This window comes from Euprymna scolopes, chromosome 30 (assembly GCF_053919585.1).
Source record: "Euprymna scolopes isolate OS-2025 chromosome 30, ASM5391958v1, whole genome shotgun sequence".
NCBI lineage: Eukaryota > Metazoa > Mollusca > Cephalopoda > Sepiida > Sepiolidae > Euprymna > Euprymna scolopes.
The window spans coordinates 50,954,192-51,026,280 of record NC_136511.1 but is presented as its reverse complement, the minus strand read 5'-3'; the positions used below and the strand labels follow the sequence as shown (position 1 = coordinate 51,026,280).

The following is a 72,089-nucleotide window of genomic DNA, read 5'->3' as shown; positions in this document are numbered from 1 at the left end:
AATGAATTTCCAATTGAAAAACAGTTGTTATATGTTATTTGTTCATACATTATTTTTTTATAAATTATTTTGGTTCCCTGATTTATCGGGGAGGGACCTATGTTTTCAATGGTGTCTGTGTGTGCGTCCGTGATTCCGTGCATCTGTTATTCTGGACAATTAATTTTTCCAGAAATTTTGCCACAAATTGTATTTCAATAAATAAATGTGCAGAGTAAAAAAAATTTTTTTGCAAAAATTCCCGTTGTATCCGCAGGGGCTAAAAGAGGTAAAAAATGCCCCAAAGTGGTAAAAAATTACACGTTTTGCCCCATAAGTTTTGATCCATCCATTAGATTTTTCTGAAACTTGACAAAAATGTGGAGCCTATTGTTTTTAATGTAAATCCAGTATGGGTGACCCTGGCAAAACTCTGGTTCGCATCCCCGGGGACTTATAGTGCTAAAAACGCCCCTTTTTGTGGCTTCTATTTCATATTTCTCAACAAATCTTGATATATCTGACTATATAGTGATTTTTCATGGCATTCAACTCAAATATACATGTGTTAATGCCTGAAACTGCACCATTATCTATTTACACTAGGATTCAGCATCCCCAAGGGCTCAAAAGAGGTCAAAAATTCTCCAAAATGGACAAAAATGATACTTTTTGCCTCGTAGTATTTGATCCATCCATTATATTTTCCTGAAACTTGGCCAAAATGTGGAGGCCATTGTTCTTAATATAAATTCAGTATGGGTGACCCTGGCAAAATTTTGGTTCACATCTCTCTGGGACTTTTAGGGCTAAAAAAACATGCCTTTTTTTGGAGCTCTTTTATTCATATTACTCAAAAACTTGAAATGTCTGTCTATATATAGTGGTTTTCCATGGTGCTGAATTCAAATATACATGTCTTAAGGTATGAAACTGCACTGTTTGCCCATTTTCAATGGATTCGGCGTTCCCAGGAGCTCAAAAGGGGTCACAAATGCCCCCAAATTTAAAAAAATGACACTTTTTACCCCATAACTTTTTCCCTATCCGAAAATGTGAAGGCAACGTTGGCCCTTCACATTTCTCACATTCATCATTTCTTCACTATTTTTTCTGGCGTCATCTCACATGCAGAACCAGAGGGGGACCATGCACACGTGGCTTATTTTTATGAGAATCTTTTTGAGATGAGTAATTTGTATATTTATTTATTTATTTGCGGACTGTTATCCTCATATTCATATTTCAGCCAACTCATCCTCTGGCCTTCTTCAGGTGGTTAACTGAGATGAGATAGGAATGCTGGGTCTCTTTAGTGTATCTTCAGTAATTACTGCTTTCCACAATTGTTGTCTCACCACATTTTTGGTCAACAGGAAATGGTAATAATGCAACAAGGATGGTTTATAATGAGTAAAATCTTTGTTTGAATGGATGGATAACATTTACAGAAAGGGCCCATGGTGCAGTGGATAGAGGTATTGAGTTTCTATGGTTCAAAGTGAGCATTGATTGAGCAGGTGATAGTAGTTTCAATCCTACCCAAAAGCCGGCCAGAGGATTAGTTGGAACAAAATGTGGTGAGACGACAACAACAACAATGGAAGGCAGTAATTACTGAGGATTCCTATCTCGTCTCGGTTAATCACCTGAAGAAGGCCAGAGGATGAGTTGGTCGAAACGTGATGAAACAACAACTATGAAGATGAGGAAAACAGCCCGCAAATAAATAAATATAGTTGTATCACGAAAGGAATAAATTTAAAAGTTTAACGTTAGTTGGTCAAATAAAACAATTATATATTCCCATTATAGTTATGATATATTCAAGGTTTTATATCTCTACATCAATGCTCTAATGCCCATCTGGCATCTATTGAAATGTATGACTCTCGTCTTGGGGAGGCTCCATGTTTTGACAAGCTTCTGGGCTTGACCTTTACTCCTGACCTGAAATGGAACACGTATATATTATAAAAAAAATGGTAGGATCCTTCTACCACTCCAGTAGATATCTCACTCCTGATGCAATTCTTTACCTATATAAAAGCCAGGTACGGCCAACGATGGAGTACTGTTGCCACATCTGGGCAGGAGCTGCTAGAAGCAATTTATCCTGCCTTGACACAGTTCAAAATAGACTTTGTAGCTTAGTGGGGAATGCCCTTTTCTCTTCCCGGCAACGTCTTTCCCACAGAAGAGATGTTGCAAGCCTGTTTCTGCTTTATCATTATTTTCATGGCAAGTGCTCAGCTGAGCTTCAATCTATGGTCCCCCTTCGCCAAACTTTCATGAAAAACACTTGTCTGGTCAAAACCACTATCAATAATTTCCCACACTTCTTGGCTGTGCCTAGACCTAAATGTAGATTCCACAAACAAAGCTTCTTTCTTAGAACTGCACGCTTGCCTGCTTTCCAGCGGACTACAATCTGATTGTCTTCAAGTTCAATGTAAACAAGTTCCTGATGAACCGTCTCCCAAAGTAATCCAATTTACCAAATTCCCACTACTTATGTGTATTATGCTATAATCACATTGACTAATGGATACCCATTCCTGTGTAAAAAAATTTCTGTGTAAAAAAAACCCCCCAAAAAGATGAAAAGAGAGTTTTTTGAGTAGTTTTTATGTCGTCGTCGTCGTTGTCATCATCAACAACAAATAAAAAATAAATTAAAATAAAAAAACTTAATAAAAAAAAAAAATGTTACATTCAATGAAAGTTTATTTCTTATAATAATTTCTTTTAAGTTGTTGATTTGTGTAAACATATGCATACATAAACCCTACAGCCACATACCTAGAAAACGGAGCTATAAAACCCGACATTGTAATATGGGACAAGAAGGAGAAGGAAGCAACCTTGGTGGAAGTTAGTGTCCCGAATGATGCTGGGTTAAACAGAGCTGAGAGGGAAAAGATTACTAAATACCAGGATCTTATGTATGACATGAAAAGAAACTGGAACCTTAAGAAGATCTCTATCATTCCAGTAATTATAGGAGCAACCGGACTTATGAAAAAGAATTTTACAAACTATCTTACAAATATACCAGGTAAACCAAGTGCAAAGGAGATTCAAATAATTGCACTTAAAGGGACGGTTAGAATCTTAAAAAGATCTCTCGGTTGGAGTGTCTAAAATAGCAGGTGTATGTTTGGCATCTGGTAGGATGCCCCATCCCTGGCTTAAACAAAATGATAAGAAAAATGAAAAAATAGAGAGATAAATCATATTCTTGTGAAGTATGTGACAATTCTTTTGCAAGGAAACAGCATATGTTGCAACATATGCGAACACATATTGATCTCTCGGTTGGAGTGTCTAAAATACAGTCGGAAACAAGTCATATATCATCCACTATGACTATGCAATCCCTACAGCCACGTACCTAGAAAACGGAGCTATAAAACCCGACATTGTAATATGGGACAAGAAGGAGAAGGAAGCAACCTTGGTGGAAGTTAGTGTCCCGAATGATGCTGGGTTAAACAGAGCTGAGAGGGAAAAGATTACTAAATACCAGGGTCTTATGTATGACATGAAAAGAAACTGGAACCTTAAGAAGATCTCTATCATTCCAGTAATTATAGGAGCAACCGGACTTATGAAAAAGAATTTTACAAACTATCTTACAAATATACCAGGTAAACCAAGTGCAAAGGAGATTCAAATAATTGCACTTAAAGGGACGGTTAGAATCTTAAAAAGATCTCTTGGTTGGAGTGTCTAAAATAGCAGGTGTATGTTTGGCATCTGGTAGGATGCCCCATCCCTGGCTTAAACAAAATGATAAGAAAAATGAAAAAATAGAGAGATAAATCATATTCTTGTGAAGTATGTGACAATTCTTTTGCAAGGAAACAGCATATGTTGCAACATATGCGAACACATATTGATCTCTCGGTTGGAGTGTCTAAAATACAGTCGGAAACAAGTCATATATCATCCACTATGACTATGCAATCCCTACAGCCACGTACCTAGAAAACGGAGCTATAAAACCCGACATTGTAATATGGGACAAGAAGGAGAAGGAAGCAACCTTGGTGGAAGTTAGTGTCCCGAATGATGCTGGGTTAAACAGAGCTGAGAGGGAAAAGATTACTAAATACCAGGGTCTTATGTATGACATGAAAAGAAACTGGAACCTTAAGAAGATCTCTATCATTCCAGTAATTATAGGAGCAACCGGACTTATGAAAAAGAATTTTACAAACTATCTTACAAATATACCAGGTAAACCAAGTGCAAAGGAGATTCAAATAATTGCACTTAAAGGGACGGTTAGAATCTTAAAAAGATCTCTTGGTTGGAGTGTCTAAAATAGCAGGTGTATGTTTGGCATCTGGTAGGATGCCCCATCCCTGGCTTAAACAAAATGATAAGAAAAATGAAAAAATAGAGAGATAAATCATATTCTTGTGAAGTATGTGACAATTCTTTTGCAAGGAAACAGCATATGTTGCAACATATGCGAACACATATTGATCTCTCGGTTGGAGTGTCTAAAATACAGTCGGAAACAAGTCATATATCATCCACTATGACTATGCAATCCCTACAGCCACGTACCTAGAAAACGGAGCTATAAAACCCGACATTGTAATATGGGACAAGAAGGAGAAGGAAGCAACCTTGGTGGAAGTTAGTGTCCCGAATGATGCTGGGTTAAACAGAGCTGAGAGGGAAAAGATTACTAAATACCAGGGTCTTATGTATGACATGAAAAGAAACTGGAACCTTAAGAAGATCTCTATCATTCCAGTAATTATAGGAGCAACCGGACTTATGAAAAAGAATTTTACAAACTATCTTACAAATATACCAGGTAAACCAAGTGCAAAGGAGATTCAAATAATTGCACTTAAAGGGACGGTTAGAATCTTAAAAAGATCTCTTGGTTGGAGTGTCTAAAATAGCAGGTGTATGTTTGGCATCTGGTAGGATGCCCCATCCCTGGCTTAAACAAAATGATAAGAAAAATGAAAAAATAGAGAGATAAATCATATTCTTGTGAAGTATGTGACAATTCTTTTGCAAGGAAACAGCATATGTTGCAACATATGCGAACACATATTGATCTCTCGGTTGGAGTGTCTAAAATACAGTCGGAAACAAGTCATATATCATCCACTATGACTATGCAATCCCTACAGCCACGTACCTAGAAAACGGAGCTATAAAACCCGACATTGTAATATGGGACAAGAAGGAGAAGGAAGCAACCTTGGTGGAAGTTAGTGTCCCGAATGATGCTGGGTTAAACAGAGCTGAGAGGGAAAAGATTACTAAATACCAGGGTCTTATGTATGACATGAAAAGAAACTGGAACCTTAAGAAGATCTCTATCATTCCAGTAATTATAGGAGCAACCGGACTTATGAAAAAGAATTTTACAAACTATCTTACAAATATACCAGGTAAACCAAGTGCAAAGGAGATTCAAATAATTGCACTTAAAGGGACGGTTAGAATCTTAAAAAGATCTCTCGGTTGGAGTGTCTAAAATAGCAGGTGTATGTTTGGCATCTGGTAGGATGCCCCATCCCTGGCTTAAACAAAATGATAAGAAAAATGAAAAAATAGAGAGATAAATCATATTCTTGTGAAGTATGTGACAATTCTTTTGCAAGGAAACAGCATATGTTGCAACATATGCGAACACATATTGATCTCTCGGTTGGAGTGTCTAAAATACAGTCGGAAACAAGTCATATATCATCCACTATGACTATGCAATCCCTACAGCCACGTACCTAGAAAACGGAGCTATAAAACCCGACATTGTAATATGGGACAAGAAGGAGAAGGAAGCAACCTTGGTGGAAGTTAGTGTCCCGAATGATGCTGGGTTAAACAGAGCTGAGAGGGAAAAGATTACTAAATACCAGGGTCTTATGTATGACATGAAAAGAAACTGGAACCTTAAGAAGATCTCTATCATTCCAGTAATTATAGGAGCAACCGGACTTATGAAAAAGAATTTTACAAACTATCTTACAAATATACCAGGTAAACCAAGTGCAAAGGAGATTCAAATAATTGCACTTAAAGGGACGGTTAGAATCTTAAAAAGATCTCTCGGTTGGAGTGTCTAAAATAGCAGGTGTATGTTTGGCATCTGGTAGGATGCCCCATCCCTGGCTTAAACAAAATGATAAGAAAAATGAAAAAATTGAAATGTGACTAAAACTTATGAGGGTGTTCAATAAGTAATGCCCCTGACCTACTTCCAGTGGTCTGATCAAGCTAAAATTTTGCATGTGCCACAATTAATATCTCTATGGGTTATGTGGTAAATTACAGCACTGAACTAATTGTGGTTTCTGATATATAGTCGTGAAATGAAATCTGTTGAGTGACACGCAGTGATCCAGTTTTTGTATTTGAAAGGACGTACACCATGATGAAATGAAATAAACATAATAATACTCCATCATATAATCTTGTTAAATGCTGACATTGTGAATTTAAACACGGCCAGAAATCTGTGGGTAAAGCTCCCAGGGCTGGTCGCCTCCCTTTGCTTCTGCCATTGATAAGGCATCCATCAGTTAAGTTGAGGCTGCCATTTTGGAAGATCGATGTATGGCTGTTTGCCAAATAGCCCAAGATGTCAAGATTAGTACAGAGTTTGTGAGAACTATCATTCTAGACCATTTGCCTATGTATAAGGTGTCTGCCAGATGGGTTCATGGGTTCTTGACATCTTTCCATTAGCGAGAACGCATCAAGTGATCGAGGATGAATTTGGAGATTTGCCAAAGGTTTTCACAAGACTGATTACTAGGTCTATGACAACAGAATATTCTTATTGTTTTGACTCTCGAGTATATATCTGGCATAGTTAGACACAGTTAATCAACCGAGAACCACATCACTCTACATAAAAGCATATAAGGTACACAATCGATAGTCAAAACAATGAAAAGAATATGCTGTTGTCATAGCCCTACTGATTACACAGGATGAAATCTGGGTCCATCACTACAATCTAGAAACTAAAGTCAATGGATGAAGATTCTTGAACTTAACGCCTCTAAAGAAGGCAAGAGTTTAGTCCTTCGCTGAGAAGGTCTTCTCCAATGCAAAAGCAACATTTTCACTCTCATCCCATTAATTTGTTTCATGCCAAACATGCTTTTGCCTTTGCTTGCCATAGATGGAGAAGCTGAGACGACCAGAGGACAATAAATCCTGATGTCGAGTTCTTCTTGATTTTCATCAGAGTCCTGCTAGCTGGGTTGTAGCTTTAATACTGCTTGGTGGCAAATCTGCCCGTCATGAGAAGCTCTGCCAAGAACCAGAAATCCAGACCACAGTTTTAACACTACCATTGTAGCACCACCTCCAAACACGGTTAAACTTTGAGAGGAATGACGATGTACATGACATGCCCTCAGGGAGGATTTTAGCAGATTCTAATAATCATACCTCCACACTGTCTGCACCCATCCTTCGTTTTATTTAAGTTAAAAAATTATTATTGGGGTGACAGTGACAAGCAAGATATGGTCTCTTCTGATTAATGATTATCTTCTTCTCAGATAACGTAAAAGTCCCCCCCCCCCAGCCATGTTAAGAACGGCTTTCTTGTCTGCTTTACCTTTCTAATTATCCAGCCAAATTGACAGCAGAAACCGGAAGTTGAAAAGAGCAGACAATCTTGGCTATAATCAGTAAGCTCCTTCATTCAAATCGTGTCCAGCTTGGTACAGGCATTGACGTCCATGATTCTCCATCTATCTTTCTCTTTCTCTCAAGGCATTCATGAATTCATTGTTGCTCATTATTCAGAACCCCATTCACACCGTTTCTTGAATGTATTTGATGTATTGCTATAGCTTTCTTTGCAGTTGTACAGACAGTAGGTTGCAGTTTCTTTCTCTCCGATCAGTGCCCATACTAGGCGATTGTCCTGACCACTGTACCCAAAGAATTCTTTTGCTCAGCACAACGAGATACAAAACCATGAACAGAATTATTCCTGATTCCATATTTTGTTAGTCACCTGCTTTCCATGACCTCACATTACCCTGATCATGCGCTGAAGTGGGTTCTCGACCTTGCCCAAGGATCTCTCACAGGTTAGGAGAGGAAAGGAGACACCTTACTTTTCCTTTGACAGTAGTGCTGTCCTGCCACCCCATACAGTGCCTGGTATTCCCAAATGGTCATCCATCTCGTACTGGCCAAGCTTATTGTTGCTTAACTTCAGTGATCTGGTGAGAACCAGTGTGTCAACATGTGTATGCACTCCTCAAGCGTTCTAAAAAAGATGAACTGTCCGATGAACAGCATATCTATGAACCTCCTGTTTGCTAGGGTAGACGACTGCTGACGGTATATATGACATGCCCACATGCTGTCAGTCTTCTTACTCAAAGTGCCTCCTCAAACATCCCAAAGAAAATCAAAACATTCCAGGTCGTTTATCCTCATAGTTTTATTTTCTCGCAGAAACGGAAATTAATTCGTCTCTACTGTTTGCTTTCCTTCGAGTTATTTGTTGGCTTTGTAAAGGTACAGGATACTCTCAAGCATAAGTAACTTTGCAGCAGCCTTGGCAATACTCTCGGTGTATCTGTTCCAACTCATGTTCCCTGTGAAGTCAATCAGAATGCAGAATAATGATTTTTGGACAAGGATATTGAGGTTGGGGACAAAAAAACTTTCAAGATTACATAGACCACATGGTAAGCTTTTTGAAGGTGAAGACGCCAGAATTTTGAGGAGTATTATTTTCCACAGTTCAAAGTAATTTTTAAAAATCAATATAAATGCAAGATCCCCATCTAGCATCAATTGAAATGAATGGCTATCGTCCTGGGGAGATTCCATGTTTTGACAAGCTTCTGGGTCTAACCTTTACTCCTGATCTGAAATGAAACACGTACATCAAATCCATTGCCAAGGTCGCTGTAAAAATGGTGGGATCTTTCTACTGCTCCAATAGATATTCTCTACCTATATAAGAGCCAGGTACGGCCAACAATGGAGTACTATTGCCACATCTGGGCAGGAGCTGCTAGAAAGATTTTATCCTGCCTTACCAAAGTTCAAAATAGATTTCATAGCATACTGGGGAATGCCATTTTCTTTTCCCTGCAAGAAGAGACATTACAAGCCTGTCTCTGCTTTATCGTTATTTTCATGGCAAGTGCTCATCTGAGCTTCAATCTATGGACCCACCTCACGAAACTTTCAGAAAAACTTTTGTCTAGCTGAAAACTATCAATAATTTCCTCCACTCTTTATCTGTGCTTAAACCTAAATGTAGATTCCATGAACAAAGCTTTTTTCTTAGAACTGTGTGACTGGAACTCTTTTCCATTTGCCTGCTTTCCAGGTGACTACAATATGGTCATCCTCAAGTCCAACGTAGACAAATTCTTGATGAGCTGTCCCCTTCAAGTAATCCAATTTACGAAATTTTCACCACTAACGATTACTACGATATTGTCTTATTAACTACTGTACACTCATTAACCCTTATCCTTGAGTAGTCTATATAGATTATAATTTGAGTTCTTTCAGCTATAATCAAAACCGAAACTTATGAAGAATTCTTGGTAAAATTACTTATTACAAGAAATGGAAGTCTATCTATAATATAAATCTAACCTGTCAGCTTAAAATGTATGTATGTATGTCTGCAACAGAGGCGCCAGATTTTCACGAGACCGGTATTATTTTGAAGCTCGACCCTTTGGACAACAAATATCAGAAAACTTAGCTAAAAATATTCACCCTCAACTGGGCACTTTTCTACAGGGAGGGGTCGCTTTTGTCACCGATATTTTCAAATGTCATCCCTCTTTTTGATTGATTAGCTTTAATTTAAACTTTCACCACTTTCGGTTTGGCGTTGGACACAATGACAAAGACGCCACGTTTTTTTTTTTCACATTCTTTTTCTCCTTCGAGGTACGGGTTCGAGCCTCCCTGCCTACTACCACTTTTTTCTTTTTGCTCCAGGCTAGTAACAATTAAACAACGGTCACTCGGATGTAAGCGTGACACACATGTATATATATATATATATATATATATATATATATATATTTTTTTTTTTAATTATAATAAAGTTGTATTCCTGTCTGTTTGTTCACAATTTGATAATTATATACAAACTTGCATGGATACCCGGCATTGCCCAGGTCGACATGAAGTTCCGTTTGGACACAACTGTTATACTAAGGATATTGAGCACTTTCACTGTGGGCAACGTTGATACCCTCCACAAGAATTTCAAAAATAAAAGAACGGATAAAAACACAAAAATGTAATCGGCTAAAAAAAAGTATGTGATAACCTTCTCAGCAGATATTTTGGTAGAAGGGATATGAAGAGAAGCTATTCTCGAGATATTGAGCACTTTTTGTTGCCTGTGCACTGGACCCCCCCCTCCCTAAAATAAAATAATAAATAAATAAAAACAACTTTTCTCTAATCAAAATAGCAGGGAGTTCCTGTGCGATCAAAAAAAGAAAAAACAAAAAAAAACGAGCCGTGATGGCTGGGTTCGAACATAAGTATGAAGGAGGAGAAGGCAAAAACCAGTGCTTATGATGTCATAACATTGCAAAATAAGCTTTTTAAACAGTTTTAGTTTGATAGGTGTACGTGACTTGTGAAAGGAGCGACACTAAAAAGGATCCCCCTTTCAAACAGTGGTCGTATTGATCACCACAGAATTAATATATTTTTTTTTAATTTTCACATATTATGCATCCGAAGCATTGCTCTTTCAGATGGTATCAGTTTCAACCCGGGTGGATGAAGATGGCAAAAGTTTTTAGCAAACATACAGTGACTTCCCTTTATATAATAGACTAACATGGCTACCCAGCATTGCCTGTGGTATAATAAAGATATTGAGCAGCCCTCAGCCTTAAAAAAAAACAAAAAGAAAAAGAAAAAAAAAAAAAGAAAAAAAAAACTTCTTTCAATCAAAATAGCAGCAAGTGCCCGTGTGACTGCAAAAAAAAAAAAAAAAAAAAAAAAAAGCCGCAGTAGGCAGGCTCGAACTTGTAATGCGAAAGAGGAAAAGGAGGGGAAAAAAGTTAACATGCTAGCTGTCACGAAAGGTTGAACATTTTTTAAACGTATATCCAGATTGCTAGGCATATGACTTGCAAACATCTTGACGCAAAAAGTGACCCCTCCTTGCAAGAAACGGACCAGTTCACTCAGACAGAAATGAATCTTTTTGGCCAATTTTCATCTGAAAGATTGATTTTTCTAATGATACTAATTTTGTCAGTCTGATGCATCTGTCAAAAGGTTTTGGCAGACATACAAACTAACACACATTTTCCCATTTATATAATAGACTAGCAGGGGTACCCCGCGTTGCCCGGGTGTTTGAAGGTGTGTGTGAAAACTCTGGGGGATGGGGGAGTTTAAAATAAAAAATAAATTTTTTGGTAGGTAAGTATGAGGATCGAACCCAAACTGTTGAGGATAAAGTTGTAAATTAAAGTGTGAAAAAAAAAAAGAGTGCGACGGTTTTAACCATTGGGCCACCATGAGATGCTAACGGAAACACGTTTGAATTTATTTAATTACTTGGATTTGGCAGGTGCACGTTTTAATGAGGTCAAGCTTGACTGCGAGATAGCATTTCATTTACTGCAGGAACGCTTCCCAAGATGTTATAGGAAAAAGACGAACCCACATGCGGCGAGCGACAAATGTTGAATATTTATCTTCCCAAAGTCGAGCAAATTAAATAGACAGGCGAGTTTCGTTGTTAACTCTGAGATATGATTTATATGTGATATAAAAAGTTTTAAAAAGTTGTGAACCGACCGACCGCTTCTCTGAAAAAAGCCTTTTGTAGACATACAGAAAAAGCGAACACACATACAAAAATACATACATTTTTGCTTTTATATATATATATAGAAGGTACTGTTTCACAAATTAATTTTCATAATGAAAATGGATTTTTATACACTTTTATTCTAGCAGGTTTTCTCTATATACTATTTATTCAAAGGAAATTAACATTAAAGAAAACTTCTTTTAATAATTAGCTCTATGTTATTAATGGTTATTTGTAACAAAATTGTTTTAATTGTCGTGTTTAAAAATATTACTTAAAGTTGATTTATTGGATTATATTTTATTTCTTTTTAATCATTATTAGTCAACATCAGTTGTGTTAAAAAAACACAAAAACGGAAGTTTTATTTATTTAAGCTATGAGGATTATTTCCCCTTCAAGCTGTGAGAGTTGTTACCCCCCATTTCATTTTCATAGATAAAGATGGATGTGTTTTATGCTTTCATAAATCCAACATGTTGTTCACTTTCAGGAAAATCGTAACTAGTTAAAATATTTGGTGTATCTTAAATAGTATTTAACTAAAACCTCTGTCTGACAATATGTTTCGACCTGACAATGCAAGGTGTATACAGCTGGTATATATATATATATATATATATATATATATGTATATATTTTGTACATTTATAAGCTACAATCAACATCTAAATTAAAAATTAATGCTTTGACGATAATTACGGTTTTCAAAAGGCGAACAATTAAAAGATACATCTGCCTTACTTAAAAATTGCTAGGTTTATTTATGGTGTCTTTTACATATAAAAAAACCCACCCAATACTTTTGCTGATGAGGAGACTTTGTTAAAAAAAACACTATATGCCAAAATTATTGTCCGTGGCTTAATGTCTATCACAATAAAAACATCATTTCCGAAACGATCGTACAAATTATTGACTTTGTTGTTGTTCCTTCTAATGAAACAGATTTTAAATTTTTAATTCTAATTTGAATTTTAAATTATCAATCACATTACTAAATATACATATATATATATATGTGTATAAAAATGCAGAAGGGAAGAGGAGGTAAGTCAGAGTTTGTGCATAGGATAAGATAAGCATTAGGTCTAAGCTAAAGGAATGTCTTGATTTGAAAGTCTTGTTCATTAAACAAATCTTGCTCTGGTCTATCATTATTTTCATGACATATGTTCATCGAAGCTTCAATCTATTCAATTCCCCATTCCTAAACTTTCACAAAAAGCACTCCCTAGCCATGTTGTAAAGTCGGAGAAAGAAAAGTCAGTAGTAAAGATCCGCAAGTTGTCAAAAAAAAAAAAGAAAAAAAAAAGAAACAAACAAAATACTAATGATGGAGTTTAGCTACGAAAAATATTTAAATTATAAATCTCAAACAAAATATTTGGTTATTTTCGTAAAATTGTGTTGCAATTTGGCTTCAAGCGCACTTGATGCGTATTTTATTTCATTCAAATTAAACCAACGCTTCTATAAGGGAACTCACACCCTGACGTTAATCTTGCATAACCAACACACAGTTCCCGGCATTTCAGAATACAACCGTTGAGAGACAATGCACGGATCCTTACTACTGACTTTTCTTTCTCTGACTTTACAACATGGCAAGAAAAGAAAGAAAATACTGAGGATGGAGTTTGACTAGGAAATATATTTAAATCATGAATTTCAAACAAAATATTTGCCGATTTTTTGTAAATTTTGGTATATTTTATTTTATTCAAATTAAATCAACGCTTCTTTAAGGGAACTCACACCCGTGACGTTAATCTTCTGCAGTCAACACACTTGACGCGTATTTTATTTTATGCAAAAAAAAAAAAAAAAAAAAACTATTTGAGTAGAGAGCTTTCCGACATTTAGGGACCTCAACAGTGAAAGGGTTCAATTTTGATGCTGAGCAGGTTTGTCGGGGATTTGTATGTCGAGGGGCATAAAAGCAACGAGTTCAGAGCACATTCCACTAAAATACTTGTAAAACAGGCACAGAGATGCAACATTGCGGCGATGAGATAGGGGGACTACATCACCAAAAACACATATCATATTCTAGATGCGACATAAGTAATGGTCTTTATTTTAAGTGGAACCTTTTTGATTATTCTTTATTTTTCAAATATTAATATATCAAAAAACTAAAAAAAAAAGACATTATGTCACACACTGTATATCTTATTCTTTATTCTTCCATTTTATTTAGCTTGTCCTCTTTCAAAATCACATATCCTGTTCCAAAATTGAAACGCCCTGTCAACCATTTGATAATGTAAACGATGTCAAAATTGAGTGCCTGCTCCAGACCAGCACAACACAATCAACAGACGATCAGTTTGTGCAATGAATGCACATTCACAAATAAGAAACAACAATTATGTGAAAAAATATACAGTTTTATTATTTCAATTGTTATTCAATTCCCCAAGCTTGTTCGAATGCAGTACAAACCTTGGCACAAGCCAAAGCAGCCGAAAGTGGGTAACTGCTGATCGAGTAAGATTTCTCCGTATAATCCACATCAACCTGCGTAAAAAAAAGAAAAAGAAATGTAACAAAATATATCAAACTAATTTTAATTTTCTTAAATTGAGGTGAATGTATATCTAGAAATTGATAAAAGTTAAGCAACATTAAACCTAGTCATACATAAATGGGTAACCAATTAAAAATATTAGTTACTGTAAACCAACCACTCAGTTTTTATTTTCAATTTTCTTTTAGCTGGAGATGGAGGATCGTACTGGATATCAGACATTCACTTGCTGTCTTCAACCTTTCAACTGAGAGATCTTTTTAAGATTCTAGCCATCCTTTTATGTAGAATTGTTTGTATCACTCTTGCACTTGGTTCACCGGGTATATTTGCCAGGTAGTTTTTTTTAATTTTCACACATCTGGTTGCTCCTATAGTTACTAGAATGGTGGAAATCCTCCTAAAATTCCAGTTTCTTTTCATGTCATATCTTGGTATTTTTATTTTTTAAAAATTTTTTCCCTCTCAGCTCTGTTTAATCCAGCATTTTTGGTGACACTAACTTTTACTAAGGTTGCTTCTTTCTCCTTTTGGTCCCATATCTCTCTGTAAGGTTTAATAGCTCTGTTTTCTAAATATGTAGCTGTAAAAATTACATAATCATAGTGGATCGTGTACGCCTTATTTCCAACTGTTCTTTCTTCTATATGTTCCCATGACTGGCAAATCAGTTGTAGATATGGGTATAACCATTGAAAGATTCCTATTCTGCCACAGAATAGGGCCATCTACCATGCTATAAAAGTGAAGTAAACACTAGGGCCTAATAACCCCTTTTTAAAGTGAGAAAGGGCCTACTATTGTAATAAAAAGGAACAAAATTTTCACTTAACTTTTTATGGAACGTTTGATGTTTTAAGTAAAACCTATTTTAATTTCAAAATTATTGTGCAACCTTTTAAACATTCAGACATTTAAATAGAAAGAACTTTGGTGTTGTTGATTTAAACCTATGTAAATAAAGTAACATCCATAACAAAACAACAAAAATAAAAGTGAAACTAGTTTATACACCCGGGTCCTTAAACAATATTAGTAAAGTACCTGGGTATGTCAATTTTCATCTTTATCTAGTTTCTATTGCTTTATAGCTTGTATGATGAAAAAAAATTAGTGAAATTGCATAGAAAAAATACTATTTTGTATTTGCATGAAACAGTAACTATGATGAATATAATTATGTATTGTTTTTATTGGCAAAAATAATGTTTTGAACTAAAGCGGAACATCCTTTATGTATTTTGCAGATGATAAAAAAGTGTAAGTCTAAAAAACAAAATGTATTTGGGGGGGAGGTATGTTAATTTTTTTAATTCATAAATCATATCCAACTACATCTCTGAATTTTATAGATGAACTTTGATAATTCATATTATTTGGATTATTCAGACTATTAGGAAAACGATAAGGTAGAAAATTATTCATGAAAAACACGTCCTATGAGGTTAAAAATAGTTTGATAAAGTTACATGATGAGTTGGACATATTGGGTCACATGGTTAAGCAAAAATGGAAGTAACTCAGTCGAAACAATTTGTATCAGACAAAATTTATTCCGAAAACAAAAATAAACATAACATATATACATGATTTGTAAAATTTTTAAAAATAACTTTTTTTAAACTGTTTTCAAAACTTTGAAATTACTTTTACGAAAGTGGCAAATTTCCAAGAAATAAAAAACTTAATTACCTCTCCTGTTAACTCTCCAATTTAAATCAGTAGATTTTGAAATCAAAATCGCTAGATTTTACAAAGGTCTCTTTTCATGAATAATTATTTTTCTACCTAGTTGTTTTTTATAATTTTTGGATATGTTACTATTTGCAATCTGAACATTACATAGGTACGATTTGTTTTACTTGAAATTCAATATTTTTTCCGTTATTATAATATAGAAGCACCATAAAAATTATTGAGTAAAATTTTACTTAATGATAAAACTCAATTTTTATATTTTGCAGATCTGCTATGGATAAGAGCAGAAATCTTGCAAAGCTAGGGGAGATAAGTGAGTCTGACATTCAATAATGAATGGTAGATTGATAAAATACAAAAATCAATTTTTGTCCTTAAATTTCTACTTTTTTCTTTTTCCTAATTTTTGGTGCAAAAACTTATTTTTTTCATTCTCGTATATGTAGGTATATCGATTGATCTTTTCCCTTAGAATGTGATTTTCATCTGTGCCTCATATTGTATAAGCACCATTAAAAGTATTCTACTCCTTCCCCATCACTCAGCAGTAAAGTATGACAAAATTAGTACAAAGAGAGAGAGAGAGAGAGAGAGAGAAGAAAATTGAAAAACAGGCAAAAAGGAAAGATAAAATGAAAAGAAGACAAAGAAATAAAATCAGTTTATGGTGGAAATAAAAATATATAACTAAAAAAGCAGATATGTAAGCGACCATCAAGAGTTCAGTTTTGTTGCTAGAATATCAGAACTGAAGTAATCATGGAAGACTAGCAGTTGCCACTAGACTATATTTTCAATACTTTCTTCTATTAGGTTGGTGCAAAAACAATATCGTTTTCTCGCATATATTACTTTTATATATGATTTCTGAATTAATTCATTGATATATATATATATATATATATATATATAGTTATTTTTTTACTATAATAATTAAATACCTACAGACACTAGTGTTTCATCCTTTCGGGATTCTTCAGTGCAGGGTGTCACGATTACTACCAGTCGAACGATTCGAACCCCGCAACACGAGACATCTCTGGCTCGATTAGCGGAGGCCGTATCCATTCGGCTACCATTAACCGTGTGAAATAGCGTTGAATTTTAAACATTTTAATTTAAATGTTCATTACGTCAGACAGACAGTGATCAAATCGTTATACGATGATCTACGCATCATTTTGAAGCAGATTTTTCGCTTTATCATGGCATTCGTTACTGTTCTCAATCTCTTCATTCATTTTTTGCAGGCTTTTCGACAGCATGGACAAAATTCAAATCCACACAATTATTTTTGTTCCAGTTCAAACTAGGCCGAAAAGCTGCCAAGACAGCTTGTGATATCAATAATGCGTTTGGCCCAAGAACCACTAACAAACGTGTGGCACAGCGGTGATTCAAGAAATTTTGCAATGGTGACGAGAGCGCGAAGATGAATACAGTTGCGGTCGGCCGACCGCGGTTGATAACGAATATTTGAAAGCCTTAATTTAAGCCGATCCTCGCAAAACTACATGAGAAGTTGCTGTTGAACTGGAGGTCGACCACTCAACAGTCAGTTGCCATTTAAGTAAATAGGGAAGTCAAAAAAGTTGGATAAATGGGTGCCACATAAATTAAACCATAATCGAAAAAAATCATCATTTTGAGGTGTCTTCTATGCTCCTTCTGTGCAACGAACAGATTGTAACGTGTGATGAGAAGTGGATCCTCTACAAAAACCGGCGACATTCGGCACAGTGGTTGGATGCAGGAAAAACTCCACAACACTTTCCAAAGCTGAAATTGCACTATAAAAATAAAAAAAAGGTTATGGTGACTGTTTGGTGGTCTGTGACCGGTCTTATCCATCACAGCATCTTGAATCTGAGCGAAATGATTACGGAGGCGGAGAAGTACTGCCAACAAATTGATGAAATGCACCAGAGCTTCCAACGTATGATTAATTCTCCTCCATGACAACGCTTGCCCGCATGTTGCTCAACTGACCCAGCAAAAGCTGAACACATTAGGCTACGAGACTGCCTTATTTATCATATTCACCTGACCTCTCACCCACTTTTTCAAGCATCTTAACAATTTCCTGGGTGAAAAATGTTTCAAAAGCTGAGATGATGCTGAATCAACCTTCATTGACTTCATCGCTTCCAGAACTCTGGATTTTTATGTTAATGGGATAAATAAACTTGTTTATCGTTGGCAAAAATGTGTCGATTCTAATGGTTCTTATTTTGATTAATAAACTTTATTATGAAAGGAGTTATGATCTTTTGAAGTTGAACGTCAAAAACCAAAATTATTTTTGCACCAACCTAATATATTGTTTTTTTTAAAACAAAAACAAAAGGAAAACAATTAAAACAACAATTTTTCAATGCACAAAAATATGGAAACAATTAGAAAACAATTTTTCAATACAATACACACAAAAAGCAAAAAAACAACATAAAAGCTAATGATACTCACACTTCCATGAGCCATGGCTCCTATCACGAAGACAATTGGTTTGTCATCTGGTACTAAGGTCTTCACATCTTTGCATAATGGAGCATTGAAAGACATTGTTAATTTACTACAGCCAACAGGCAGATGATTATTGATGGGATTCTTTATCACCTGCAATCAAAAATCAGACAATGATAATGACTAAATAAATGGAACATTTCTGATTTTTGTATTTTTTTAAATAAAATAAGATTAGTGTATTGATTTTTTAAAATAAAATAAGATTAGTGTATTGATTTTTTTAAATAAAATAAGATTAGTGTATTGATTTTTTTAAATAAAATAAGATTAGTGTATTGATTTTTTTAAATAAAATAAGATTAGTGTATTGATTTTTTTAAATAAAATAAGATTAGTGTATTGATTTTTTTAAATAAAATAAGATTAGTGTATTGATTTTTTTAAATAAAATAAGATTAGTGTATTGATTTTTTAAAATAAAATAAGATTAGTGTATTGATTTTTTTAAATAAAATAAGATTAGTGTATTGATTTTTTTAAATAAAATAAGATTAGTGTATTGATTTTTTTAAATAAAATAAGATTAGTGTATTGATTTTTTAAAATAAAATAAGATTAGTGTATTGATTTTTTTAAATAAAATAAGATTAGTGTATTGATTTTTTTAAATAAAATAAGATTAGTGTATTGATTTTTTTAAATAAAATAAGATTAGTATATTGATTTTTTTAAATAAAATAAGATTAGTGTATTGATTTTTTAAAATAAAATTAGATTAGTGTATTGATCTTTTGCAGGCTGTTATCCTCATCTTTATATGGCATAATCATGTTGTTGCACCGGTTCCTGTTAGATCATTGAAGTTAAGCGATGTTGAGCCTGGCCAATACTAAAATGGGTGACCATTTGGTAATACCAGGTGCTGTATGTGTTCGGAGCCTGGAGAAGGATGGGTGCTGTCAGGTTATTCTTGCCCAAGACAAACTGCATAGAATAATGCAGCATTCCCACGACCTCAGAGAGTTAAGGGACGGGTCATGGTCATCCTCAGCTTCATAGTTGTCATTGTTTCACCACGTTTCGGCCAACTATTCCTTTGGCCTTCTTCACTGTGGATAGAGGTATTGTCTTAAGATAGCGGTTTCAATCCTACCCAAAGGAGGCCAGCTGCGTAAAAACGTGGTGAGACAACAACAACTATGGAAGACAGTAATTACTGAGGATACCGTTACAAGACTCAGTATTCCTATCCTGTTGCGGTTAATCACCTGAAGAAGGCCAAAGGAATAGTTGGCCGAAATGCGTTGAAACAACAACTATGAAGAAGAGGGTAAGGGTCTGCAAAAAAGCAATACACAAATTCTGAAGCCTCATCTCAAAGAATTTCCCAAAATAAAATATATAAAATAAGATTAAAAATTAAAAAAAAAAAAAAATTATTATAAGAAAGCAAATTTTTCAGTGCAAGTACATACCCCTCCTCCCATTATCACCAAAAATAAAAAAATCTGTATAATGTATGTATCTGTGATTGAAAGAAAGTGTCATATTCCAAAAATCACGTAAATTGATCAAATAGTTTTATTTAAAAAAAAAAAAAAAAAAAAAATCAAATTTTATGGCCAAACTGTGACCATCGATCTTGATGCCATGTTGCAGAAGGGAGATAATTCTAAACAATCCAAACTTTTGCAAGATTTTAGAAAGCCATTCTTAACAGAGAGTGAGGTGTATTGGAAAAACTCAAATTTGCATAAATTTTTTTTCTTTATAAAAATAAAACTACTTGGCCAATTTACATGATTTTTGGTGTGTGATCTTTTTCTTTCTGTTATGGAAAAAAAATGTTTCTTTATTTTTGTTTTCTCTAGGGGGAGTTATAGATCAGCACCAAATTTTTAAAGGCAGCAGCAACATAATTTTTCATTCATATAAATCATTGCTCAACTGTGATTAAACCAACAAAATCTTCTGTTCTGCACACATTTACCTATAATGTCCAGATTTAATTTTTTTACGAGGTCAACAGATATAAACCTCACAAATCCAAATCTCACCTCCATACACCATCACATTGCGTACACACGCCTGATAAACTCTTCCCCCGAGTAGATAGTAGTAATACTCTGCTGGTGAGTAATGGCAGATGTTTCCTGAACTTACGCCATTCACTCATACTTATAATTTTATTGTTTTACTAGCAGGCTGCCCGGCGTTGCCCAGTCCTAAAGTATGCATGAATATTATATTTTAATTCATACAAAAACTGAGACATATGCATGTGAATATTATGTTTTTTTTCTAAACAGTTCACTTCTTGTAGGTAAAAATAAAAAAAAATACTTGAGCTAAGATCGAAACCAAAACCTAAAAGTCAGTGAGTCAAGTATGATAACCATTAAGCCAGCTTGACACGATCTTTAAAAAGTGTTTTCAAAGGAATCTGTAATGGGAATCATTCATGCACGCACATTTGTGAAACAGTTGACAAACAGATAAGAATCAAATGATGCGCTACCCCCCTTGTACCAATTTTTCAATTTTGACTCCTTAGCAGCCAATCAAAAATTTTCCACGTGTCTGAATATTCTATATACCAAATTTCAAATCTGTAGATCAAAAATTTGTTGAATATATAGGTTGAGAAGTGTCCTCACACACACACATTCTCACTTTTATAGATATATAGATTTAGTTTTTGTCGAGAATTCATTGTATATTACAAAACAAAAACAAAGAAAAATTAGTATGATGTACATTTCTTTGACAGGAAGAAAATTACATCCAAAAAATTATGTAAATTGATTAACTAATTTTATTTTAAATAAGAAAAGAAAATCAAATTTTATGAGTAACCGAGAAGCAACTGTCTCGCACGCCATTTTCAAAACAACCGCAAGAAACAAAAAGAGATACCGCAATAATAATAATAATTTAAACTTGTAAATTTTTGTTGTTAATACCTACGAATTCCTATTAATCGCATAAAAATAATTTACTTTATAAAATAAAACTACTTAATTTGTGTGGTTTTTAGAATATATTTTCATTTCATTATACAGATTTATTTTTTCTATACTATAGAAGGAATTCTGGATAAGAATCTCTTTTCCTATATATATATATATATATATATATATATATGAACTTTTTCAGGCATTCATAAACTATATTTAACATCCCAATGAATGCATTGACGAGGATACTTACAAGCTTTAAAAGGTGAACCATTAAAAGATACATCTGCCTTACTTAAAAAAATGCTAATTTTATTTTTGGCGTCTTTAAAAAAAAAACCCACCCAATATTTTTGCTGATGAGGAGGCTTTGTTTTAAAAAACTAAATGATAAAATTATTATCCAAGACTTATTGTCTATCTCAATAAAAACATCATTTATGAAACGATCGTACAATTTATTGATTTTGTTTGTTCTTCCTTGTGAAACCAATTTTTTATTTTAATTACAAATTATCAATCATCTTACTCAATATATACATATATATATATATATATATATATATATATATATGTATGCAATAGCTTTGTTGATATTAACAGTAATTAATTAAAGTGATTTAATAAAAAGGATAAATTACAAAAAAAACTTTTCTTCAAATATGATGTTGATTAATGTTCAAGGGAGATAATTTAAATGAAACCATTTTTTAACATTACAGTAAACTTATATTAAAAGATATGTAATATAAATTGTACATTAAAAAAGAATATTTAGTGCTAGATTAACAGTTGCCGGATATTTTTTATTTAAATTTTTCTGCTTGCATAATATTAAAACTCCTCTAATCTGTCTTGCTTGCTTATTTGCACAAACATTTTATTTTTTATTTTACTTCAGTTGAAGTTCTCAAAAATCAAGAGGCCCACAACCAGGGGCTAACACTTGAAGTCTATATGAGATACATAGATATTTGAATGTTCCATTAAAGTTCTTTATCTCTCAAACAATGAGTTAGTAAAGAAATTGAGAACATAAATTTCCTCTCCCCAATTAACCATTTTTATACGTTGTAGTATATCTTTCCTTTTGGTCTCTTGGTCTTACTGGATTCCAGGACAAGAATTTATCTAGTCTGGTGGAGTATCCAGCTTCGTGCTATTACTTGAGGTAATATCACTTGGAGAAGATGCACCATTCCTCGGAAAAGCTGTGGAGTAGCCGTAGTGAGATCTTATTTGGGCTGCAAATACTATGTGATTTTGAATATTTGGTCAGGGTTTACTTCTATGGAAAAAGTATCCTCATGCCAGATTGTTCTGACAAACCCCTGTACAGAGAGACCTTAGACACTCGAGGACAGTGTCTAGTAGGCATTCAAGTTCTCCAGTGTGGGAGAAAGAGTGAAGGAGAAGCGAAATAGTGGGAGGAGAGAAATGTAGAGAGGAGTAGTAGTAGTAGTAGTAACAGTGGAATGCGTGTAGGAGGATGACAGATTTCTCAATTTGGCAAGAAACAGTCTTCCCTCCACATACATGAATTACAAATTCATAACATAAAATTTAATGTAAAACTATTCACCATTTGCGGGCCATTCCTCCTTAACCCTACTGCTAACCCTAAGTTTGAGAGTTGCAAACCACCCCCTAAAACTGTCATTTAACCCTATATCTGAGTAGAAAGTTGTCTTTCCCACACCAAAAAGCCTTATGAAACTACACCTAACTGGGTTCTTGTCCAAAATTTTCCCTATATTAAAAAGCAAAAATAAACAAGAATTCTGTATGATGTATGTACACATCATGGACAAAAAATATCACATTTAAAAATCACATAAATTGATCCAGTAGTTTTATAAAAAAAAAAAATGGTGAGTAACCAAGGAGCAACTGTCTTGCACACCATTTTGAAAACAATCTCGAGAAATAAAGAAGAAATACCTTAATAATTCAAACTTGCAAGATTATTGTGGTAATGCCTACCAATTCCCATTAATTGTTTAAAAACGATTTTATTTATAAAAATAAAAGTACTTGATCAATTTATGTGATTTTTGAAAATATATTTTTGTTTAATAAATATATATTTTGTTTAGTCACGATTTTCCCTTTATTTTTGTTGTTTAATATAGAAGGAATTCTAGATAAGAGCCCTTAATTTGTATTAATAATTGCTTAGAAATGTCTATCCTCCACTACCCTTAAAAATATAGAATTCTCCCATAGCAAAAAAAAATAAGCTGTGCATGCGTGGTCCACCCTCTGGTGCTGCATGTGAGATGATACCACAAAAATAGTGAAGAAATGATGAATGTGAGGAGTGTGAAAGGCCAATGTTGCCTTCACATTTTTGCCAAGTTTCAGAAAAACCTAATGGATGGGGCAAAAGTTGAGGCAGAAAGTGTCATTTTTTGCAATTTTGAGGTATTTGTGATCCCTTTTGAGCTCATGGGAACGCTGAATCCCAGTGAAAATGGACAAACAGTGCAGTTTCACGCCTTAAGACATGTATATTTGAATTCAGCACCATGGAAAACCACTACATAGGCATACATATCAAGTTTTTGAGTAATATGAAAAAAGGGCTCCAAAAAGGCATGTTTTTTTAAGGCTAAAAAAGCCTTAAAAGTCCCAGAGGGATGTGAACCAAAATTTTGCCATATTGAATTTATATTAAGAACAATAGCCTCCACATTTTAGCCAAGTTTCAGGAAAATATAATGGATGGATCAAATACTATGGGACAAAAAAAGTGTCATTTTGGGGCATTTTTAACCTCTTTTGAGCCCCTGAGGACGCTGTATCCCAGTGTAAATGGATAACGGTGCAGTTTCAGGCCTTAACACATGTATATTTGAGTTGACCACCATGAAAAAACACTATATTGTCAGACATATCAAGTTTTTGTTAAAAAATATAAAAAAAAAAGAGCCACTAAAAATCTCTGGGAACGTGAACCAGAATTTTGCCAGGGACATCCACACTGGGTTTATATTAAGAACAATGGGCTCCAGATTTTGGCTAAGTTTCAGAAATATCTAATGGATGGATCAAAAATTATGGGGCAAAATGTGCCATTTTTGGCTATTTTTTACCTCTTTTGAGCCCCTGGGGACGCAACAGGAATTTTTGCAAAAAAAAAATTTTTTTTTAATGTGCACACCTATTTAATGAAATACAATCTGTGGCAAAATTTCAGGAAATGCTAAATGGACGGTTATCTGGCAATCGCACGGACGCCACTGAAAACATAGGTCCCTCTCTGATAAATCGGGGGGACCAAAAAAAAACAAATTAATGGCTTGAATATAGATCATTTTATATCAAATTCAAATGTGAAATTTGTTGCAATATTTTTATATTATGTGATACAAGGTTCAGAAAATGGAATGTCAAGCAAGCTTCCCTAAAGGAGTGGCACACTTGCCAAGCAAAATTGCCTGAGCATCACATCGGCATTCCCCGGTCAGGGCGCCTCAGGCAGCAAGCAATAAACTTACCCCACCCGAAAGCCGGGTGGCAAGGTCTGGGAGGGTGAACCTCCTAAGTGATACTCAGGTGGCATACGTCAGTCCGACAGATACTGGGCCAGTTCCTGGCCACACACCTGTCGCACTGATTGTCAAAACGGATTCTTGACTGGTACTTATCTACCCAGAAGCAACAAGCAGCAAGAAAACTCATCCTAACCATATTTAATGCAGGTATGCACCATGAAATTTGAAAGATTCTATTTATAAACACTGCCGATAGAAACTAATGAATCAAATTAATTCATGTTCTGATATCAGCCAATCAGAAACCAGAATTGCTCCATAAAAATTAAATCTTTTCGCATTCCAGCACATAATTTTTTTGTGTCAACACAAGGATTTTTTTCTCTTTGGCTGCAAAATTCTAAAGTCCAGGACCTGTACAGAACAGCTATCCACTGAGAATTCTTCATTTCCAAGACTTGTATAAAATAACTAGCCATCGGAAACTCTTCTGAAATTAAACATGACTTCCAATTCAAGATCCCCCATTTTAAATTCTAAATCAGTTGTTTGTTTTTCTTCAAATTTTTAATGTGTCCACACATAATCACCTAAAAAAAAGTAGAATCTCATTTTTTTCTAGGGAAATAGAATACCTATTTTTTGTACTGATGTAAAGAAGGTATGGTGTTTTTGTCAGCATCAACCGGCAGAACCTGTAAATTGCTGGAAAGTGCCGAATGAAAACATTGAGACATTTAAAAAAATTAACTCTTTTCCCCTTAAAAAAAAAAAAAAAAAAAAAAAAAAAAAAACGGCAAAACATGTTTAAATGAAGACAAAAAGAAAAAAAAAGAAAGAAAAAAGACATTTTTTAATGGATAATGTTTCTAACCCCAAGCCTCCTTAAGAAAAATGAATAAAAACCATTTAACCTATGATCATTTTTCAGAATGAATATTTATTGAAAACGATATGAGGAAAAAAAAAGTTGACTTTATCTTTTTATTTTTTATTTATTTTTTTGCATTTTTATGAATTTTTCTTTTTTCTCAAATGTTAGCAGGATTCTGGAAAAATACGGAAAAAACAAACAATCAGAAATTGTTTGGGAGTTGAAATTTTGTTTTCTTTTAATGCATTAAAAATTTTTTTTTTTGTAATGAATTTGTTTCTGATATTTCTGCAGAGAAGATATCATGCAGAAAGAATGTTATAATTTAGAAATTCATTTTTAATATGAGAAGGGTTAGGATGTAATTATTCTGTACTTTCATCTAACAATTTAATAAAAAAAAAAAAAAGTAGCTTAAATGTATAGTTCATTTTTTCAGTTTCTGTTAAAAAAACAAAAAAATTAGTTAGGACTTCTATCCAGTCACATTTGATGAAACGAGAGCATGCTATCCTCATGAATAAAAAGTTCTGTCTGAAATTCTGTCCAGATTTCAGAGTTCGACACCTGAAGAAGGTTGGAGGTTACATCAACCGAAATGGTCTGAAAATGACACTCAAACCTCATCTCAAAAATTCAGAAACACAAAACATGTTTTAATAAAGACAAAAAAAAAAAAAAAAAAAAAAAAAGGCGGGGGGGGGGGCATTTTTTAACGGATAATGTTACTAACCTTCCTAAGAAAAATGAATAAAAAAATACTCAACCTGTGATAATTTTCCAGAATGAAAATTTATTTTAAAGTTTTTTTAATGATAATTGAAATAAAAAAATTATAGCAGCAAATGCAAAGGATTTTTTTTCTTTTGCAATTTTTATAAATTCCTTTTTTTAAATTAAAAACTGATCAGAAATTGTTTGGGAGATGAAAGTTTTTGTTGTTTTTTTATTTTCTTAAAAAAAAAAACAAATCATTTTTTATTTTTGCTTAATGAAATTTTTCCAGTACTTATTTCCAGAATGTATTGTGCTGAAATAATAAAGTTATTATTAAGAAACCCATTCTTGACATAGGGAGGAACAGTGTTTTGTAATTATTCAGTACTTTCACCTAACAAGCTACTTATGTGTAGTTTGTGTTGTTTTCAACGGCAATGTCTAATAGTTTCATAAAGTTGTCAACAAATTGATTGCATTATTTTCTTGTCTGCTTACTTAATTTAATTGGCTAAGCGTTTCGGCACATCTTAACGGTTTACTTTATTTGCCGGAAAATGCATGTAAAACTTTGGCTTCAGCATACTCATAAGTATCCTATTTTTCATATTGAAAATATTAACTGATATATTTTAGCTTAATTTTTGCTTTGAAATTTGTTAAAATTAGTTTTTGTGCAAAAAGAGTTTTGAAAGTTTTTTTGGATGTAATAAAATCTAATTTATAAAACTCACTATGTCTGTCTGTCTGTCTGTCTGTCTCCATATTTTCAAACTATCTCTTGCAAAACTAAAAGTCGCAGAGTGGTGCCAGGAGCCTAAAATAATTGGACTTTTTTATGGGCCGTTCTTTTATGGGTCTTTAGCCAGTCAAAGTAGTTTTTAAGGGGTCAAAAATGGGGCAAAATTGAAAAAACCGTTACATATTTTGTACAGTCATCTTAGTTTTTATTCTTAATCAGTTCATATGCGTGTCACGTCGGTACAGTGGTAACATCACCAGCTTTGAATGCTGCAGTTTTGCTTTCGGTTTCAATTCCAGCTGATGGCACCTAAATACTTTTAATTTTTACTTTTTAAATCACGACTCAATATATACAATATATATATATATATATATATATATATATATAAAATAATATATACAAAATCTCAACAAATTAAAATATCATATTTAAGTGTATTATACGACCAGGCAAAGCCCCTCCCCCCATTTATTATATAATATGTTTGGTCCAAAACAAATATAACCGTTCGCAAGAAAAAGAGTTGACGGAGACAAAATATAATTGTTTGATGAAACAAATGTCTTCCAGCTTTCCTATCCTCTCCACTGTGAACTGTTTGAAGCATCGCAAAATTTTAGATTTCCATAAAGAGAGGTTTTGCAATATTTTTTATATATATTAAGGGTATGATCACTGAAACTTGGGAGATTCTACTTATAGACACTACCGATTGGAACTGACAAATCAAATTAAGCCATGTTCTGCTAGCAACCAATCAGAAACCAGAATTTCTCCACAAAAATATGGAAAATTTGAGCATGTAATTTTTTTTCTCAATGCTCTTTGCCTACAAAATTAAAGTCCAGGACCTGTGCAGCACAGCTACCCACTGAAAGTTCTTCATCTTGTACAGAATAGCTATCCAATGAGTACTCTTTTGAAATTAAATATGGCTTTCAATTCAAGAAGAGGAAAGGAAAGGGAAGGGAAGTAAGACAAGATAGAAGACAGGAAGAGGAAGAGAAAAAATAAACAGGAAAAAAAATAAAATAAAATAAAATAAAATTGAATCAAAGAAGATATATATAAAAAAAAAAAAAGATATCCTGACTTAATAAAAAAAATTAAAAAAAAAGAAAACAGTTCTGCCTTTTCAGAATTCCACTGAACATGAAAAAGGCTACAGTAGTACAGGGTGACCCCCCCAAAAAAAACAGAGGATATTCAATTGTTTTTCTGAGCATTTTACAGTCGACGGAGAAAAAAAAGCCAAAGACCCTAGCGTTTTGATGTGATGTTTTGAATATAATACACTAGTTATGACCAAAGTTTCATTTCATTCGGACAAAACACTAAGAAACAGGGCCTAATTAGAGTTGTTTTTTTTGGGTCATCCTGTAGTAGCCACAGATTAAGAGGATGATTCAAATAAATAAAACCAACCTAAATAAATAAAAATAGAGGTGTATATTATTCATTTCTAACTATGTATAATATGTGGAATGTACAAGTATTGACCCGATGGGTCATGAATACTAATGATAAAAATCATTGAAAATAATCTTATAAAATTTATATAATGGATACGTGATCACTTACCCGAAGTAATTTTTGCGGCCCGTCAGAAGCGTGAACACTGAGTCGATGCAACAATTGAACTGAAACAAAAACAGATAACGTGATTAAATAAAGAAGAAAGAAAAATTGACAGAAGTGCTAGAAAAGATTTAAAAATGAATCTAAATGTGCCGTTTCTATTTGGGAGAGGTGTAACATAGTCGAGTCAGATAGCTTTTTATTACAGTAACAAAATTGTCCTCAGTTTGGCAAGATCATTTCTAAACACACATATTGGTATCGCAAAAAATAAAAGTATGATTTCAGGTTGATAAATGCCATAAATGAGCTTCCTTAAATACCGGTTTAGTAGCCTGCCCATCACGAGGAAAAAATCCAACTCACCAAAAAGGGACACTAGATTGGGACAACAATATAATTGCCTCCATCTAAAAGGATTTGTCTTTTACTGACAAAATACAAAAAGATGAAGTGTAGTAGCAGAACAGATACTACAGTTTGTTTCTGGCAACAAATACTTTTTTGTAAGCAAGTAATTAGGTTATGCATCAATAAGGGGGTTCAGAGCTAGGAGGAGGCACACACCTTATTGATTTTTAGAACACAGTAGCAAATAAAATTAATTTTTAAGCTTTGAAATAAAAAACAGTGATTAGAAAAACTAGTTCATTTTTCTATGGAAAGAAAATAAAAAAGACATATGAGTATATTTTAAATAAGTAATTCCATGTCAAATGATGCAAACATTTCTCAGACTTTTAAAAAATATCTTTCTCCAATTTTTAGTCTAATAAAAGACTAGGCAATCCTAAAGAGTTGAGCTTGTAACGCCAAGTGTTTTCCAAAATATTGCATTCTTATGATTTAAGTTGCAAAAGGCTGCAAAATCGCAACTAGTGTTTCGATGATTAATCGAAATCGGAAATTGGAAAGATCAGAACTTCGGAAATTGGAAAGATCAGAACTTTTGGGGGTATGGAAAAAATTTATGCCTATTTTCCAATGCCAAAACCGATTCCTTTATCTTTTATTTGATTTTGTTTAAAACAAAATCTTCCACTGCTGGTAGTAATGAAAGACCAATAAATATTTATTGGTTTTAAATTACCAGCAAAACGAAAATCTATAGCTCATCTTCTACAAATGTGCTTTTTATGTTTGAGTAAACATCTGCATCTTTAACACGTGTTTTTAGAGTAATCGGGAAAAATAACAATTTTATAGTTAAATTGTTTTTATTTTTTATTTTTTTGCATTTTCACCCCAAACAAAGCGCAGTGCACTTTGATGTAAGGGGAACTATCTGGGATATAACTTGTAGGGGTACTATGTAGGGAGTTGAGCAGCAAGATGTCTGTTTACATTACACTTGATGTCAGTACAGTCAGAAAAGCAGGAACTCAGAAGGGAATTCCAAAGTCTAGCAGTCCTAGGGAAGAAACTATTAGAGTAGAAGGCTTTCTTACATCTAGGGATTTCTACTGCGTAGGGGTGGGACTTTGTTGCTTGTCCGGTTTGTTGGGCATATTTCCGTTGAGGGGAGATAAGGGCTTGTAGTTTGCGGAAGCACCTAGCATTAAAATACTTGTAAAACAGACAGAGAGATGCAACATTTCATTGATGGGACAGTGATTGAAGCCTAGCTAATAGTGCAGGACCTATTAGGTTGGTGACTCTCTTTTGAACCCAGTCTAAGAGGGAGAGACTCGTTGCAGATGCAGCAGCCCAAATCTGGCAACAATACTCCATACATGGGCGAATGATGGCCTTGTAGAGGTACAGGATACTCTCAGGCATAAATAACTTTCTAGCATGGTAGAGAGAGCCCACCTTCTTTGCAGCAGCCTTAGCAATGCCCTCAATGTATCGGTTTCATTCCTGTTCCCGTGAACATTAAGCCGAGAAGTTTGAACAAAACACTTTCAGGTAATGCATCATTAGCTATGGTTATTAGTGGTTGAGCAGGTTTCTTGTAGCTATTAAAAGAAAGAAGCTTAGTCTTAGCAACATTCAATGTGATCATCCATTTTTGTCCCCATTAAAGTATTGGAATCGTCCCATCACTAATCGCTACATTAGAAAATTGATAAAATCGAAAGCTCAATATACTAAATGGAACAATTAAAAGCGAGAAAATTTGATGATGAAAATAAAAATCGAATAACTTACAATAGTTATTAATTCATCAAAAATTCAAACAAGGAATCATAAAATTTTTTCATATATATATCTTTTATATATTTGTAAATTTATGCTCTGCAACGTCTTTCCTACAGAAGAAACGTCTCTGCTTTATCGCTATTTTCATGGCAAGTGCTCATCCGATCTCCAATCTATGGTCTCACCTTTGCCAAACTTTCATGAAAAACACTCGTCTATCTAAAACCACTATCAATAATTTCCCCCATTTTTTATCTGTGCCTAAACCTAAATGTGGATTCCATGAACAAAGCTTCTTTTTTTTTAGATTTGCACATCTGTGGAAGTCTCTACCGTTTGCCTGCCTTCCAGTTGACTACAATATGGATGCCTTCAAGTCCAACGTAAACAAGTTCTTGATGAGTCGTTCCTCTTAAGTAATCCAATTTAACAAATTTCCGCTACTAATGATTACTACGATATTGTCCCATTGACTACTGTACACTCCTTAACCCTTATCTTCGAGTGGCCTCGAAGCTTGATAAGGTGACTCATATGAAAATAAAAATTACATCTTTGTGCATAAAATGAATTCTAGACTATCTAAAATATTAACAATTGATACATGCATGTTTTTTTTTTGCAGGGAATCCAAAAATCACATTCAAATCCTCTAAAATCACCTGTTTTAAGTTATTGTACGCGTTTGCCTAAATGATGTTTGTCAAAATAGAAGCGACAGATTTTTTTTTTAAATATATCATTTTAAGCAAAAACAATATTACTTACCTAAATGTCATATGGAAAATAGTAATATATCCAAAAATTATGAAAATTCATTAAATAGAAAGTTATAGTTCAGGGCTCTATGGACAAATTTACCTTTAGTTGACTTTTGACAACTAAATATTTTCGTTTACTAGTCAAATAGAAAAGTTACTAGCCGCTTGGGACGAGTATATGTATACATCATAAACATTTTTCTACGATTTTTTTCTTTTTTTTTTATATGGGCGAATGGTGGCCTTGTAGAAGTACAGGATACTCTCAGACATAAGTAACTTTCTAGCACGGTAGAGAGAGCCCACCTTTTTTGCAGCAGCCTTAGCAATGCCCTCAATGTATCGGTTTCATTCGAGGTCGTAAGATATCACTGAAACTCAAATCAGAAATAAATATCCGATCATATTTTCTCTATATCTTGTATCTTTCACTATAATACCCTCCTCCTGTCTGACAAACCCAAGTAGAAGCAGAATCTTAACTGTAGAGGTTCCAAGAGGTGGGAAAATTTTCTATTCGAATAGCTTCTTTCTTTGTATCACTTGCCTTTGGAATCCTCTCCCTTCTCCCTGGCTATATGAAATTGCAGAATTTAAATGTAAGGTGAACAATCATCCCCCCCCCTTCATGATATTAGCCCCTTATGCTTTAGTAGTAATATCCCTTGTTTAATAGAAGGTAAAAAATTCAAAAGTTTTGATATAAATATATGGATTTTTATAAAAATATTCAACAGTTTTGAGATAAATATGATTTTGATAAAAAAATTCCAAAGTTTTAATATAAATATGTTATTTTGATAAAAAAAAATTCATAAGTTTTAATATAAATATATGAATATAAAATTTGAAACGAAATTCAAAACTAAAACAAATGAAGCAAATATATTTACCCATGAGGCCACTGAATCTTTCAAACGTACGAGGTATTCGGGTTTGTGGGTTGATTTCAATCAAGACATTCTTCTCTGTATGTATGTAGACTTGCAGTAGATTGGCTCGATTCAAAGGACTGTCGAGCAACATCAAGAGACACTTTAAGGAGAGAGAAAAAATTGTTGCTTAAGACGTTTTGAATACGGTTGCATTGGTTTAATGATCGGATAATTAAGTTTAAGAATCAAATAAAAAGTTATCACTAGAGTTCAAAACCGGATTCGTAAACTAGTAGGTGATGTCCTTTTTTCGTCCCTACAACCTCTTTCCCATAGAAGAGACGTTGCGAGCCTGTATCTGTTCTATCGTTATTTTCATGGCAAGTGCTCGACTGAACTCCAATCTATCGTTCCCCCTCTTGCCAAACTTTCACAAAAGACTCGGCTAGTTACAACCATTATATATAATTTCCTTCACTCTCTATCGGGGCCTAAATCTAGAGATTCCATGAACAAAGCCTCTTTTGCAGAACTGTCCGCTTGTGGAATATTGTTTTGCTATCCTGCTTCCCAGTTAAATACAACATGGTAGCCTTCAAATCTAATGTAAACAAATTCTTGTTGAACTGTCCTCATAAATAATCAAATTCCACCTAATTTACACCATTAATGATTACTATACTACCACCTTCAGTAACCCTTATCCTCGAGTAACCTTTGGGCCTTTATATAAGTGGTGACTCAAGTAAAAAAAACAAAACAAAAAAAATCTTAAATATAAATTCAAAATAAAAACTATACTAAAACAAGAAAATGTTATCACTTGTTTCTGTCAAAGAATCTCCAATTGGCACACCAAGAAGATGTGACACAATTACTTTTAAAATGGAGCAAACGTATGTAGAGACTTACAAAGAACATAAAACTTTAACACAAACTTTTTTTTTAGTGAAAGAAAAAGTTATTTATTTTCTGTTTGATTTCATATACAAATCGATGACATATTTACAATATAACACAATATGTTCTCTCTTTCTTTCTCTCTCCTCGGTAGATAAGAGCTTTGTTTTTAGCTACAATCAGCTGTTGTGTGGCAGTAATTCCTTCTAGGACTCACAAATCAGTTAGCTTGCTTTTGAAAGGATAGGAAGAGACTCGCGTGTTTGTCAAGCATACCTTCCAAATTGTTACATGTTTTTTCCCTCTTTTTTTCTTTCGATCTCAATGCCTATATATGCATTTTGTTTTGTAATGTCATGCCATGGCTTAAATGAAAACGCAACATTAACTTGGGACGTAAGTCGTTAATATGCATGCATGTTTTGGTTTGGTCATTTAATGACCGAGCCAGCAACTATCTGTTGGATATTTGGCAGGTACCAGGAATAACATCAAAGAAAAGTCAGTCAGATCATGGATCCAGGTGCCACAGAAATGACGTCAAAGAAGTCAAAATGGGGGACTTGAATTCCTGGAGATTAGGTTATCGGGACTGACCGACATTTCAAGACAACGTCTGGTGGAATGTTTTGATGTCATCTGTGCCAATAAAATAGAGCATCAGATAAGAAGAGAGCGGCAACTACGGGCAGGACAGGCGACACATTATCCGTGTCATTTTTGCACACACATCCCACCTCATGGCTCCTCCATGCTGTCGTTTTCACCAGAAAATAAATATTTTCAAATGATTTCATTCCTGTTCGTATTATTTTAAAAGTGCAAGAGACCGTTTTGTGCTTACGCCAAAGTTGTACGGATTTCAAACAAACTCCGATTAGCGATTCGGCTAGTTTTTTTTAATGCAACATATGCTACAAAGATAAGTCAGACAAAAAATGTGTCAGAGCAAAGGAGAGTTTTGTAGACTTATTGCACATTTACTTATATTGGTAAAATAAATAAATAACAGAAAATGTTCAATCTACAGTTGTGGAATTTGGAGCAATTAAGGGTTCACTGAAGTTGCTAAAAGTGATTCTTACCACCCTCATCTATGCTTGTGAATCTTGGATTGTATATATCAAACATGCCAAGAAACTGAACCATTTCCATATGATCTATCTCCGCAGATTGTTGAAAATTAAAAGTGGCAAGACCAGATACCAGACACAGAGGTTTTAGCCTGGTCAAACCTTCCGTCAGTACACACCATGTTACAGCAGTGCCAGGTTCATTGGACAGGTCATATATGCCGCAGGCTTCATTCAAGGCTCCCAAAACAACTCCTTTGTGCTGAACTATCCAAAGGAAAAAGACGTGCAGGAGGACAGCAGAAACGGTTCAAGAACAATCTGAAGACAGCTGGATCCGATAGCATCAGTATTCTATAGGCTGTCTGAAGATATTGGCTTCCTAACCTAAAATTCACCAAACATTGATGTTGTTGTTATTTTCTTTTCCCATGACAAAACTCAATCATGTTCTTAAGATAATGGTTTCCTGACTTAAATGCACCAAACATTGATGTTATTGTTTTTTCTTCCTTTCTTCTTGCAAAACTCAATCATGTTCTACAAAAACAAATTTCTTTTCTACAAAACAACCAAATCAAACACCATGAATAAACATTTCAAGATATAAAGAACTTTAAGCGTGAACCTTTTACCAAAATCATGGTATTTGACATTAAATAACCCGAAAAAGGTTGATAGGCCATAAAAAGAAAACAAATCAACCAAACCATATCAAAGAATAAATAAACAAGGACATTATTGTGACGCCTATACATCTGATCATAACTTAAGTTGGCTGATATCAATATAACTTATTGATATCTGGCTATGATTGGATGTACAGGCTTCATGATATTTGTACAGCATCAATCACTGAATTAAACAAGTTAAAATTTAAAGAAGAATCCCAGTTACAAAAAAAAACAAAAAACAAAAAAAACGTTAGAGTCATCCAAAATATAAGGATCCGATTCATCGGCAACATTGATTCCAGATAAAATTTTGATTTCAGGCTGGATTTGGACTATGGAGTGCTTTCAGTTAGTTTCCAGACATTTTTCGTATGGACACTTTTATTGATTAGACACACATGAAACTCTGGTCCCCTTTGAAGTAATCTCCTTCGGCTGCAATGCACTTGTACCATTCCAACAACTTCTAGAAGGCTCCATAGAAGTCCTTTAGTGTCAATGATCTTCGTCACATCCTCTTTCATTTCCTCAATTGTCTCATAACGACAGCATCTAAGGTTTTCCTTGAGCTTAGGGAATAACCAAAAGTCATAGGGAGCAAGGTCTGAGTGGGTGATGTCCATCTTCATCAAATAGTTTGTGATAAGGATGGAGTTGTGGACTGGTGCACTGTCCTAGTGGAAATGCCACTGATCCAATGTGAAGAGTGCTGGCTTCTTCTGACTGAATTGCTTCTAAACTCCCTTAAAACCTCAACAGAGTATTCCTTGTTGACTCTCTGTCCAGTGTATGTAGATCATGCCCATGCTGTCAAAAAAGGAAACATAAGTTTCTGGGTGGATTTGCTCTGTCTGACCTTCTTAGGTTTGGGAGAGTCAGCATGCTTCCACTAAGAACTGTTTCTTGATCTCTGGATCATAGCAATAGATCCAGCTTTCATTGCAGGTCACCAGAGCATCAAGAACTGCGTGATCTGAATTGATCAGCTCGATGATCTCCCTGTCGTCATGATAATGTCTTTCTTTCTGATCTTCTCTAAGCATCCTTTGCCTCTTCAGTTCCTTGTGAGTAGTTGTGTTTACAGTTCCCACACTGACATCAAACTGTGCACTTATTGAGTCTATAGACACAAGATGGTCCTTATCAATGAAATTCTTTATTTGGTCAATCAACTCTGGTGTTCTGACTTCCTTACTCCTCCCACACATTTCATCATTCCTCAGAGACACCATGCCTTCCTTGAATCTCTTATGCCACTCAAAAACTGATGCTCGATTCATGCAAGATGATCCAAAAGCAGACTAAAGCATTTCATATGTTTCCGTGGCATTTTTTCCAAGTTTAAAACAAAATTTTATTGTATATCATTATAAATGTCCTCATCTCCAGATTGCATTTTTGAAATTCACCAACTGTGATAATCAGGCTATAGTAGGGTGTATTCCAATTCCTGTTGTAGCTGTTCATTTGAACCTAAAATCATAAAAATTGGTCAGTTATCTTTACGAGATGTATAGTAATAACATACCGAATTTTCTAAGAGTCTACAACAATTTTAAATGCCTATACAAAAAAGTCTACAACAATTTTAAATGCCTGTACAAAAAAGTCTACAACAATTTTAAATGCCTGTACAAAAAAGTCTACAACAATTTTAAATGCCTGTACAAAAAAGTCTACAACAATTTTAAATGCCTGTACAAAAAAGTCTACAACAATTTTAAATGCCTGTACAAAAAAGTCTACAAAAATTTTAAATGCCTGTACAAAAAAGTCTACAACAATTTTAAATGCCTGTACAAAAAAGTCTACAACAATTTTAAATGCCTGTACAAAAAAGTCTACAACAATTTTAAATGCCTGTACAAAAAAGTCTACAACAATTTTAAATGCCTGTACAAAAAAGTCTACAACAATTTTAAATGCCTGTACAAAAAAGTCTACAACAATTTTAAATGCCTGTACAAAAAAGTCTACAACAATTTTAAATGCCTGTACAAAAAAGTCTACAACAATTTTAAATGCCTGTACAAAAAAGTCTACAACAATTTTAAATGCCTGTACAAAAAAGTCTACAACAATTTTAAATGCCTGTACAAAAAAGTCTACAACAATTTTAAATGCCTGTACAAAAAAGTCTACAACAATTTTAAATGCCTGTACAAAAAAAGTATAGGAACTTATTTAAGGTATCTTATACTTCATGGAGGGGAGAAAAAAAAAAACAACAATATTCTTAAACAAGTCAATTTGAAAATACGTTTGCATTTTATTATGTTTTCTTTTTTCAAATGGTGTGTTTTTTTTGGTTGTTTTGTTTTACGGCATATCAACACTTTTCGATTTATTTAATGCCAAATCCAGTTATTTTGGAAACAGTATTAATGTTGCATCCAATTATTTTGTAGGTTTTTATTCTTAACGGGAAAGGGAAAAGAGTTACATTATTAATGTTTGGTAGATTTTAAGGTAGGAAACCAGTCAGGGAAATAGAAAGGGGAAATGGGAAGAAGGAAAAGGTGGGTTGTTTTTGTTTATGATTTTGCAGAACATAATTGAATTTTGCAAATGGAAATAGAAAAACAAAAAAACATCAATGTTAGGTGCATTTCATATCAGGAAGCCAATATCTTTAGACAGCCTGATCTGGTAGCACCAGTGTGTCGATTGAGTGACAAAATTGAGTCTTTTGTGGTAAATTAATTCCTTTCAGAAGTAGAGGGATGATTTTACATTTGGTTGGATATGTTTATTTTAAGTCTAAATTGCAGAATATTCAGAGCAGAGAGAGATTCACCTGTTCGAACAGCGAGTAACCAATGGCTTAGCACTGCACGCCTGTGGAACTGTTCCGTCTGCCTGCTTCCCACCGGACTACAACTTGGATGTGTTCAAGTCCTATGTTAACAAATTCCTAATGAACCGCCCCCTTAAGTAAACACTTCATCAAATCTCCACACTAACGTAATGTACTTGCAATAATCCTTATCCCTGAGTGGCTTCCGGGCCTTGATAAGTGGTGATCATTGTGTAAAAAAAAAAAAAAAAAAAAAAGTAGAAATCGAGATGATCTCACTAATCCTAATACTCCTTCCCCTATAAGACTTTTAGCAGTTTAAATTAAGAAAGTCAAAATTAGGAGAAAAACATTGAGTACTCTAATGGGGGTGGAGGTGGGGCAAGAAGCCACTCTTTGATGAAACAAAAGTTATTTAACTTCCCTCTTCCCAAAATGAATCGTTTCAAATCCTAATCTCCAAGGCAAAAATTAACATTAAGGCAAAGCAAGATGAAGGGAGATGAGAAAAAGAGTCAAGGACATTTTTTTTGTTGGGGGGGGGGGGGGGTCACTGCTTATCAGGAACCAAAGGCCACTCTAGAATAAGGGTTAAACAACATGATCAGTAAAGGTAGAATGAGGATAGGGCTAGATTATTTAAGACAACTGAACAGGAACTTATTTATATTAGATTTGAAAATGACCATGATATAATCAGCAGAGAAGCAGTCTCACGGTATTGTGTTCCACATACAGACAGTTCTAGGAAAGAAACTCTGCTCATGGAATTTTCATTTAATTTTAGGTACAGATAGAGAGTAAGGGAAATTGTTCGCAGTTGTTGCAGCTAGATAAGTGTTGCGAATGTTTTACCATAGATTGGAGCTCAGTTGAGCAACGATAGAGCAGAGAGTACTTTTAGTTATAAGAGAGAACTGTCAGTGGGAAAAGGAAGGCAAGGTGAGAGGAAGAAGAAAGAAAAAAAATATGATTTCGACCAAAAAGGTTCAGAGATTTAAGTCAAGATTTAAATGGAAATCTCATTTTTCTGAAATTAAAAAAGAAACGTGGAATTCCGTTACAAGTGGAAAACTAATATTTCTTTGTATTATTCGGATTAATTGGACTAATGTTCTCATCTTGCGTGTTATTTGCACGATGTTTCGGTTGATGTAACCTGCGACCTTCTTCAGGTGTCTAAATCGCCATGTTTGATAAAGAAAATGGAGAGGGGTTTAGCTCTACACTTTTGAGGTTTCGTATTTAGGTTAAGTTGAAAATAAATTTACAAAAAATTTATAAATCAATAAAAATATCAAGCAAAACAAGGAGGCCTCAAGTTTTGACAAACTTCTTGGCTTGACCATTACTCCTGATCTTAAATGGAACACGTACATCAAATCTGTTGCCAAGGCCGCTGGAAAAATGGTGGGATCTTTCTATCGATCCGGTAGATATCTCACTGCTGATGCTATTCTCTATCTATATAAGAGCCAGGTACGTCCAAGGATGGAATACTGTTGCCACATCTGGGCAGGAGCTGCTAGAAAGGACTTGGCCTGCCTTGATAGAGTTCAAAATAGACTTCGTAGCCTCATAGGAGATGTCCTTTTCTCTTCCTTACAACCTTTATCTCACAGAAGAGATGTTGCGAGTTTGTCTCTGATGTATCGTTATTTTCATGGAAAGTGTTCGAATGAGCTTCAATCTATGGTCCCCCCTCGCCAAACTTTCACAAGAAACACTCGTCTAGCTGTAAACACTATCAATAATTCCCCCCACTCTTTATCTGTGCCTAAACCTAAACGTAGATTCCATGAACAAAGCTTTTTTTCTTAGAACTGCACACCTGTGGAATTGTCTTCCGTTTTCCTGCTTTCCGGCTGACTACAATATGGTTGTCTTCAAGTCTTAATGTATAATTAGACAATCGATTGTAAGTGCTTAAAAAAAAGTTTACAAAACAAAAGCGATGACAAAGCATAATTGTGAAATCATATGCTTTCGTGTTGTCTATTTTAAAATTTTAACAAGATTTTTTTTTCTTCTCCATAACAGTAACTTATACACCTGAAGAAGGTTGGAGGTTACATCGACTGAAACATTGTGCAAATAACACACAAGTTGCAAACATTAGTCTGATTAATCCAACTAATAACAATAATCCTTTATCTCATTTTGGTTTGCTGGAAGAATTTTGATAGTTTTTGCATACTTGATGTAATTCCAATTTCTATGCTTTATCACAATGAATGTTATTTGTGCAACGTTTCGGTCGATGTAACCTTCAACCTTCCTCAGGTGTATATTGACCAAATGACACACAAGATGCGAACATTAGTCCGATAAATCCAAATGGTATAAACAATCATCCCCTCATCTCAAAAATTAAAAATTGTAACAAACATTTTTGTATGAAATTGAAAGTATTACCTGATGTGTTATGTCTGGTCGACATGTTGACATATCTTTCTTAAATTTCTTTGCAAGATGTCGATGTTTATCACAGTTTAATAATTCATACTGTTTGCCGATCTGAAGAAAAAGAAAAAGAAAAAAAAAAGGAAAGATTAATTAAAATATTTGGCTGCTAAAAAAAATAAAAATATATATATATATATATATCGATAAAAAATAAATATCTACAAAAGTGACTCTGTGTGTGTGTGTGTGTGATGATATGTTTCAACCTATATACTCAATGAATTTTTGATCTAGACTTGAAATTTGGTATATAGGGTATTCAGACATGTGGAAAACAATCGGTTTGCATCCAGAAAAAAAGGACTGCTAAAACGTCAAAATTAAAAAATTGGTACTTGCAGGTCATAGGATTTTTATCTGTTTCTCAACTGATCCACGACTGTTCATGTGCAAATCGTTCACATGACAGTTTATGTTAAGAATAAGTAGGTTTGAAATCACTTTTTAAAGATTGTGGCAAGCTGACCTAATGGTTATCCTACTTGACTCTCTCTTTTTAGGTTTTAGTTTCGATCTCAGCTCAAGCATTTTTAAAAAAATTTTTTTTCACTTACAAGAAGTGAACTGTTTAGAAAAAACATTCGCATGCACATGTCTTAGTTTCTTTCCGTTATTTTTCTTTTACTTAACTTTTTTTTAAAAAGGAATTAAGCGTTACGTTTAATACCGGGCATCTACTAGTAAATAAATAAAAAGATAAAAGAAATAAATAAATAAAACAAAATAAACAAATAAAAGAAATAAAATAAAACAAAGAAATAAAATAAAATAAAGAAATAAAAGAAATAAAATAAAATAAACAAATAAAAGAAATAAAATAAAATAAAGAAATAAAATAAAATAAAGAAATAAAAGAAATAAATAAATAAAACAAAATAAACAAATAAAAGAAATAAAATAAAGAAATAAAATAAAGAAATAAAATAAAGAAATAAAATAAAGAAATAAAATAAATAAAATAAATAAAATAAATAAAATAAATAAAAGAAATAAAATAAATAAATAAAATAAAATAAATAAATAAAATAAATAAAATAAATAAAAGAAATAAAAGAAATAAAAGAAATAAAATAAAATAAATAAAAGAATAAAATAAATAAAATAAATAAAAAAGAAGTTTTCAGGTATAATACTGATTTTCCAAAACCTTTTTTCAGTCCTGACAAAATCATGAGAAAAAAACTTGATAATCCTGTTGCCACTAACAGATGGCGCTGTGTGCAGCAAATCATTAATTTTTTTACACTGCATTTGCTAGTCTTCATTTATTTTGAAATTATATTCTATTTTGCTTAAATTTCTCTCTAGTTATGGCTTCACAAATAAATTTAAGTGGCAGGCCCATCTCTATCACATATGCATGGAGTATTGCAGCAACATCTGTTGGGTTGGTACACCGAATACTACTCTCTCTCTATTAGACAGTATATAAAAAAAAAAAAAAAATCAAAAGAATCTCCAATCTCATAGGTCCTAGACTGTAAACTAACCTCTAACCCCTGTCCCATCACCGTAATGCTGCCTTCCTGTACTTGTTTTGGCACAAAACCCTTGATTTACCTGACAAGCAACAAAATCACATCCCTTTGAAATATCATGTATATGTGTTCCTTCCAGGTCGACTTACTGAAATAACATACTTTATTTACAACCAATACTTATGGTAACTTCACAAGCTTATAATTTTACATTAAAACCCTGATTTTTTTTTTAAACACAAATAAACCGAAATAGGTGCTTCTACAGAATCTGAACAGAATCAAGCTAATTTTGCCTGAACTAAACTTAAAATTAAGGTTAGGCTTAGTTGAGGGTTAAAAAAAGTCCACTTAAAATTCTGTGGAAGTACTCCAAAATAAATTGGTTTCAACTAGTTCTTGAATGGTTTCATTTTAAATAATTTATGTCGCTAATAATAATTTTTGTTTTCGATCGTCTTTTTTTATTAATGTAAATTCACGCTGATAATTTGTTTGCATTGAAAAAAAAAAAAAAAAAAAAAAAACCCGCAATAATTTACAAAAAGGGGTGCTTCTTTGTTATGAGAATGAAATCAAAATCAGCAAAACTGATTTTCCATTAAAAAAAAAAAAATCAATGTTATCTACTTAACTGTCATATCGTAATTAGTTAACTATTACTGCATTATTACATAAAACATGTACTTTCAAAATTTTAGGATTCATTGATCTGCCACGAAAATGTAACAAGACTGCAGTTACTTCCCCTGTTTATCATTTAAGTACAATTTGGGAAACTATGGATCACGGTAAGCATAATAATTTTGTTTAATTATTTTATTTTTCTTGTAATAAAACAAGGAAAGCTTATTCAATTTTTTTTTTATTATTACATTTTCACCTCAAACAAGGCACATTGCCACTTTGATGTGGGGGCTACTATCAGGGACATAAGCTACAGGGGTACTATATGGGGAGTTGGGCAGCAAGATGTCAGTTCACGTTACATTTGAACTTCTGCATGTCAGTATAGTTGGGGAAGTAGGAACTCGGAAGGGAATTCCAAAGCTTAGCGGTTCTGGGGAAGAAACTAGGGATCTCAACTGTGAAGGGGTGGGATTTAGCTGCTTGTCGGGTTTGTTGGGGGTATTTACGTCGTTAAGTGCTTGCAGTTCATCGGAGCATTCACTATTAAAATACTTGTAGAACAGGCAGAGGGATGCTACATTTTGTCGATGGTTGGTGACTTTCTTTTGAACCTTGTCTAGGAGTGAGAGACTAGTAATAGTAGATGCACCAGACCAAATATGACAGCAATACTCCACACATGAGCGAATGGTCGCCTTATAGAGGTACAGGATACTTTCGGGCATTAGTAGCTTTCTAGCACAGTAGAGAGAACCTACCTTTTTCGCAGTGGTCCTGGCAAAATATTTATGAATATATGTAGGAATTTCTTTATTTTTCTCTGAAGATTTTTCCAGAGATGGAATGAGTGGGAGGGACAAAACTGTCTGCATATTTTTTTCCAATACTGTGCATCTGTAGGTAAACAAATGAATCGTTGCCTCAATTTTCCCCATGTTTTTAATTTTTTTTTTTTTTGTGTGTTTCTGATATGCATATTTATTTTTTTTTCAAAATTATAGAAAAAATGTCTTACTCTGATGTTTACATGTTCATACATGCAAAGAAAGCATTGAAGCATTACAAGTAAAACAAGTGAAGCATACATGGTCCCACGTGAACAAGGTATAAAAGAATTTATTCCTAAAATTCCCCAGGGGGCGTCAAATCCTGGTGAAAATGAACAAATGGTGCAGTTTTAGGCCTTAACATATGTAAATTTGAATTCTGCACCATGCAAAAAAAAAAAAAAAAAGAAGAAATTATTAAGTCCATCATTTGCCCCCTCTCTCCCATTTAGCCCCAAAAGTCTCCAAGGCCTTAACATATTTAAATTTGAGTTCAGCACCATGCAAAACGGCTGAAAATTTTGGACAAATATGGTAAAATAGTTCCAAAATTGGAGTGCTTTTATTAACGCTAAAAGAGCCGCTAGGGAACACCCAAGTGTTATCGTGAATTATAGACAAACAAAATTATATAGAAATCAGTTAGTTACAACTTTTCAAAAAGTTTTATAAAAATTCAAGGCATCAATTTTTTTTTGATAAACACAAAAATGTCAATTTTAGCCATTTTAACCCGAAAGGCACCCCTAGTGACAGGGGTCGGGGGGGGGGTACCGGAGTTTTCCTGGAAAATCTGTTCTGTTACTTTTTTTACTCATATAATGTTTAATTTAAAAAAAATTCCAAGATGTAGTTATTGAGAAAAGTGCGAAGGACGAACGGACAAGGGTGAATTTACAGGTCCACCCTCCTTTTGTCGCTAAAAATGTTACTTTATTAATAACAGTGGGGGTGCCCATTTTTGCCCAGCTGTTTGTAGGTGTAAAAGAAAAAGCCTTGAGGCAAATAGCCTGATAACTTACCACGACGCTATGAGGGTAGAGAAGTGATAATGGTTGAAATTAAACATTTAAAAAAAGCAGGTGGTTAAACGAACGTCAACGTGTAGTTTTTTTTAGGTAAGACATCACACCATAGAAAAAAAATGAAATCCCAGCGCAGCGCAAATTTTATAACATAAAAGTTGCTGAAAGAAAAGATAGACATGACCTCGTTTCGTAAATCGGAGATATTATAATCTAGAAAGTATATAAAAAGTCGTAAGAATTAGTGTCCCTTTTGCCCTCCAAAAGCCTTTGCCAGACATACAAAAAAAAAATGCACACACACATTTTCGCTTTTATATTATAGACTAGCGAGGGGTACCCGGCATTGCCCGGGTGTTGGGGGGGGGGGGGGGGAGGTAAAAAAAAAAAAAAAGTAAGTATGAAGATCGAACCCGAACCGTTGAGGCAAAGTTGTGAAAAATTAACCATTGCCCCACCGCGACATGCTTACGGAAATACGTTTGAATTTATTTAATTATTTGGATTTAGCAGGTGCTGACTGCGGGATTTCATTTACTGCTGAACGCTTTTTTCCTCGCCCCCAAGATATTATAGGAAAAAGACTAACCCACATGCGGCGAGCGACAAATATTGAATATTTATCTTCCCGAAATCGAGCAAATTAAATAGACAGGCAAGTTTTGTTGTTAACTGTGAGATATTATGATTTCTATGTGATATAAAATTTTTTAAAAAGTTGTGAAGTGAGCGACCGCTTCTCTGAAAGAAGCCTTTTGTAGACACACAGAAAAAACGAACACACATACATACATTTTCGCTTTTATATTTATAGATGAAATAATTTTTGCAATTATTTTTCTTTTTTTGGTAAAAATATTGAATAAACAACGCTTGATTCGATGATAATATCGTTAGTTCAAGAAAATTAATTTTTCTTCGTTATAACAACATTATTAACACAGTACACTGAAAAAGAGTCAAGATAAACATTAATCAGAAGGGACTTTTTCAGGGCATTCATTGTGAAGCAAAACAGTCAGCAGAAAACGGAAGTAAACAAAGGCATATAGAACTTGAATAAAGTCACATAATGATATTGGCGATAGTTAGTTAGTTCGTTGTCCGCTTGAAATATTTGCACAAAATACGTAGTGATAATTCTTTTTTTTTTTTTAAATTGTTACAATCTATGATGGTTTATTTTCATAAAAAAGCAAAATAAATTCATGCGATTTTATAATTTTTTTCAAACTATAACTTTAGTAAAGGTATTTTTGTTTACACAAAAAAATAGATTTCCAGTAACATTTAAAAAATAATAATGGGTGTCATTATATTCCGTAATCATTACTTAATAACCCGTAAGTGCAAAATGAATGGCCGATCTCGAAAATGCATAAACATTCTAACCTCTCCTTTCATTTAAAAATTCATCAAAATTCAGGAAACCAACCAATTTTAATGAATTTTCCAGTATTTATTAAGTAATGATCACGGAATAAAATGAATACATTATTTTGTTTTTAATTTAAGTGAAAATGTATTATTTTTTGTAAACAAAAACACCCTTATTAAAGTTAAAGTTTTAAGTACTAAAAAAAAAACACATATTTGTGTTTGTGTTTTTTTTTAAATAAAAATAAATCATTGTAGATGAAAAAAAAAAATAGTATTTCTGGAACATTACAGGAAAAAAGCCCCTAAAGTCCGTGTAAATGAAATCAATATAACTCAAAGAGAAATTAACACTGGGTACCCATGCTAGATTTTTTTATTTACAAAATATTGCTTTCAATTTCACTTCTGGCTGATAGCACCCAAGTCCCCACCATTTTTTTTTACGATCGGGCAACTAAATATTTAATCTTTTGCTAATATGGTAGAGTAGTGTCTAATCAATAATAATCCGTTGAAAAAAGATGAAAAGAAAAAAATACAAGGGTGTGTGTTATGCAGTCCTACTCTCGTTTTTTTGTGTTAACAGTTTTAAAAAAATCAGGAAAAAATTAAGTAATATTTACTGGGGAGACCTTTTCAAGACAAATTTTAAACCAAACAAGCCCCCCTCCCAACATTATTTTAAGTGTTTTTAAATGTTTAGAACTTGTGAACCCCCATTCCCTCTTCCTCCCCTCTGCCGCCAAACGTGAAAAAATGCTAACAATTACATGTCCCGTTTACATGCACACTTGCAAGTACCAAAATGGTCATGAACAATAACAAGAAATTACATTGCTTAATATCTGGAAAACTACTTATTTACAAAAAATTTAAATGCGATATTCGTTTTCAGCACAGTCGAAAACCTTAAAAAATGTCATTTTAAAGGAAAATGTTAAGGTGGAAACCAGGTAAAAATTTTCCCCCCAAAATTATAAGTTTTGCTTTTTGCAAAAAAAAACAAAACAAAAAGATGTTGCATCTGTTCAGTTCAAAAGGGAGTATTCCATCGTGTCATTTTGGCAATCAGGAAACAATATGCGATATGATTTGGGTGGGGAGGGGCATCTTTGCAGTATTTGGGCAGCCGCCATGTTTTTGGGTGCGCTTTACTAAACTGTCGCCAAGATATGCTTTGCAATTCAAAAAATGTTTTGAAAAAAAATTCTGATATTGCTTTAATTTGGAAAAACGTTTCATTTAAATTATCAATTTTGTTGTTGACCCTTCAATGTTGCTTTAATTCGAAAAATGTTTTATGAAAATTATTTGTTAAAAAAACAAAAAAAAACATTTATTTTATAAAAATCCAATGTTGCTTCGATTACAAAACTGTTTTATTAAAATTATATTTTCCTATGATGCCTTCTCAATAAATGTTTTTACAATTATATTCTGATACATTTTTATACAATAAATGTTTTGGTTGTCAAATATTTTTCTATTTGGTAAAAAAAAAAAAAAAAAAAAAAAAAAAAAAAAAAATCTTGTTTGTTATTTATTTGATTATAAAGAAATTGGAGTTATCAACCCCTAATAATGGCGGCCACCCGAATACTGCAGAAGTGCCGATTTTTGTTTTAGGTGAACAACTTTATTTACTTTTTGTATTTGATTAACATTGTTTTATTGTTACATTTTATTTCCTTTTTATTTTGTTTAAATTGATTAAAAGTGGGTACTTGTACAGTTTAATCAAGACATAAAAAAATGAAAATATAGAAAAAAGGTCATATTGTACGTATCCGTTTTGGACTGAAGATCTCCGATAAAAAAATTCACTTAATTTCATCGAGTAGTTTTTTTTACTTACAGCAGAAAAACATGGTTTTATGAGAGCGCAACGAAGGTAGACATCCATGAATTTTTTTAACACGCCACGGGGAGATAACTCAGTTTAAATCACCAACACTCATCCGACAAAAAAATTGCACTTAATTTGATCAATTTTTTACAGAGGAAAATCTAATTTTAATGAGATCAATCGCGCCCATCTTGCTTATTTCACGGACGAGGAGGGGGGGTGCCTTAAAGTTATCAACAAAAGACAAAATGAAAAAGGGATAAAAAAAAAAGGACAGAGAAACTCTGTAAAGTTAAATGAAAAGAACTAAAATATTTATGTAGGTATTTTTTCTGCCTATGTTTCAAAATAATCTTGTCAAATTTAGACAAACTTTAAGTGGTGATGAAATTATCTCCCTTTGTGTACCTCCTCCTCGTGCGTGAAATAAATGAAATGGCAGGATATTACCAATCTCATAAAAATTTGGTTTTCCTCTGTAAAACAAAAAAATCTACTTGATCAAATTAAGTGATTTTTTCTTTCTTTTTTTTTTTTTTTTTTTTTTACATAAGAGGCACCACTTATCAAGGCTTGAAAGTCACTTGAGGATAAGGGTTAATGAATTAAGCTTCTTTCTTAGAACTGCATGGTGGTCAAAGGAAACATGTAATAATCGTTAGTAGTGGAAATTTGGTAAATTGGATTACTTAAGGAGACAGCATATCAAGAATTTGTTTATGTTTGACTTGAAAACAACAAAATTGTTGTCAGCTGGAAAATAGGCAAACGCAATAGAGTTCCACAGGCGTGCAGTTCTAAGAAAAAAGCTTAATTCATGCAATCTACATTTAGGTTTAGGCACAGATAAAGAGTGAGGGATATTATTGATAGTGGTTTCAGTTAGATGAGTGTTATTCATTAAAGTTTGGCAAAGGGGACCATAGATTGGAGTTCAGAGCACTTGCCATAAAAATAACAATAAAGCAGAGACAGGCTCGCAACGTCTCTTCTGTAGGAAAGAGGTTGCAAGGAAGAGAAAAGGGCATCCTCCACTAGGCTACGAAGTCTATTTTGAACTCTGTCAAGGCATGATAAGCTGCTTCTAGCAGCTCTTGCCCAGATGTGGCAATAGTACTTCATCTTTGGATGTACCTGGTTCTTATATAGGTAGAGAATTGAATCAGCAGTGAAATATAAAATCAGGCATAAAGGTCAAACCCAGAAGCTTGTCAAAACATGGAGCCTCCCCAAGACAAAAGCCATTCATTTCAATGTATGCCAGACAGGGATCAGAGCGTTGATGATGAAAAGATAGAAGCTTGGTTTTAGATGCATTAAAAGTAACCAGCCATCTCTTTCCCCATTGAACCACATAATCACGAGCAGAGGAGAGAACTTGGCCATTTACAGCCTTTGATGTGTTGTCATAGATGGTAGTATCATCAGCATAAATGTCTACGAACGATCTTAGGATGTGATTTGGGAGGTCACTGATGTAGATCAGGAAGAGAGTTTGGCCCCTCCAGCATTAATACTGTGAGCTTCTGATTTCAGCCCATCAACCACTACTCTTATGAACGAAAAGTGAGTTAATAACTGAGAAGACATTTCCAGCTATACTGTAGCTGGAGATTTTGTGAAGTAAACCTTTATGCCATACCCTATCAAAGGCCTTTGATATATCGTGAGCAATTTCCCTTGGAAGGAAGCCCCATCGAGAGATTCGCTAATCCTATGAGATATAACTTAGCACATCTGCTGTAAATCTAGCAGAACGGAAACCATATTGCATGTCACTAAGAAGGTTATTTTTGCCGAGGGGGTTGACTACTTCTCTATTTAAAACAGATTCCAGCAACGCACAGGAGACTTATTGGTCTGTACTGAGAGGAAGATAACCGATCATCTGAATTCTTAAATACAGGGCATACTGATGAGATTTTTCAGGGTGTTGGGAAGCAATTCTCTTTAAACAGCTTTGTAAGTATTGGAGCTAGTTCTGGTTGAAGCTTTTTGAACACTATAATTGGAATGCTGTCAGGGCCAGTTGCTTTACTAGAATCAAGGTTTTTGATTAGCTTGACAACATCACACACGGATATTTGTATGCCGCATAGCATGCTTTCAGATACAGGAGGAAATACGACGGATTAGCGGCCTTAATCGCATAGGGTAGAATTAGTTGCAAAGTTCTTGGCAAAGAGTTTGACTGTCTGATGCTGACGAGATTACCTCAGGTTCATTGATGGTTTGGACAGAGCACACGTTTCTGTTCAGGACCATATTTGCTATCTGCCAAAATTGGTAGGAACTAAGCTGCTGGTCAGCTATTTTGGACTTAGCTGATTGAGCATACAAATCTCTCACATTCTTTATTATTCTTTTACAGTGGTTGCTGGCAGTCCTGAGAGCGGCTTTAGGTTCAGTATATCTGTTATGTTGGAAGCAATGGAAAAAGTGATTTCTGTGTGCAATGACAGCAGCACATTCTGGAGCAAACCACAGTTGGCTGTTAGGTTTTTGTTGGAATTTTTAAGAGAGTATAAAGCTGTCTCTACCTACAATTAACCATTCTGTCAGGTCTGAGGACACATTCTTTTTAAACATGGAACGCAGAGGTAGATCAGATATAAATGTAGAGAAGCTATCCCAGTCAGCCATAGAGTATTGATTTACTATACGATGGAGAGATATGTCAAAGGACTTATTACATTTTATTTTTATCTTAACTGATTCAACTGAGAAGATCCCAGTGGAGACAGAATGGAAGATGAACATAGCTCAGAGCAAGTTGTGAGAAAAAGGTTTAGGAGACTTGCATACTGACTGTCGGTGTCGGGCACACGGGTGGGTTCATTAACAATCTAAGTTAGGTCATAAGGAATGGAGAAATCGTGGAACTTCATTCCATAACAGGTACATACAATATAACTTTTTTCCCCCCCAATATTTTCATTTTTTAATGTCTTCACTAAACTGTACAACAAAATAACATTATTTCCTTAGTAAACGCTAGTTATCTTTCTTAGATAAAGACCAAATCCCAAATAAGCGCCGCATGTTCTGTAACTATTCTGTACTTTCACCTTACAATTTAATAATAAAAAAAAAAGATATCATAAAACTTGAACTTGAAAATACTATTAAAAATTATTGTACAGAAATATCAGACACTGTGATACCAAACAATTTGGCTAGGAACAAAGTGTAGGATCTGTTCTGATGCTGCTGCACTTGATCTTCTGTGCTCGGTCATTAAACGAGAAGTCTCTGGTCCCCCCCTCGCCAATCTTTCACGAAAAACACCCGTCTAGCTGAATCCACTGTGAAAAATTTCCCCCACTCTTTATCTATGCCTAAATCAAAACGTGGATTCCATGAACAAAGCTTCTTTCTTAGAAGTGCACGCCTGTAGAATTCTGTTCCATCTGCCTGCTTCCCACCTGACTACAACTTGGATGTGTTCAAGTCCAACGTTAACAAATTCCTAATGAACCGCCCCCTTAAGTAAACACTTCATCAAATCTCCACACTAACGTACTGTACTTGCAATAACCCTTATCCCTGAGTGGCTTCCGGGCCTTGATAAGTGGTGACCAGACCACCGTTTAAATAAAAAAAAAAAAAAAGTCCATTTACGCTGACGTAATATTTATTTTGGTACTCATGCAGGGAGTGCCGTGCTGAAATAATAACGGTGGGTTTGTATTACTGTACACATAGATTCGAAAAAGTTGTCAAAAAACAAATATAGAACAAATAAATGTTATCAAAGGCAAGATAAGTTACTTTTCTACCAAACTGGATATATTTTTTGTGTTTTTATTCAGTGTAACATGTTTATTCAGCTCGAAAAACATGCAGTGTTTACCGATGTATTGGAAAATTCAAAATGGCAGCCGACTCTCTCTCGGAGAGGGTACGTTTGGGAAAAAGTATTATAAATAATAAACTAGACAAAATACTGTTAGAAATTCGCTCAATATATGTTACCGTGACATAAGTTGACATGTATTCGGTTGTTTTCTAACAGTATTTTGTCTAGTTTATTATTTATAATACCTTTTCCCAAACGTACCCTCTCCGAGAGAGAGTCGGCTGCCATTTTGAATTTTCCAATACATCGGTAAACACTGCATGTTTTTCGAGCTGAATAAACATGTTACACTGAATAAAAACACAAAAAATATATCCAGTTAGGTAGAAAAGTAACTTATCTTGCCTTTGATAACATTTATTTGTTCTATATTTGTTTTTTGACAACTTTTTCGAATCTATGTGTACAGTAATACAAACCCATATTACGTACTAATTGTCATGTCGAAAATAGTAATATATTAAAAAATTACGAAAATTCAGCCCGCAGAAAGTTATTTATACTTAAAAGTGGGTTTGTTTTATTATACACACAGATTCGAAAAAGTTGTCAACAAACACATATATAACAAATAAAGGTTATCAAAGGTGTTAGAAACCCATCCAGTAAATTTTACAGTGACATTTGTTGGGTGGGTTTCTAACACCATTTTGTTTTATTTCTTATTTTGAAGTGATTATCAAATCTTCAAAGACATCGCGGCCATCTTTTCTTGTTCGTCGGCAGCCGTCAACATTATTCATTTTTCGAAGCGAATAAACATTTTACATTAAATAAAAACACTAAAAACTTATCCGGTTAGGTAGAAAAGTAACAAAACAACAGTAGTTCTACTCTACGAATTTTCGTAATTTTTCGATATCTTACTATTTTCGACATGACAATTAAGCAGTGAAGCACGTAGTACTGCTTTTGCTTAAAACGGCATATTTAAAAAACTTATCGGTAAATTTATACAAATACCGTGACAGCGAATTAGTAGAAAAAAATGTACCCTAACCCTAACCCAGTTTTCAGATTCGTGTTCAGCACACCGAAACGTAACAGAATACTACGTAAAAGATTTTACTAATTCGCTGTCACGGTGTTTGTATAATAATACCAAATTATCTGTTTACTATCTGAACAAGCATCGATAAAGCAATGTCTAACATATATTGTTTGGATCTTATGCAGAATTCGGATCGTGTTGAAATAACGTTGTTATTCAGAAACCCATTCTTAGCATAGGGAAGGTGCTTTTGTAACTATTCTGTAATTTCATCTACTAATTTCATAAACAAAAATATCGTAAAAATTGAATGTTACTTGAAAATCCAATAAAAAAAAAAAAAAAATAGCACAGTCCGTATTTTGCATGTGTACTCATTCTTGTCTAATAAAAAATTGGTATTATTCAATATATACTATGTATATAATATTAATCGAAAAATAAAAACTTAGATTTTGGGGGGCTACAAAAAGCGACCACGTGTTTTGTTTAAAAACGAAAGAAATGAAGAGTTTTAAAAATGTCATTTTACCTTTACAATTTCTAGTGACGCGTTTTCTAGAACAACAATCAGACGCCTCTTTTCGACATTTCGCCGCGAATTGAAAAGTCGGATAATTTTTTGTTTTTCTTTAGTTTCCTCGTGATCACTTTCGTCGGACATATTGATAAATATTTTGTCACAAAGAACCAAATAAGTTTACCGGAAGTAAAAATCATTAAAAAAAGAGCGCTTCTCAGGGGAGATAACTCTTACCACTTAATTTTTCCACTTTCCCAGCTGCAATTGTAGTCATCGTGCATCACTGCATCTTGTTCTGCCCTAAATCAAAAAACTAGAGACTTCTCGACTGGGGTAATTTATTAAACGAAATCGTTAAATTTGTAGCTAAGAAATCATTTTCGACTGCCGAAAGCGGTAAACTTGTGGATAAAGATTCTTAACTAAATCATCCTCTCCAAATGAGATTCTATCTTTTTTAAGCTAACCTAAAAAAAACTTGGGCGAAAAGGAAGACATTTAGGGTGAGGGATAAATTTCGCATCTAAATTCAACGTAAAACGATCACCCATTTTCGGGCCACCGTCTAACCGGATAGCGTTTAAAAGACATATAATCGGAATGTTTGTTGTTAATGAAGATAAATTGAGTGGGGTTTTTTTGGGGGGGGGGTGAGGGAGGAGAGGTGGTAAAAAAGCCCTTTCTTAATGTTGCTACTAATCGAAAGTTTGAGCAGTACCCCCCCCCCCAAAAAAAGAACCTCCCTTATATTGGATTTACAACACAATTTATATGTAAACTCATTTATGCGCACATCGTCTGCGCATAAACTATCCTGAATAAAAACAAATAATTATATTTTGAACCAATCAGAATTTTTTGTTTTTTAATATATCTGAAAGAAGCCACTTCGATTCCTTAAAAAGCTAGATTTTTTTTCAATTAACCAATTGAGGTGTGCTGACATGTCAACTCTCTCTCTCTCTCACACACACACACACACACATACACACGCACACATCCCTGGAAGACCAAGCTGTAACGAGATACAAATAGCAGCCATAAAGGGAACAGCATCTATTCTTAAAAGATCCCTCGGATATAAATTTAAATCATAGCAGAATCAAGTGTTAGCTCCAGGAGGGAGCCCCTTGATATCTTAAAACTTACTGAAGTTAAATAAAAAAAAACTTGAATCCCTGAGTTATCGTTTGCTCACTTATAACCAACTCATCCATTGAAATATTATTAACTTTTTTCACTGAATTGTTTTTTTACATATGGAAGAGGACAGATCCCAGTAATTAAAGGAACAACATAAGTAAGTTTGAAAATAATATTTGTTAAAAGGAAAACGCTAGAATCGAACCAAGTATTCAAAAGTTAAAAGTGAATACAATTTGCAATCTCAGGAATTTAGAGAATTGTCCATTATCATAGAAATAACTAAATAATGATAAACCAGATGTCAGAGTTAGGAAAATGGAAAACAAAAGTTTAGGAATTTTCTTTGTGTGGCCGAACGCATGTTGGAAGTCATGTATGTAAATTCACGTAAGAACGTTCACGTGGCTGGAGCACGTCTTTGACGTCACAAAGAAAGATATTTACAATATATTCAGAGAGTCAGTTCAGTCAGAGGAGTCAGTTCAGAGAAGAGAGACGAGTTAGCTGAAACCCTTTTAGAAGCGATCAGAAAGGGAAACAAGAAAATGTAGAAATCTAAAGGCAATTGAATTCCTATTTCGTATTTTGTAAATGAATTTTGTGTAACATATTTCCAAAGTGTTAACTGTCCCCACCATCACAAGTAATGTATTTCCCCTCTGTGTTAAAATGAACTGTATTTCACGTCTCTATCCTCAATAATGTTAACGTATCCCTCTTTCAATAATAAATATTCATCACCTATGTGTAGTAAGAAATGTTATCACAGTCGTCGTTGTGATGTACGCAGTATATAAATGTCTCATTCTCATGTTGTCTCCATTATATATGCCGTCCCCGATATATATCTGTTAACAGACATTGATATACACACCCGATTATGTTACATTTTTTCTGATATAAAAAACAATGAGCATTAACTCTTATTAACAACTTTTAATGAAATATAATATATAATTGAGTAAAGAAGTTTTGATTAAGATTTTTTTACCCCTGTAATGCACGGCACTTAAACTATCGATTCTGACTTTTTCGCTAGCATGAGGTGGTAGCAATGCCAGAGACTAACAGGGCTCTACATTGCGAATGACAGGGTTCAAAAGAGAGTCGCAAATCTGATAGGCCCTAAACTGGCATCTAAACTTCAGCCTCTGTCCCATCGTCGAAACGTTGCATCCCTCTGCCTGTTCTACAAGTATTATAATGGTGAATGCTCTGAAGAACTGCAAGCACTTGTGCCCCCACGACGTGAACACCCTCGACAGACCCGACAAGCTGCAAAATCCCACCCCCACACTGTAGAGATCCCTAGATGTAAAAGATCTTTCTACTCCAGTAGTTTCTTCCCCAGAACTGCTAGACTTTGGAATTCCATTCCAGGTCACTGCTTCCCCAACTGTACTGACATGCATAAGTTCAAGTGCAACGTGAACCAACATCTCGCTGCCCTAATCCCTACATAGTACCCCAGTAGATGTTTCCTCTGATAGTAGCCCCCTACACCAAAGTGGCAATGTGCCTTGTTTGGGGTGAAAATGTAATAAAAAAAAAAAAAAAAAAAAAAAAAAAATGAAACAGTTGCATCTGCGATTGATTTTTCAAAGTGGCGACTAGAAATAATAAAACGTTTATCTTTTGGCGATTGTATTTCTTTCACCGACAATCTTCCAAAGCTCACTACTGAGTGAAAAATATCTTTTCAACTTTTTTTTTTAATAAAACGAACAAAGTTAAATTATTCAAACAATAAAAGTTTAATAGAACAATATACTATTTCATTTTTAATGAAGGCTGTTTAAAAAAAAACATCTGAAGAAATTAGAATGTTCATACCTTCAAGTATCAACGAAAAATTTGTTGTATATTTAGGATTACACTTATTTAAAAAATATACAGAAAAAAACTTTATTATGTACATAATGGTCACAGAATGAAGATGTCGTATTCCAAAAATCACGTGGGTTTGGCTATTAACTTTTCTATTTGACTAGTAAACGAAAATATTTAGTTGTCAAAGGTGAACTAAAGATAGATTTGTCCACAGAGCCTTGTCTAAAAAGCATGTGTGTTCGAAAGGACTTTGGAAATATAATGAAATGCTTTGTTTTTGAGGAACCACGAATGCATTTCATTTGTACTTAAAAAAAATGCAGAGTCGTATTTTTGTTTCTTTCTTTTTTATTTTTGGTTTGTTTCTTCCTGTAACAGTACAGTCAGCTAATATGCAAATGAAATGCTTCTAGTTTGAAATAAACGCCTGCTTTTGCAGAGACAGTGTTGTTTTTGGATGTGGATTGTGATGTTGGAGTAGAAAGTTTTATCAGCAGTACATCGTGTTTTGGAGTTGAGAGTTTTTGACAGCAAAGCATCGAGTTTTGGAGTAGTGAGTCTTGATAGCACAGCATCAAATTTTTAGTAGTGAATTTTGATAGCAGTATGTCGAATTTAACCCCGGAAATCGTTACTTGAAAGCGCAGCTTAGTTAACAATCCATCAGGTCAAGTATACAACTGTTAACACTTGATTGTTTTAACCACAATATCTTAAAAACATACCACTCTTCTCATATGTCTTTTAAAGCAAAAATCAATATTACACATTTAATTGTCATGTCAAAAATAGTAATACATCCCCCCCCCCAAAAAAAAATGAAAATTCATCGAGTAGGACAATTACTGTTGTGCTTTTAGTAAAATGAAGTCTATCGCCATAGACAACAAATATTGCCGCCATGACAACTAATCTAAATTTTGCGTTCCAAATTATGTCCCCTGTGTGTGAACTCTTTATGTCTATTTTAAAACGTCTAAAAGAAATGCAATTTAACCCAATTTTTCGTAAAAATTACTTTTAACTATAAATAACTTCCTACTGGATGATTTTTCATAATTTTTGGATATATTACTATTGTCGACATGACAATTAAGTATGTAATTTGTGTGTTGGTCTTTCAACACTTTCTGCAACCATTTGGGTGAGAAGTGTATCATTTGCTTGATCATCAAACTGTTTGGTTGCCACATTCGGCCTGCATCTTATTATATTGACTGTCACACAAAGTTAGCTATCCACTGGCAGGTGTCCCAAAAGTTTTCCACAGAAGAAAAACATAGCCAGTTTTATGAGAACTTCAGTGATGCTAATCACATTTCTTCATCTTCATTGCAGGATAGAAAGTTCAAGCCCAGCATGCATGCTCTGTGTGTAAACTGCTCTGGGCCCTTGCGCTTCAGGCCAAACTCTGTTAATTTTGCTTTAATTTCCTTTCCTCTTTATTTCAGAATTTTCACAAGAACTCAATATTTGACAACCAATAAAAATTGTTTTAAACCTAAAAATTAACAAGTCTATATCAAATTAACTAATCATATGAAAACAGAATAAACTAAATTGGAGTTTATCCAGTGACGTTTGTGATGTAACTATTCTGTGTTTTCACTTAACAATTTAATAAACAGAAAATGTGGTAAAATTGAATTTTTTTTTTTACAAGGAATTCACCACTTATCAAGTCTCCAAAGCCACTTGAGGATAAGGCTTAATAAGTATAAGGTAGTCACTGAGACAACAGTGTAGTGGTGGAAATTGAGTAGAATTTGATTATTCCACAAGAACTTGTTTACATTGGACTTGAAGGTTTCTATGTTGTAGTCAACTGGAAAGCAGGCCAGTGGAACAGAGTTTCACAGGTGGGAAGTTATAGGAAAACACTTTGTTCATGGAATTTGTATTTTGATTTAGGCACAGATAGAGGAAATTGTTGGTAGTGGTTGTACTAGACAAGTATTTTTGTGAAAGTTTGGTGAGGTGGGGTTATAGATTAAAGCTCAGTCGAGCACTTTTCCCACCTGACTACAACTGACCAGTCGAGCCTGTTTCCCACCTGACTACAACTTGGATGTCTTCAAGTCCAACATAAACAAATTCCTGATGAATCACCCCCTTAAGTAAGACAATTTATCAAATCTCCATTACTAACGATTACTACGATATTATCCCATTGACACCCAATAACCCTTATGCCCGAGTGACTTCCAAGCATTGATAAGTGGTGACTACCGTGTAAAAAAAAATTCTTTTAAATAATAAAGTAGAGACGGGGCTCACAATGTCTCCTCTGTGAGAAAGAGGTTGCAGGGAGGAGAAAATGCCATCACCTATTAAGTTTCAAAGTTGATTTTGAACTTTGTCCAAGGCAGGATAGGTTGCAGCTCCTGCCCAGATATGGCAACAATATTCCATTTTAGGACATATTTTGCTCTCATGCAGGTAGAGAGTTGAATTGGGAGTGAGATATCTTCTGGAGTGGTAGAATGACACAAACATTTTTCAAGCGACCTTGGCAACAGATTTGATGTAAGTTTTCCAGTTTTTTTTTTTATCGGGAATCTCTACAAACAAGCTATAAAGTCACTTGATGTAAGGAGCTAAGAAAAAAAGTACTATAAGGTCAAAATCTTTCCAATGATAAGTGTTAGATGAAATAGATTCTGACCCAGAAAACAGCAATTCTTCCCTTTTTGTCAGAAACATCAATCATGGAATGTGAGGACTAAAGAAGAAAATAATAGAAGTGAGAGTTATGCGACTGCTGGAAATAAACCCAAGATCCACTTTCTACTCTCCTTGGGTCAGGAGTGAAAGTCATTTCCAGAAGCATGTCAGCAGGGTGCTTCTTTGAGATGAGAGCCATTCATATCAATTTGGACCAAGTGGGGATCAGAGCGTTGGTGGTGAAAAAATAGAAGCTTGGTTTGGGATGTTTTAAAATTAACCAGTCACCTTTTACCCCATTGCACCACATGCTCATGGTCAGAGGAGAGAGACTAAGAGAGATCTTGGCCGTTGCTGGCCTTTGAAATGTTCCCATATATCGTAGTGTCAGCTGTGTATATACCGACGAATGAACTTAGAATGTCATTTGGGCGATCATTGATGAAGATAAGATAGAGTGTTGCGCCCTGTTGAATGTTTTTATTTTGCATAAATACCAAAACTTTATTGAGTTATCATTTAAATTTTTTTTAATAATTTGAGAATAAGATAATATTATAAGAAATTCTGTAAAGGAAAATTTTTCGTGAAACTGCACTGGGGCACCACCCCACCCGAAGAGGGTCAATGTGCACTGGTTGTTCAACCTGCAAAGCCGTTCTTAACATGGGAGGTTGGGGGTGTTTATTCTGAAAGGCGTTTTCTTATTTTCAACCTCCTCGTAGTAAACTTCTTATACGTAAGTCTTCGGGTGATCCCCCAGGGCAGCATCACCAAATATTTTTGTAGGGAAGGATGCGCTATATTTGTCTATTCCAGTTTCTTTGCAGATTGTTTTTTTTTTTTATATCAACCGGATGAATATTTGCTGAGCGACTTCTATCGCCTTTCACCGGGAAAGGGCGACAACTGGTCTTTCCTTTGTTTCTTTCGTCATTCTCTCTCAGTTCTCACATCTTCCATTAGAAAAAAAAACTCCAAAAATGGCCGAAGGTCTACAAAAAAGACTTCAAAGTGAAGTGGAACGGTACCAAGCCGTACAAAAAGGTATCTTTTTTTAATCCACTGAAAAAAAAAAAAAAAAAAAAAAAAATACACGCTTTTCAAGTTTGGAGACGAAAAAAAAAAAAAATCTTAACCAAATTCTGTCTAATGGAAAATCTTTTTTTCTTTACGTGACTCCATTTTCCAATGCGGCAAAATGGCATCTTCATCATTTTAATTAAATTAATTTGAAATAGTAGATATTTTATATTCGATTCATTTAATTTAATTAACGTGTCATATTTCTAAGGTGTCGGTCGGTCACGTTTTTAAACTTAATTCAGTCTGCGTTTTTTTTATATGTATTTTAAAACCCTACAAAAACTGGTATTTAGGATTAAAATACATCAAATGATTTGGGTCTTATTTAGAATTACACTTGAACGATTTAATGTATGATGTACTATAAATATAAATGTACTAAAATACACTCATTTAAAACTATTTTCGGTGCTTACTGCGCTAGGCAGACCTGTACGAGAGTGCCCACCCCCTAAAAATGCGTATTCTTCTTCAGTCTTCACCTTTTTAATTTTTTTCCGACGATTTTCATATATTATTGACTTAACTCGAAAAACATTTTTAAAAAGGTGTAAAACACGCTTTTTTTGGGGGGGGGCACTCTCGTACAGGTCCGCTCCGCGCTATTTTGTTTAAATAGTATTTCAAGTTAAAGTCAATCGTGTTTGTACAGTTGTTGCGGTTTATCAAAAACATTAAAAAACAAACAAACGAATATATTAAAAAAGAACAAAGTACTTGTACAGTTTAATCAAGACATTAAAAGATGAAAATATGGGAAAAAGTTTATATTGTTTGTACGTATCCGTTATGGAATGGGTAAAATGTTACATTAAGGCCCGTCTCACGTTCGTATATAACAAAATATTATTATTATTTTTTTTTTTTGTAGATTTCGGTGTGCTAAAAACGAATCTGAAAACCGTTTCCGGCGCAAAATAGTTTCATGATATGAAGAAATTACTTTTTCGAAAAGTGGGTGATCACTTTACAATGTAAATTTAACTTAAAATGAGCACCCACTTTCTGCCCACCTGAGAGAGGGGGCATTTTTAGTGTTTTGTTAAATTTCTTTCCTACCCACTCAATTTTCCTCCCTGCAGAAGCAAATGAATTCGACAAACAAAGCCATTCCTTTAAACTCAAATTTTATTCACAATGTAACAGCAATGAAAGTTCTTTGGTTCTGGTAAGTCCTTTGCAAAAAACGGTGGCCGAATTTGCTTCCATGCGCATGGAGCCTTTAGTTAGAATTCCTTTGTTGGAATGTTAGTTCATTGCTCCTTTGGAAGGATCCATGTTGTTCATGGAGAACACGGGGGGGGGGGGGAATGATGACGCCTATATTCAGGCATAAAGTGAGTCCCATAGAACTCCTGAAGAAATAAGTTCCAATAATCGGATAATAACATGCCGAACGGTAGTAGAATGTCCTCCTTGGTTTGAATAGGTTCAGCAAAATAGGTTGTCTCTGTTTGTAGAGTTGAGTCCTTCGTTCACCGACTGTTTGGTGTCCATGAAGGAATTATCTTGGCTCCCTTGACAGAGCAGCCGCTGGGTTGAGTCCATCCCATTCCGTGTTTTTTCTTAGACTGAAAAATAAACGCATGAATACAAAAAAGGCGCCAGGTCAAATCACCTGACACATTTAAATTTAAACCAATCACAGACCGGCTACTATAGCTTTATGGCCAGCCTAAAAGCAAGATGGAATTTCTCACAGTTTATTGACTAAAAGGTTTTATCGATTTCTTTTTCTGTTTTCATCTTTCATTAAAGACACGGAAATTAAAAAATAAAGAGGTCCTGGATATGACCTTAAACTATATCCGATGGTGAGGCCCCAGCTTGCCGGCTCTGGGGAGTGTGGAGCTACCCTTTAATTGCCATTGCTCCCAGGTCCAATCTGACCCGGACTGGTAGTACCTGTTAAGGTCCCAACTATGGGTTGAATAGAAACCGACTTGCAAAAAACACAAATATATTCTGTTAAAAAAATTTTCTTCAAAATCACCAGATTCGGCATTAAATAACCTGAAAAGGGTTGATATACCGTAAAACAAAAACAACTAACCTAAAAAAATAAAGAAAAATCGGTATTATTTTACTTTAAGGCTCGTCTCACATTCCTATAGAAAAGAATAGATTTTTGTAGTTTTCGGTGTGCTTTAAAAGAATATGGTAACCGTTTCCGTCTCAAATTTATTGTTTGTATGGGATTAACCTCTTAACTCTGGGACTATTTTGTATGCGCATGCACTTGGCTTGCGCGTACAAAAATGGCCACCTGTGATAACATATAGAATTACATGGTTTAATATTTGGAAAACTACTTGTTTTTTGTCTAATTTTAATTTTTCGCCAATACTACACTGTGACGAGGCAGTTTGGTATGCGAGTGGACATTTAACAGCCTTCGTTTATGCTCGCGCGTAGTGTAAACGAAGGATAGGCTGTGAAATGGAAAATAGTCCCAGAGTTCAGGGGTTAATATCATGCAAAAGAAATCAAACAAAAAAAACTTTTTAGCCAATAAACACACAAAAAAATGCCCCTCTCTAAGGTGGCCAGAAAGTGGGTACTCATTTTATGTTAAATTTAGATGGAAAAGTGATCACCCACTTTTTGAAAAAGTAATTTCTTCGTATCATGAAAACTATTTTATTGGGACGAAAACGGTTTTCAGATTCGTTTTTAGCACACCAAAATCTACAAAAAAGAAAATTTTGTTATATACGGATGTGAGACAGGCCTTAAAGTAAAATAGTACCATGGAATGAAGTTCTCCGCAAAAAAATTTCACTTAATTTCATCAAGTAGTTTTTTCTTTCTTTTTTCTTTTTCTTTCTTTTTTTCTTTTTCTTTCTTTTTTTCTTTTTCTTTCTTTTTTTCTTTTTCTTTCTTTTTTTTCTTTTTCTTTTTTTTTTTCTTTCTCTTTTTCTTTTTCTTTTTTCTTTCTCTTTTTCTTTTCTTTTTCTTTCTTTTTTCTTTTTCTTTCTTTTTCTTTCTTTTTTCTTTTTCTTTCTTTTTCTTTCTTTTTTCTTTTTCTTTCTTTTTCTTTCTTTTTTCTTTTTCTTTCTTTTTCTTTCTTTTTTCTTTCTTTTTCTTTCTTTTTCTTTCTTTTTTTTTCTTTTTTTCTTTCTTTTTTCTTTTTTCTTTTTTCTTTCTTTTTTCTTTTTCTTTTTTCTTTCTTTTTTCTTTTTCTTTTTTCTTTCTTTTTTCTTTTTTCTTTTTTCTTTTTCTTTTTTCTTTTTCTTTTTTCTTTTTTCTTTTTTTCTTTTTCTTTTTTCTTTCTTTTTTCTTTTTCTTTCTTTTTTCTTTTTCTTTTTTTCTTTTTCTTTTTTCTTTTCTTTTTCTTTTTTCTTTTTCTTTCTTTTTTCTTTTTCTTTCTTTTTTCTTTTTCTTTCTTTCTTTTTTCTTTCTTTCTTTTTTCTTTCTTTCTTTCTTTTTTCTTTTTTCTTTTCCTTTCTTTTTTCTTTTTGTTTGTTTCTTTTTTTCTTTTCTTTTTCTTTTTTTTTACAGCAAAAAGACAATTTGTTATGATACAGAGCAAAAGGTTTGATTTTTAGGAAGAAAAGCTAGTATTAAAGATGGGAAGGAGTGTTGGCGCTTTAAATTGGGTTATCTCCCCGTGGCGAGTTCGATATTTGCATTTTTTAATGTCTTTATTAAACTGTACAAGTATTTTTTTTTTTTTTTACAGAGAAAAATCAAATCTGAGCTTGTATTACTATACACATAAATTTGAAAAAGTTGTCAAAGGCAAATATATAACAAATGTTATGAAAGGTAAGATAAGTTACTTTTCTACCTGATTGGATAATTTTTTAGTGTTTTTATTTAATGCAGCATGTTTATTCAGCTCAAAAAACATAGTGTTTACTGATGTATTGGAAAATTTAAAATGGCGCCGGACTCTCTGTTGAAACACGGTAAGTTTGAAAAAATGAGTTAAAAATAAGACTAATGCAAATACTTTTAAAAACCCACCGTCACGGTAACATATATTGAGTGAGTTTTCTAACAATATTTTGTATGTTTTTTAATCTTTAACTCATTTTCCCAAACTTACCATGTTCAGCAGAGAGTTTGGCGCCATTTTAAATTTTCCAATACATCAGTAAACACTGTTTTTCGAGCTGAATAAACATGTTACATTAAATAAAAACACTAAAAACATATCCAGTTAGGAAGAAAAGTAACTTATCTTGCTTTTGATAACATTCGTTATGTTTTTTGACAACTTTTTCGAATCTGTGTTTCATTTATTTTAGAGTTTCTCTGCCCCTTTTTTAATTCTTTTTTCATTTTTGTCTTTGTTAATCGCTTTTCCGCTTAAAGGCATCTCCCCTCCTCGTCGATGAAAATAGGCAAGATGGACGATACGATAGAGCTTGTTAAAATTTTTAGTGCTTCTACACTATTGAGACGAAATTTCGGGAGTCGTAATATTGAATTTCACATGAAAACTACGGGGTAAATATTTAACTCGTGCGGTTAAACACACTTAAAAAATGCATTTATTTCTTATTTTAAAAATAATAAATAAAAACCCAATCGTGCGCACCGCACAAAACGAAATTAATAAATTTCAGAGGCGCAAAGATGTCAAAAAATGTGCTCACAGAAATTCTACGGGGAAGAAAACTTAAAATGTGTTTTGTTCGGCGGACGTAGTTGAAAGGCTACCACGTGACAAAGACGCGCACTTTTTAACCAATCAACGTTCAAAGAAAGACTTAATTTTCAAACCTTTTTTTCCCAACTCGCCTGGGAGCCTATCGAAAAATATATAAACGATGAGCGAACTCTTCTCAACCTCATTCACTCTTTGCTCTTTTCTCTTTCTCTCGTCAATGTCTTTGTTGCTACTTCCTTGCCAGCATGATTAAACTCATCTATTAACACGTACGCACGCACGCACAGAGAGAATAATGCAGACATTCAGCCGCACACAGAAACATGTGCTTTCTACCTCTCTTTTTTCGTTTACCAATGTCGTCATTGCTACTTGTTGTCGCCAGCACGACCACACACACCTATTCACACGCACACACAGAATAATTTTTTTTTTTTTTTTATTACATTTTCACCCCAAACAAGGCACATTGCCACTTTGGTGTAGGGGGCTACTCTCAGGGGAAACATCTACTGGGGTACTATGTAGGGATTAGGGCAGCGAGATGTTGGTTCACGTTGCACTTGAACTTATGCATGTCAGTACAGTTGGGGAAGCAGTGACCTGGAATGGAATTCCAAAGTCTAGCAGTTCTGGGGAAGAAACTACTGGAGTAGAAAGATCTTTTACATCTAGGGATCTCTACAGTGTGGGGGTGGGATTTTGCAGCTTGTCGGGTCTGTCGAGGGTGTTCACGTCGTGGGGGCACAAGTGCTTGCAGTTCTTCAGAGCATTCACCATTATAATACTTGTAGAACAGGCAGAGGGATGCAACGTTTCGACGATGGGACAGAGATTGCAAATATTCAGCTGTGCACAGACATTTACTTTCCTCTTTCTTTCTCATATCACAGAAAAGATAAGCCTGTTTTCTCATTAAGAAAACAAAGTACATTCTCTGCCTTTTTCTGTCAATACAACGAACACATTTCACATTTACAAGAACTGTCTACCAAGACACTTTTTGAACACTGAAAAATGATGAAAAATAACAAGTAAATGTTATTTTTGTGCAAAAAAACATAGTTTGTTTCACAGGTTTGATTTAAAAAATTTTTTTTTTTTTTTATTCTTTATTTGTGGTGGAAAAGAATCTAATTAGATCTGAGTACCACTACAAACTACAACAGAACACCAATTAATAAAATTTGTTTTTTTTATAAGTTTTCGGGGTCGCTGACAACGAATCTGGTATGCAAACCTGTCGCAAATTTACTGTTTGCATGGTATTGACCCCTGAACCCTCGTACTATTTTGCATCATTTCACCGTGTTCGTTAACGCTACTCATAAGCGATTCTTATTGAAATGTACATGTGCATGCATGCATGGAACCTTTCACAAGGCGAATGAATACATGGTGGACATTTTAAATGACAGGAAATATTTTTCATAAAATAAAAAAAAATCAGTATTTATGAGAGGTTTACAAAAACTTTTTCATGTTTTTCGTTCCTTTTTTTTGGGTGGGGGGGGAGGTGTATTCAATTATAGAACTGGTATAGTTCTTAACATGTTTCTGCAGTTTAATTAACTGTTTTTCCGTAAGTAACGCGCTGACATAAACCGAACAAAAGAACCGTTTAATTTTTTACAAAAATTTTGTTTACATTTGGAGGGGGGCGGGGGACTGGTTTTGTGGCGACTGCAATAATTCAAACTTGCGAGATCATCCTGGTAATGCTAACAATTTCATATTAATCGCTTAAAATCACTTAAAAATGGTTTTCTTTATAAAAAAATCTACTTGATCAATTTATGTGGTTTTTAGAATATGACATTTTCTTTCCGTGACATGTATGTACACCATAAAGATTTTTCGGTAAGAGTGACTAATACTTTACCTGCCTATGCAAAAAGAAATAGTTTATCTCAAGAAGTGGAAGTTTATGTAAGAACATGGAACTGTAACAGAAAGATGAAACGAATAAGGAACTGAAAAACGAATTGAATTCATTATGTACATTATTAACAAGTGTAGATATTAATTCGTTTTTCAGTTCCTTATTCATTTCGTTTCATCTTTCTGTTACATCCCCACTTTTCGACCTTGTGTCACGTCTTGCTGAGGTGGGCAGCAAGTTAATATCTACACTTGTTAAGACGTGACCCAAGGTTGGAAAGTGGGGATGTCCAGCCAGCGCTCTTAAAGGAGACAGCACTCTGGCCGAGCAAAAAGTGCCTGGGCATCCCTATCGGCATTCCCCGGTAAGGGGCACCTCAGGCAACAGACGATGAATCTAAATGTAGAACGCTAGAGCAACAATGAGCCTGGCCAGTATCAGATGGGTGACTAATTTGGGAATACCAGGTGCTGTATGTAGGAGGACGTTGACACCTTGCAATAGTTGCAAAACCTAACATCGTCATCTCCTCTAACACAGTTGCGACTGGGGACTGCTTGTGAATTTCATGCTCCCATGGAATTTCCTCCTTTGGAGGAAGTCGGTTAAACCCGCATAGGGTTAGTGCCTGCTGTTCCAACGCAAACAAGTTCTTATTGAACTGTCCTCGTAAATAATCGCATTATACCAAATTTCCACTACAAACAATCCCAATGACTATAATACACACATTAATTGTTATCCTCGAGTGGCCTACAGGCTTTGATATGTGGCAACTCCTTTGTAAAAAAAAAAATTACAAAAAGAAAATACTGAGTAACAAGGCCTGGGAGGGTGGACCTCCTAGGTAATATCCAAGTGATGTACCTCAGTCTGACAGGTACAGGGCCAGTTCCTGGCCCTGCATATGTCGGGCCGATTTTCAAGAATGGGTTCTTAACTGCTACTTTCTACCCAGTCTCCAAGCAACTGAAGCACCAAAGAGACTCATCCTTGAACATTAAAAATAATGTACAATAGTATGTTCCATTTAAATTCAAGTGTTGCGATGTCTTTTTGGCACTTATGCCCCCCCCCTCTGAAATAATCGGAAACGAATAATCCTTTTTTGAAATAGTTGGGCTCAATGGTATTTAGAAGAAATGACATTGCCATAAAAAAAATTGTTACTTAAATAATTAAACAAATCGAATATAGCTCTTCTATATTTATTTATTAGCAGGCTGTTCAGCATTGCCTGGTCATAAAATAGACATAAATATATTTTAATTCATACAGAAACTGAGACGTAGTAGTGAGGAGGGACATTCTTTTATTGTTTAAATTACCTGTAGTGTTATAAAAGATGTTGGAAGTGCTCCCCATTGACATCTATGCATTTCTGGGCACGTTTAACAACGTTTGCAGATACTGCCTGTAGATCTTCTCTGGTGATTCTCCTGATAGCGTTGGTAATTTCTCCTTTAGTTAGTCTAGATTGTGAGGATTATTTGAATAAGCTTTCGTAAACATGTCATGAATTTGTGTCAGTGATCTGCGAGACGTGTGGCATGTAGCGCTATCTTGTTGGAAAAAGAATTGCATTTTATCTTGTGGTGTCAGTTGGTCGTTAAGACAAAGATTAGAGAGATCGGACTATTTTTAAACTGTTGTTAAAACAGAAGATTAAGCAATGAGTATTATGCTTTTTCTAAACAGTTCAGTTCAGTAAAAAAAAAAATATTACTTGAGCTGAGATCAAAACCTAAAGACAGTGAGTCAAGTACAATAACCATTATGCCAGCTTGCCACAATTTTTAAAGTGTTTTCAAATCTACTTAACATAAAGAATCTGTCATGTGAAACATTCACGCATGCACATTCATGAAACAGTTGACAGACAGATAAGAGTCCAATGAATTCCGACACCAATTTTTCAATTTGGATCCCTGACTAGCCCTTTTTTCCAGATGAAAACGGATAAAGTTTCCCACATATCTGAATACCCTATATACCAAATTTCAAGTCTGTACATCAAAAGTTCATTGAGTATATACAGGGTGTCCCACTTAAAAGTATCCCAGAAAATGTAGTAGAGAGGAGTAACATTCTTTTATTCTTTAAATTACCTGTAGTGTTCCTATTTACAATGCCTCCCCACGGGACAGAGTTAGACACCAGGGTCGTTTTTTAACGTGGAGAAAAGGAACAAAAATAAAAATTGTCTCAGTCGTGAAGGACTTCTCCTCCACTGACAGAGAACAAGAAAATGAAGTGTAGCATCTGAAGAACAGATACTACACTTTGATCTTGACCCGAATAAAAGATGCTGGAAGTGCTCCTCATTGACATCTATGCATTTCTGGTCACATTTAACGTTTGCAGATACTGCCTGTAGATCTACTCTGGTTATTCTCCTGATAGCGTTGGTAATTTCTCCTTTAGTTGGTCTAGATTCTGAGGATTATTTGCATAAGCTTTCGCAAACATGTCATGAACTTGTGTCAGTGATCTGCGAGATGTGTGGCATGTAGCAACATCTTGTTGAAAAAAGAATTGCATTTTATCTGGTGGTGTCAGTTGATCATTAAGACAAAGATTAGAGAGATCGGGCTATTTTTAAATTGTTTTTAAAACAGAAGATTAAGAAATGCAATTTACCATATAAGTGTATTTTTGTGCAAGGAATCAGAATCTACCACTTGAAAATCTCCAGAAATTAATGGTTTTCAAATAATCTGCAATAAATGCACATAAATATGCTGCAATTCCTTAAAAATGCAATTTTTCCATTAAAAGAAAAAAAGTTAGAGAACACAAAGTTGAATTGTAATGCATTTTATTTACAGAAAACTGAAATCTAAAACTAGGACAGTGTTCAATCATGATTTCACAAATCGATGCAGTGTTCAATCATGATTTCACAAATCGATGCAGTGTTCAATCATGATTTCACAAATCAATGCAGTGTTCAATCATGATTTCACAAATCGATGCAGTGTTCAATCATGATTTCACAAATCAATGCAGTGTTCAATCATGATTTCACAAATCAATGCAGTGTTCAATCATGATTTCACAAATCAATACAGTGTTCAATCATGATTTCACAAATCAATGCAGTGTTCAATCATGACACTAAAAATATTTGCATTATTCATGTTACTTTTTTCATGTTAAGTTTTATCAGTCGATTTAATCACCTTTCTTAGAACTATCTTTCTGTCAAACTCTGAAAAATCTTTCTGTGGAACTCGGTCGGGGGAATCTTTCTGTGGAACTCGGTCGGGGGAATCTTTCTGTGGAACTCGGTCGGGGGAATCTTTCTGTGGAACTCGGTCGGGGGAATCTTTCTGTGGAACTCGGTCGGGGGAATCTTTCTGTGGAACTCGGTCGGGGGAATCTTTCTGTGGAACTCGGTCGGGGGAATCTTTCTGTGGAACTCGGTCGGGGGAATCTTTCTGTGGAACTCGGTCGGGGGAATCTTTTTGCAAGGATCCGTCGCATAGTTTATAAAGTACTTGGAAAAATTCAATTGTAAGTTTTACTTATAGAGGTTAAAGGTTCAATCCTCAGTGTGGTCAACATTCTAAATACAGTTGTGAATTATTTAAGATATCTACCCAGTCTTATTTAACGGAATGAGAGCACGCTACTTCTGTCACATATTTCTGTGGATGAAATAAAGGGTTTGAAATTTCATGAAGATTTCCAAGTTTGACAAATAACATCTGAAGAAGATTGGAGGTTACATTGATCGAAATGATCTGAAAATAATCAAAATGAGAATGGTAGTCAGAATAATTCAAATAATATCAATTATCAATTATCATCTCTAAAATTTTGGAACATAAGTTTGATTGGTCTAAGCAGTTTTTAATTTAAGTTGCACATACAGACAAACAACAACTGCCTTTTATATAGACATCCATTTTGTCGTTTCATTTCAGATATGCAGAAGTATGTGATGGGGAAGCAAAAACTTGATGCTCAATTAAACGAGAACACTTTAGTAAAAGAAGTAAGTAAACGTTTCTTTTTTTTTTTCGTGTGCACAATTTTTGAATCGTTTTTCTGATTCTTTTGTTTTAAATATGTTAATCGAATGGATGCTCACCTAGTGGGAGGTGAAATTAGATATCAGAAAACGACCTGGTTGAAATGGGCTGCGAAAAGTGATGGTCAACCTACAGATTACCAAACAGTTCAAGGCAGTGCTGGCTGCATCATGTAATTATCTCCCTTGAAAACATTAAAAATCTGGACATAACAAAAATTTTTTTTTTTTTTTTTTTTTTTTTTTAAATATTTTATTTATTTTTATTTTTTAAAAAATTTTTTTAGAGTTGGTGCTGAAATAACGGAGTCAAATTAAGTGTCAAAAATCAGTTTAGTTAAAACTGGTTACCAAGAAGCCATGGTGAGCCTACATATGACTAGACAGTTCAAAGCAGTGCTGGATGCATCATGACTGTTTTTTTATTTATTTATTTTTTACACGGTGGTCACCACTTATCAAGCCCTGGAAGCCACTCAGGGATAAGGGTTATTGCAAGTACAGTACGTTAGTGTGGAGATTTATTGAAGTGTTTACTTGAGGTGGCGGTTCATTAGGAATTTGTTTACGTTGGACTTGAAGACATCCAGGTTGTAGTCAGGTAGGAAGCAGGCAGACGGAACAGAGTTCCACAGGCGTGCAGTTCTAAGAAAGAAGCTTTGTTCATGGAATCTACGTTTTGGTTTAGGTACAGATAAAGAGTGGGGAAAATTTTCACAGTGGATTCAGCTAGACGGGTGTTTTTCGTGAAAGATGGGCAAGGGCAAGGGGGAACCAGAGATTGGAGTTCAGATGAGCACCTGCCATGAAAATAACGATAAAACAAGGATAGGCTTGCAACGTCTCTTCTGTGGGAGAGAGGTTGCAGGGAAGAGAAAAGGGCATCCCCCACTAAGCCACAAAGTCTATTTTGTACTCTGTCAAGGCAGGATAGGCTGTTTTTAGCAGCTCCTGCCCAGATATAGCAGCAGTATTCCATCCTTGGACGTACTTGGCTTTTATATAGATAGAGAATTGCATCAGTAGTGAGATATCTTCTGGAGCGGTAGAAGGATCCCACCATCTTTTCAGCGACCTTGGCAACAATATTTTCGAAAGTCATCCTCTCCTTTCGATTGTCTAACCTTAATTTAAACCTACGCCACTTCTGGTTTAGTGGTGGTCGTAACAGCAAAGACGTCAGGTTTTTTCCTGTTCTTTTCCTCCTTTGTGATACGGGTTCGAGCCTGCCTTCCTACTACCACTTTTTTTTTTTTTTTTTTTGCTCAACATACACCTCCAAACACCTGAGCAACGCCGGGCTGATATGCTAGTAAGAAAGGAAGATAGTTTGAATATGATTGGGTGTTCGTGGTCACTGCTCCCCCCCCCCCCCCATTTATACACTCTTCCTGTTTCTCTTCATTCTTAAAAAAAATCTGATGGATTATTTTGATGTGTTTAATTGAAGAGAAGCTGAGACAAATTTGATAATTTTTGATATTCATTCCCGAACCGTTTGAAATATTGAATTGCAATGTTTTTATGTACTATTGGTACGTTTTAGAGTTGGACAACTACAAAGCATCGGAATATGAAAGTTAAGTACATCATGTAGATTCGCACCAGATCAAACATCTGGGCTTGACCTTTACTACCGACCTGAAATGGAACACATATATCAAATCAATTGCCAAGGTCGCTAGAAAAATGGTAGGATC

At 34.3% G+C, this 72,089-nt stretch overlaps 2 protein-coding genes across 2 annotated transcripts in view; one reads left to right on the top strand and one right to left on the bottom strand.

Moving 5' to 3' along the window:
• Positions 1 to 14,187: 14,187 nt before the first annotated feature.
• Positions 14,188 to 53,328, bottom strand: LOC145254800 (ribosomal RNA small subunit methyltransferase NEP1-like). The gene is made up of 6 exons (XM_080113587.1): positions 53,137 to 53,328; positions 40,518 to 40,619; positions 32,677 to 32,818; positions 28,884 to 28,942; positions 18,513 to 18,662; positions 14,188 to 14,338 (listed from the first exon to the last, which is right to left on the bottom strand). Exons 1-6 carry the CDS (start codon positions 53,266 to 53,268, stop codon positions 14,225 to 14,227), a joined length of 699 nt encoding a protein of 232 aa, XP_079969713.1. The 5' UTR covers positions 53,269 to 53,328; the 3' UTR covers positions 14,188 to 14,224.
• Positions 53,329 to 59,649: 6,321 nt separating this feature from the next.
• Positions 59,650 to 72,089, top strand: part of LOC145254797 (prefoldin subunit 6-like) — a 22,447-nt gene continuing 10,007 nt past the window's right edge. The window contains exons 1-2 of the mRNA XM_080113584.1: positions 59,650 to 59,814; positions 70,283 to 70,353. Of these exons, the coding sequence (XP_079969710.1) occupies positions 59,751 to 59,814; positions 70,283 to 70,353 (135 nt within the window). The 5' untranslated portion in view covers positions 59,650 to 59,750. The remainder of the gene's footprint in view (positions 59,815 to 70,282; positions 70,354 to 72,089) is intronic.

Coding starts and splice junctions, on each gene's coding strand:
- LOC145254800 (XM_080113587.1), bottom strand. CDS start 53,268: ATGTCCGACGAAAGTGATCACGAGGAAACTAAAGAAAAACAAAAAATT. Junction 28,943..32,676: donor AAGATTCAGTGGCCTCATGG/GTAAATATATTT, acceptor TTTTTGTTTCAG/TTCAATTGTTGCATCGACTC. Junction 14,339..18,512: donor GAGCCATGGCTCATGGAAGT/GTGAGTATCATT, acceptor TTTTTTACGCAG/GTTGATGTGGATTATACGGA.